Source organism: Phocoena phocoena, chromosome X (genome assembly GCF_963924675.1).
Source record: "Phocoena phocoena chromosome X, mPhoPho1.1, whole genome shotgun sequence".
In the NCBI taxonomy this organism is placed as follows: domain Eukaryota; kingdom Metazoa; phylum Chordata; class Mammalia; order Artiodactyla; family Phocoenidae; genus Phocoena; species Phocoena phocoena.
In genome coordinates this window covers 20,528,655-20,600,743 of record NC_089240.1, presented here as the reverse complement: position 1 = coordinate 20,600,743, position 72,089 = coordinate 20,528,655, and the positions used below count along the sequence as shown (strand labels likewise).

Below are 72,089 nucleotides of genomic sequence, written 5' to 3'. Positions count from 1 at the left end.
GACTTTCTCGGGTGCTACCAGGAAGCATGTTGTACTTGGTGGCAGTTGTGGGAGTCGATGAGCAGGAAGAAGTTGAATATCGATGGAGAGGGGGGTTTTTCCCAACCTAAGCCGCAAATCGCTGCTGATCTTTCTGAGCTTGGAAAGACTTGTTTCACTCCTTCCTTTTTTACTGAACAAAATGCTACTTTAAATCTATGTATTCTGATTTACTGAATTGTCATGTGCCTAGTTTTATTAGTCTTTCTCCAAAAGGTGGCAAAGTCTTAGAAGTTGGGAACAATATGATAGAGCCTGGTATAATAGAAATTGTGCTGGTCCAGGGCTCAAATGACCCAGTCCTAAGCTTGGTTCTTTTATTAACTAGCTGTGTGACCTTAGACAAGTCACTTAGCCTTTCTGTGTCTGTGACTTCTTATGTCAGATGGGGCTACCTGATTTCTCTCCCTGGCATTTGTGACAATCAAATGAAATAAATATTTAATACAAACACAAGATATGGTTGTACCTCTTTTATCCAACTATTTATTTATTTAAGCTAAAAGTTTCATGTTAACTGGCAAAATCCAGAAGCTAAACCAGTGGGTTGATTTCAGTGCTGGTTGTAGTTATAAAAGAAGGATCTTGAGAGAAATAAATAGATCTTGATGAACTTTTTTCAAATATTTGTACACACCAAGGTCTTGCCCAAGCCCTGCTCCCAGTGGCTCTCAAAGTGAGACCCCTGGGTCCAGCAGCAGGAGTGTCACCTGGGAACTTGTTAGAAATGCAAACTCTTGGACCCCACCCCAGACCTACTGAATCAGAAACGCTGGGGGTGGGGCCTGGCACTCTGTTTTAATAAGCTTATGGGGGTTTCAAAGATATGGCCACTAATTCTTTGATATTCCTCCCCTCAAGAGATGGTGCTTAATTATTCTCCCCTTGAGTATGGACTAGAAGTAGTACTCACTTCTACCAAATACAGGATGGCCAAAAGTGATGAGATCTCACTTCGAAGATTAGGTTAGAAAACAACTTCTGTCCTACCTGACCAATACTCCTCAAAACTATCGAGGTCATTTAAAACAAGGAAAATGGGCTTCCCTGGTGGTGCAGTGGTTAAGAATCTGCCTGCCGATGCAGGAGGCACGGGTTGGAGCCCTGGTCCGGGAAGATCCCACATGCCGCAGAGCAACTAAGCCCGTGCGCCACAACTACCGAGCCTGCACTCTAGAGCCCACAAGCCACAACTACTGAGCCCACGCGCCGCATCTACTGAAGCCCATGCGCTCCAGAGCCCGCGCTCCGCGACGAGAGAGGCCACCGCAATGAGAAGCCTGCGCACCACAACGAAGAGTAGCCCCAGCTCGCCTCAACTAGAGAAAGCCTGTGTGCAGCGACGAAGACCCAACACAGCCAAAAATAATAAATAAAAATAAAATAAATTTATAAAGAACAAACAAAAACAACAAGGAAAATAAGAAAAACTGTCGCAGCCAAGAGAAGCCTAAGTAGACATGACAACTAAATATCATGTGCTATCCTGGATGGGATTCTGGAACAGGTAAAAGGACGCTAAGGTAAAAACTAGGGAATTCGGCATAAGGGAAGGACTCTAGGCCAAATTTGTTTAATAATAATGTATTAACATATGCTTATGAATTGTAATAAATGTACCATACTAATGCAAAATGTTACCAGTAGGGGAAACTGGATATGCGACATATGGGAACTTTGTGTGCTGTCCTCGCAATTTTGCTGTAAATCTAAAAGTGTTCTTAAAAGAATCAAGTCAGTTATACAATACACTATTGATGACTATAGTCATCACATTATACGTTACATCAGAACTTATTTATCTTATAACTGGGAGTTTTGAAAGTCGCTAAGAGAGCAGATATTAAAAATTCTCATCACAAGGAAAAAAATTTGTAACTATGTGAGTCTATGGATGTGAACTAAATTTACTGTGGTAATCATTTCACAATATATACATATATCAATCATTTTAGTGTACACCTTAAATTTATACAATGTTATTTATGTCAATTATATCTCAATGAAACTGGAAAAAAAGCAGTACCTTTTGGTTCCAAAATGTAAAATCAAATATATTCAAATAATATAAAGAAAATATTTAAGACAGCAATGAAAATATTTTATAACCATGGAATAACTATTGAACATTTAAAGGACATGAATTACTACTACTACTACCACTACTAATACTAATGTCAACATTTAAAAAAAGACTGTGGCTTCCATGTTAGGGTTTTGTCTCTCCCCCTACCTCTGTCTCTGTGTCTGTGTCTCTCTCTTCCTCTCTCAAAAGCCACCTGCCAGGCTGCAAGGCAGCCCTGTGGAGAAGCTCACAAGAGTGAGCTTGGAAGCAAATCCCTTTGGCAGCAGATCCTTTCCCTGCTCAGCACCTTGACTGTAACCTCGGGAGAGACCCCAAGCCGCAACCACTCAGCTAAGCAGTTCCTGGACGCTTAGCTGAGAAATGCTCACAGTTTGCTGTAATAAATGCTTGTTGTTTCCAGCTGCTAACTTTTTGGATAATTTGTTATGCACTAATAGTTAACTAGTCTACAAGCCCTCCAGGTCATCCTGACGCGTGCTCAAGTGTGAGAACAAATGGATGGACCTAGAGATTATCATACTAAGAGAAAGACAAATATCATATGATATCACTCATATGTGGAATCTAATTTTGTTTTAAAAGATACAAATGAACTTATTTACAAAACAGAAATAGACTTACAGATATCGAAAACAAACTTATGGTTACCAAAGGGAAAACGTGGGGGGGGGGGGAGGGATGAATCAGGAGCTTGGGATGAACATACTAACCTTAACTATATGTAAGATAGATAACCAACAAGAACCGACTGTATAGCACAGGGAACTCTAACTCTACTCAATATTCTGTGATAACCTACATGAGAAAAGAATCTTAAAAAGAATGAATATATGTATAACTGAATCACTTTACTGTACACCTGAAACTAACGCAACATTGTAAATTGACTGTTCTCCAATAAAAAAATTTTTTTAAGTGTGAGAACCAGTCTCCTGTACTATGCACTCTAGAGCAGCACCCTATTCCTTCTTGTTAATGCCTCAGACCTCAGCATGGTCAACACTTAGACATCAAGGGAGGCCTTCCCCCCTCATAAACGCTATTCATTCCCCTTGCTATATGGTCTCCTGACTCTGTTCCTCCCACTGTAACACTCAGAACACTTCGTTATCATTTGATTAATGCCTGTCTTCGGCACTAGACATCAGCCCTGTGACCACTGGGCCCAGGTCTGGCTTATTCACTGCTTCATCCTCAGTGTGCCGCATATGTACCAGTCACTATTTAGGTTCACAACAAATATTTTTTTAAATAAATGAAAACCGACAATAATAACATCAAGACCTACCCCAGGGCTTCCCTGGTGGCGCAGTGGTTGAGAGTCCGCCTGCCGATGCAGGGGACACGGGTTTGTGCCCCGGTCCGGGAGGATCGCACATGCCGCAGAGCGGCTGGGCCCGTGAGCCATGGCCGCTGAGCCTGCGCGTCCGGAGCCTGTGCTCAGCAACGGGAGAGGCCGCAACAGTGAGAGGCCCGCGTACCCGGGGAAAAAAAAAAAAAACCCACCCCAAATCGCATTCCTTCTGAGCAGCTCTCAATGGAGAACAAAGGCAAGGGTAGCGTTCTGAATAATTCAAACGATAATGTACACTTCACTAAATAATATTTTGATAAAGCCAAAATCCAAAGTGGACTGGAACAGATGAGGAAAAAAAATAACCCCTGACTATCTCATCATCAATCACTGCTTGCTGGATCTTGTTATAAAACGCCTCCACCATCACTTGACTTTATGAAATCCTGGTCTCCCTGCCTTTTCCTCCCCTCTCTCTCTTCACTCTCGACTAACATTTTTTGAGCACCTACTGTGTGCTCTGTGAAATTAGCTATGTTGTCTCTTCACAGTAAATCTGATGAATGAATACTATCCTCATTTTATAGGTGAGTGAACTAAGATACAGAAAGCTTAAACTAATTTAAGATTACACAGCTTGTAAATGACAGTCCAGATTTGAATCCAGGTCTCCTGACTCTCAATTCTATGTTCTTTCATAATACCAGCATGAATTGTTTTTAATAGACTTTTTTTTAAAAGCATTTTTAGGTTCATAGCAAAATTGTGCCTCCCCCACCATCAACTCCCACCAGATGGTACCTTTGCTACAATCAGTGAACTTACATTGACACATCATTATCAACCAGAGTCCATAGTTTACATTACTGTTCACTCCTGGTATTGTACATTCTATGGGTTTGGACAAAAGTATTGCCCTAAAAATCCCCTGTTCTCTGCCTACGCATCCCTCCCCATCCCAACCCCTGGCAACCACTGATCTTTTCACTGTCTCCATAGTTTTGCCTTTTCCAGAATGTCATATAATTGGAATCATACAGTATACAGCCTTTCAGATTGGCTTCTTTCACTTGACAATGTGCACTTAAGACTCCTCCATGTCTTTTTGTGGCTTGATAGCGCATTTCTTTTTAGGTCTGAATAATATTCCATTGTCTGGATGTAGCCTAGTTTACTGATCCATTCACCTCTCGAAGGAAATTTCGGTTGCATCCAAGATTCACTAGCCCACCTTTTGATTTTAAAAGTGGAAAGTAAGAATGTGAAGATGAGTGAACTAGAGGAGCGACAACTACTTAACTTTTACTAAATTTATATCTTGAATCAAATATGTGTGTGATTTGAAGCAGTAGTTCTATCCTCTCAAGGGCCAAGATTCTTGATTCTTTCGACAAACTGTTCTGGGTGGCACAAATCCTCTTGATGTCCATTTATCCTGGTCCTTTCATTTCTAACTAAGGAGGGTTTTCAGTCTTGATGGTCTTTCTCTTGCCCCAAAAGAGGTCAGAAAAGATTTTAAGTACAGGGATAGTGTGGCAGGGTAACTTATTGAGAAATTAAATCTGGATTTTGTTTTTGCTGCTCTTGGAGGGACAAAAGAAAGGGGTGGCTGATCAGCCCCAATCTAAAAGACAACGGAGGGCTTCCCTGGTGGCGCAGTGGTTGAGAGTCCGCCTGCTGATGCAGGGGACACGGGTTCGTGCCTCGGTCCAGGAAGATCCCACATGCCGTGGAGCGGCTCAGCCAGTGAGCCATGGCCACGGAGCCTGTGCTCCGCAACGGGAGAGGCCACAACAGTGAGAGGCCCGCGTACCGCAAAAAAATCAAAAATAAAAGACAACGGAGACTTTGGATCTTGGCTTTGGGCTGCTGTGCCTTGGGAAATTCGTTAGCTGTTCTGTATAGCAGAGTGCTTTGGTTTCTAGGGCTGAAAACAGGTTGGAAGACAGAGGAGACATTCTGGTAGTCTCTGTAATTGCGCCTCGGATTAAACCTCATTGGCTACAATACTGCCACTGTGCAAAGCTGGTACAGTAAGTCCCCTACATACGAACCTTCAAGTTGCGAACTTTCAAAGATGTGAAACGTGCGTTCCAACATCAGGTGTGAGTGAAATTGCAGCTTGCCCTTCATCTTCTATTACTGACGATCCTTCAGCTCCACCATCTCCCACCTCCTCTCCCTCCTCCAGTCAGTAACTCTTCTTGCCTGTTAACTTGATGCCAGCTGTTGTACTGCACTACTATACTTTTCAAAGTACTTTACTGTAAGATTAAAAATGTTTTCTTTATTTTTTGTGTTTGTTTCTTGTGTATTATTTGTGTGAAAAGTATTATAAACCTACTACAGCACAGTACTATATAGCTGATTGTGTTAGTTGGGTACCTAGGCTAACTTTGTTGGACTTATGAACAAATTGGACTTACGAATGTGCTCTCGGAACAGAGCCTGTTCATACGTAGGGTACTGTAGTCTCTGTAAATTCATTCCCTCTCCTGTTGGTAACTACCCCCAGCTTTTGTTTAGTTCCCCATGCAGTACAATTGTGTTTTGGCCAGGGGTGGGAGTGGGGTGGGGAACAGCTCACTTTGGTTGTAGTAATGAAATATACAGCTCAATCTAAAAACCAATGAGCTTAGGGACTTTCCTGGCGGTCCAGTGGTAAAGAATCCACCTTCCAACGCAGGGGACTCAGGTTTGATCCCTGGTCAGGGAACTAAGACCCCACATGCCGCGGGGCAACTAAGCCCGTGCGCCACAACTCCTGAGCTCATGCGCCTCAACAAGAGAGCCCGCATGCCGCAGACTACACAGCCCACGCCCTCTGGAGCCCGAGCACCGCAATGAAAAGCCCGCGCAGCAACCAAAGATCCCCGCGTGCCTCAGCGAAGACCCCGTGTGCCGCAACCAAGACCCGCTGCAGCCAGAAACCGAAAATAAATAAAATTTAAAAATTATTTTAAAAAAATAAAAATAAAATAAAAACTAATAAGCTTAATTCTGACCACTGGCCATGGCTCATGGTTATTGGCACATGGCCCAATTTAGGCCAATAAAAAGGAGGAGACATTTCCTGGGAGCTTCTGTAAAAGAAACTTGCTTGCCATTCAGAGGAAGCTTCTGGAAGAATCTCTTTCTCTTCTCTTTCACTCTCTCTACCTCCTCCCCATCTCTAAGCACACCCACGAAAGCATCAATTGACAACCAACTTGTGAGCAGGGTGAAGCTGACTGTGTAGAAAGCAGAGCAGAAGTGGGAAGAGGCTGGGTCCTCGGTGATGTTGTCAGGTAACTAAATCAAACCAATCCTGAAACTTCCAATTTCACAGACTAGTACAGTCTCCTTTATGGTTTAGGCCAGCTTGGGTAGCTTTGTGTTACTCAGAGTCAGAAGGATCCTAACTTTCACGTGAAGCATTTTCCAGATACCCTGCATACACACTTAGGAACAAGCCCCACATTGAGGGCTGCTGGTGGGTGTCTTGCCAGCCCTGCACGTAGGAATTCAAAGCCAGATTTAATTTGATTTTTTAAAAATAAAGAAAGGTAACGTTTCACGTGCCCAAGTGTTATGGAACGAAATCACGTCTTATAATATCCAGAAGAAACGATAATGGTGGATGATTACGTAAATCAGAGCACATGCACCCAGTGGACCATTACACTGTCATCAAAAATTCATTGTATGAAGTTTATATGAGAACATGGAAATGCAAACATCATAAGGAGGTAAAAGCAAGATACAAAACTATTTATTAAAGTTGAGCTCGGCTATAAAGAGATCACAAAAGCTTCATAGAAAAAAAGTCTGGAAGGAAACAGAGCAAAATGCCAACAGCACAAGAACCCTGAAGAGTGTTTTGAGCGACACCATTTAGGAAATTCTTGGAGTCCCTGGGTGGGAAGTGATCCAAAAACATGAACCAAGGATAGGTAACATGAATGGCCTTATTCGGTTCTCCTTCACTCCAATAGATGAAGGTTAATTATACAGAGACTTGTCAGAATCCACTGTTTTGTTTTTATCCAAAGCATGATCTTATTAGTTCTGATTAATACTTACTTAGTACCCATAATTAACTGAGCAGGAATCATTATATGCAGTGGACTCTGACATCTAAGGTGCCACCTCTTATCTGGAAAACTTGGTGTTTCTTACATGAGTAGTCTAGTACAGCCTTCACCCATCCAAGCTGTTTGCCAAGAAGCAGCCGCCACCTCTACCCCTGACCATCACCACCCCCAACGGCGAACTTGACAGCGAACCTGAGTCAGTTCTCAAGTTGCTAAGATTTCCATCAGAGAGGGTTGTTGTGTAGCTACCAGGAGGGCCTCTTCCCCAGGAACTCTGGCGTCTTATTATCAGGCCCAGTTCTTTTCACCTTCCCCCTCCCTCCACATATCCCAGGTTTCTAGAGGTTTGAAGCTTTGAGGACAAGAAAGGACAGCCATTCCTCGCAAGGAGACTGGGGATTCCTGCTCTTGGACAATCTGTCCCGTGTACCATCTGATGCCTCAGATAGGTATAAATCAGTGATATTAAAGGAACAGGACTGAGGCCGATCACCTGCCACAATTTGAAATGCACAACAGAATAGAATCGAAAAGGCCAGATTTCAAAATCTAAAGAGATTCAATCTTATTAGAAGTACTTAAAGCCCACGTGGGGCTATCGAGCACTTGAAATGTGTTGGTCTGAATTCAGACATGTTGTAAGTGTAAAATTCACACCAGATTTTGAAGACTTGGGATGCAAAAAAGAAAAAGTAAAGAAGAGAAAGAAAGAGAGGGAGGAAGAGAGGAAGAGAGGAAGAGAGGAAGAGAGGAAGAGAGGAAAGGAGGAAGGAAGGGAGAAAGAAAGAAAGAAAGAGAAAGAGAGAGGAAGAGAGAAAGGAAGGAAGGGAGGAAGGACGGGAGAAAGAAAGAAAAAGAGAGAGAAAGAAAAGAGAAAGAGAGAGAGAGAGAGGAAGAAAGGAAGGAAGGAAGGGAGGAAGGAAGGGAGAAAGAAAGAAAGAAAGAAAGAAAGAAAGAAAGAAAGAAAGAAAGAAAGAAAGAAAGAAAAGGGAAAGAAAAAGAAAGAGAGAGAAAAAGAAAGAAAGAGAAAGGGAGAGAGAGAAAGAAAGAATGGAGGGAGGGAAGGAGGGAGGGAGGAAGGAAGGAAGGAAGGGAGGGAGGGAGGAAGAAAGAAAAGGAAAGGAAAAAAGAATATACAAAACTATCTCATTACTAATTTTTACATTGATTACATGCTGAGACAAAACATTTTAGATATACTGGTTAAATCATATACATTACTAAAATTAATTTCATTTACCCTTTTAAAAATGTGGCTTCTAGAAAATGTCAAATTACACCTGTGGCTCGCATTTGGGGCTCCCATTAGATTTCCAGTGGACAGTGCTGTGCTCAATATATTGCAGGGTGTCCCTTATACTCCTGTGTATATATGGACAAGGTAACTAACATTTGCTGCTGGGCTTCTTTGTGCCAGAGCTGTGTTAGGCACAGTTAGCTCTTTCAATCCTCCTATCAATCCTGCAAGGCACTCACGAGTATACCCCACTTACAGATGAGAAAACTGAGGCTCAAAGAAGTAACTTGCCCAAGGTCATCCACTGAAGTATGACAGAGCCCCTGAATTCAACACTAGATAATTGTTCAGGGCGTTATCCAGTTGCCAAGGCTTTTCTCTCTGCCATGACTCAATGACCTATACAAGCAGAAGAAGTGATGCCAAAAAAATGGAAGGAGACGCGTTCTCTAAAACTGAAATTGCTTCACACAGACAAGCCTCATTAAAAAAAAAAAAACTACACCTCTCTAGTCCTTGAGGCCAAGTTCCAAACACATGACTGGTGACAAGTGATATAGCACTGCCTTTCTTTTCCTCTGACCCTAACTTGGAAAGAAGTTTTCACTGGGTACTGCTGAAGATCTACACTTGCCCCATTCAAAAAAGAGTCCCATAACTTTTCGTCATTTTATGTTATGTGTGTTACCATAGGGGCATTTAGGTTGTTTCTAGACTTCTTTCTTTCCTTCCTTCCTTCTTTCTATGTATTTATTTATTTACTACAAATAGTAAACAGTGCTGCTGCGAATGTAAGTTTTGGACAGGCATATAGACTCCATGAGAATGTTTAATACTACAAGATAATGCAAATCAATTAAGGCAGTTTATAATTCCTATGGTATGGTATTGTCATTAATACAACATTGTAAATCAACTATACTTCAGTAAAATACATTTTTTTAAAAACTTGGTATTGTCAGACAGCTTCGTCGAATGCTCTGGTTTGGGGTTTGGGTGTTGGGTTCATGGGTGTTCATATTAATTTATGTATTTATTTGAAAAGAGAGGCACACACGGACCTGTGTATGTTGAGCCCAGGATTATTATTAACTCAGTTCTATGCAATTACGGATCCCCCTCAGAAACAGTAGAGTCACAGCACACCTATCAGGCTCTATAAATGCACGCTATCAGCTTTCATAAACACCTCAGCAGAGTTCGGGGCACAAAGATCCAGCCTCAGTGTAGATACTGTTCTGTTATTTCTCCAGAGACCCCTTCTCTTCATGTTGCCTCCACCTGACCAGCACCATCCTACTGGGCCTGAAAAGTTCCCCTTGCTTCCCAGAGTTTCCCTTCCCAACAAAACATAACTTTTCAGGGTCCCATTTCCTCAAGACTCTGCCCTTTCCTAGCAGTGACTCGAAGTGGAAACTTTAGGCACCATAGCCAGGGAGTTGGGTCTATAATTTTGGTTGTGTGGGCCTTTGGGCATTCCTCATGACACCAGGCAGGCCATCATCTGTCCCCAGTGAGGTACAGGATCACCCTTAGATACTAGTAATCCCTACCTGGTCCTCCTGCAAGATGAGGCAGTGTTGCTATTTACTGACAGGGTGGTTTTAGGCAAGTTATTTAACCTCTGTGAGCCTTGGTTTCCTCACCTGGAAAATGGAAGTGATAGAGCCTCCTTTAAAGGTTTGTTGTGAGAACTGGCCTCAGGAAGCTTTCTGTTACGGGGGCTGCTGCTGTTTCTATACATTCAAGCATGACAGCATAGCCTGCTAGCACCTGACCTCAAAGTTCCAGGCCTAGAACTGCCACTAACTAGCTCCGTGGGTTTCGGAAAATTGCTTCATCCTTCCATGCCCAGTTCCTCATATGTAAAGCGAGACAGCTGGACTTCAGCTGATCTCTAAAAAGGAGATCATGAGTCTATGAGAAGAACTCTGACTACAACAGTCAATTATTTATTGATGCCAATGTAGTCACTACGGCTCTCACTCCTCAAGTACTAACTTACTCGAGGGAAGAGTTAGGACAAGAACTTTCCCAGGAGATGAGAGAAAATAATTTTGTTTTACTTGAGGGAATAATTTCCAAATCCGAAGGGCAAAGGAAAGAGTGAAAGGGGAGGGGAGGATAACTGCCCTAAAATTTACACATAAAACATGTTTTTTATGTGTTCAAAACCAAGTTCAGAACTCTGATATTATTCCAATTATTTTTTCACCACTCAAGGTTATTGCATGAGTCAGAGCTGTATTATGCGGGCCTCTCACTGCTGTGGCCTCTCCCGTTTGCAGAGCACAGGCTCCGGACACGCAGGCTCAACGGCCATGGCTCAAGGGCCCAGCCGCTCCGCGGCATGTGGGACCTTCCCGGACCGGGGCGCGAACCCGTGTCCCCTGCATCAGCAGGCGGACTCTCAACCACTGCGCCACCAGGGAAGCCCCAGAGCTGTATTCTGTTTCTCCTTGTATAGCTCCTGGTATAACCCTTTTCTTCTTTTATTCCTTTCCCTCAAAATGGCTTCATTCTTTCACTGCATTTTTTTTTCTTCTCTGCATTCCTGTTGTTGCTTTGGTTTCAGTGAGAAAGTCACTTCGGTCTTGGGTAAGTTTTTTTCGGCAGCAGAACCTGAGGAACACCTGTTCTCATTCTTAAGCTATGTCCCCTCATAGGCATGGTCAAAGAGTTCCATTTGAATTAGATGTAAGCTGAACTTCAGTAGACAGTTTTAAAACATAGAGCAAAGTTTTCTCTTTCCATTATTTAAACCTTCAACCTCAGGCAACTCTCTTGGCTTTTCCAATACCCTTCTTGGCTTCTCACAAGGTAAGAGACTTACCTGTGTCCTCCCCTTATACTACTCTGTGAACTCACCAACCTAACAAATATCCTATTGTCCTTTGCTGGCTATGCTCCTGATGAAGAACCACTGCATACACACTGGATGAGAAGCAGTTGCAATGAAATGTTAATATACTCAGATTCCCTGGAGACACAAAATCTCTATTCAAGTCTCAGAATAACCAACTGGAGAAGGACATGGCAGCCATCGAGGACTAGAGAGCTAAGAGGAAGAGCAAGTGATGGGAGTGCTTCTGGCCAAAGGTGACAGCGAACAAAGAGCTGTGGTTAAGGCCACAGGGGCCTGGAGTCCAGTCCACCACCTCCATTTGTCTTACTGGGAGGGCAAAGTACGTGTGCGCACGCGCTTTGGTGGCGGCGGCGGTGCACGTATTTCAGGCCCTCCTCAACAGCGGTTTCCCACTGGACTTCTCACCACCATTTTGCTTTTCCTGAAGGCTCTGTTCTCACGAACGTCTGCCAGAAACACTCCGAGGAGATGACAATTCCCAGGTTCTGTCCCCATCCCACCCATCACGCCAAATTCATGCTAAGGTCACCATGATCTTCGTGTCCAAGGAACACTTTTTAGTTCTTATTTTTCTTGACTTCATGGTCACTCCCTCCTGTTGAAAAACTGTTTGAATTCAGTGGCTCCCCACCGCCACTGTTTCTCTCCCAGCTTTCTGGTCACTTCTGGGTCTCTTTTTCTGACATCTGCTCCTCGGCTCCACCTTAGGGGTCCTTAGAGCTCTTTCCTCGCTTATCTCTTCCCAGGCAATCTCCACTATCCCCATGGCTTCACTTACCATTAAAACTCGGACTCCCAATAAATCTCCTGCCTTGGTATATGCAAATGCCTACTTGCCATTTCCATTTGACTGTCTCAGTGACCCCCTCAAGCTATCCAAAATAATATTCATGATCTTCTCACCAAAATTCTTCTCTTTCAGCATAGTTCCCTTCCTTCGAAAATGGTAGTTTTGCTGACCAGGCTGCTGAAACGAAGAACCTTACACGTCATCCTTGACACCCCCCTCGGTGTCCCCTCTCACACCCCATCAATCATCGAGTCTTTTTTTAAAAATACATTTATTTATTTATTTATTTATTTATGGCTGCATTGGGTCTTCGTTGCTGCACGCGGGCTTTCTTTAGTTGCGGCGAGCGGGGGCTACTCTTCGTTGCGGTGCGCGAGCTTCTCATTGCGGTGGCTTCTCATGCTGCGGAGCACGGGCTCTAGGCGCGTGGGCTTCAGTAGTTGTGGCTCGTGGGCTCAGTAGTTGTGGCTCGTGGGCTCTACAGCACAGGCTCAGGAGTTGTGGCGCACGGGCTTAGTTGCCCCGTGGCATGTGGGATCCTCCCGGACCAGGGCTCGAACCCGTGTCCCCTGCGTCGGCAGGAGGATTCTTAACCACTGCGCCACCAGAGAAGTCCCGCAAAACTGGATTTATATGAACGCCTTAAAATGCAATGTTTTGCCTGCCTACAGCTTTTGGACATGCTCTTCCTTCTGTCCGAAAAGCTCTTTCCACCCCCACTGACCTGAGGCAGCTAATTCCTGCTCATCCTTAGAGTCTCCCGTCAACATCACATCCTCAGGGGGGAGGGAGGTGGGAGAGGGAAGGACTGGGAGCTTAGGATTGGCAGATGCAAACTAGTATATATAGGATGGATAAACAACAAGGTCCTACTGTATAGCACAGGGGAGTATATTCAATATCGTGTGATAAACCAAAATGCAAAAGAATATGAAAAAGTATATATATGTGTATAACTGACTCACTTAGCTGTACAGCAGAAATAAACACAACACTGTAAATCAACTCTACTCCAATAAAAATTTAAGAATAAAAAAAATTAGATCCTCAGGAAAACCTTCCCCGACCATCCAGATAGACTAGGTCTCCTCTGAATCACTCTCATAGCGCCATGCACACTTGAAGTGAATTAACAGCAGTGTTTGGCGTAATGCCAATCTTCCTCTTGTGGCTGTAAGTTCCATATTGGCAGCGCCCATGTCTGTTTGTCCACCACTGAGGTCTCAGTTCCTAGCTAACAGCAGGCTCTCAGGAAAAAATCTGTATAGGAACCGACTCTCTGAACATTCTCACCAAACCATGCTTGTTGAATTAAAAACACCCTGTTGAGTCCTCCTGACTTAGTTTCCTATTGCTGCTGTAACAAACTGTCACAAACTTAGTGACTTAGAACAACACAAATGTATTTTCTTATAGTTCTGGAGAAATTCCTAAAATCGAAGAGTCAGCAGGGCTGCACTCCTTCTGGAAGCTCTAGAGGAAAACCCATTTTCTTGCCTTTTCTGGCTTCTAGAGGCTGCCTCAATTCCTTGGCTTGTGGCCTTGCATCACTCCGACCTCTACTTCCATCATCACATCTCCTTCTGTCACTCTGCTTCTCTCACTCCAACCCTCCTGCCTCCCTCCTATAAGAACCTTTGTGATTACCTGGGGCCCACCTGGATAATCCAGGATCATCTCGCCATCTGGAGATCCTTAACTTAATTGTATCTGCAAAGTTGCTTTTGCCATGTGAGGTAACACATTCACGGGTTCCGGGGACTAGGAGGCGGACATCTTTGGGGAGAGGCATTATCCAGCCTACCACACCTCCCACGCCCCAGAGGATAAAACTCTTGCCAAGTTTTCTGGAACAAATTCTGAACTCTGCTACAAAATATCACACGCCATACACACTCCATACACATCATGATACTGCCCATGTTATAACTCTTCCTCCTAGATCCCCTTACAAATCGGTTTTGATTAGTCTTTCCTCAAGTGGGCACATATACTCCATAGTGTCCGCATACACACATTCCCCAAGTGTGCTTAGAATATCCCTCCTGATTCCTGTCCCTTTGGTGAGGAAGGGCAGAGGCAGCGGGCTGAAGTCACCTCGTCTTGTTTGATGCCCGAGTCTACCCTCCCAACTCCAAGTCTCCCTTCCCAGCTGTTGCTTTGTGGGGAAACTGGCTGAGGGGATGGATGGTCACAAGGTGTCTTCAGGTGGAAGAGTCTTAGCAAGAAGCTCTGGTTGAACATCTTTAGATACATTTATAATTTGTAAAACAACATTCAGAAGGTGCACAAATATTGGGCACTGAGTGTGGAAGCAAAAGGGTTTCATGGTAAGCAATTTGCATCTTAAACACTTGACTTAAGTGGTATGAATATTCTTAAGACTGAGAAAGCCTGATCTTCAAAGAACTACCTACATACTGTTCACGTCCTAGTCAGGGTGGGTAGAGACACTCAGCCCCAGGCATGGTCTCGTCTGGCACTGCAGCTGCCATTACACGCTTTTTCTGACAGTTATGGAAATCAAACAGAAGACGTTGCTTCTGGCAACACTGAATGTACTAACTGGGAGTGAATCTCTTGTTACCAACAGGCTCGATCTTGACCTGGGAGCGAAGACAGGCAAGATTTTCTCTCACGTTATCTACTCCCCTTGCAGTAACCAACTCTCAGTTCTTTAATCCTGGGTCCCACCTAGAGAGTAATGCTTTGTGGATACTCTGGGGTTTTCCCAAGTCCTGATTATTTTACCCATGAAAGATTTCCAAAGGGACAAGAAGGCATGGAAAACACTTTTTCTACACTCTCCTTACCTTTCTTTATTAAAATAGAAACATCACTACCAAGAAAAGCTCTAGGTAGGTTGTTCTAAGACATCTATTCCTGAGACGCACACACCTTTAGTGTAAACCTACTCATGACATTTTAGAGCTTGCAGAGTACAGACCAGCTGATCCACCCACTCATTTTGCAGATGAGGAAGCTGAGGTGTAAACACCTAAGGAAATTGTCCAAGGACATACAGGTCAGGGCTGTTGACAGTTTCATAAGGCCATAAAAGCTAACAACCAAGATTCTACATATTCAGTTGATAACAGTCATAGATACAGCTTCCATATAGTAGATTCAGTCTCCATTGTTTTAAGGTTTTGTGATACTTCGACCTGAGCTAGGGCAAAGTTTACTTCAAATGCTCTATGAGAGAAAAACTTACTAAGCAATTAATGGTGTAGAAAGATCATAGAACATATTGTTTACCTATTTCTAGGGGCAAACGGTTTAAAGGACATTTGCCTTTAACTGTATGCAACTGTACCTTTGATTTTAAAATAAATTATTAAGATAGGCCATGCAAAACCTCAGTTTAGAGTCATTCTGTTAATTATTTAATCCCCATTATACAGAACTTTCATTGATCCGGCCTGACCATCCCTTCTAGTGACTCCAGATTAAAGGGGTTTAACTGCAGGGCTTCAAAGGGAATCAGAAATTGTGTGACAAGGCCGACTCTTCCAGAGCAACTGTCCTCATTCACCTCGAGTGAAGCCTGGACGCTTTTGCTTTAATGAATAAGGGAGGGTGGAGTGTTTAGGAATTTGGTTTTCCCCACCAGGACTAACAAAGTACTTTGAATGGCAACCCTTATTCTTACACATAAAGGACTTCTTCAGATGAAAACTGACAACACAAGTCACTACCAGGCACGAAGCCTTTCGGAAGAAGTCCTTTGCCCATCCTGCCTGCAGCCCACACACCATTATCCTAGGCCGTTTCTGCCACCCAGCTCTCTGGGAACCAGTGAATGTAACAGGATTTGATTTAAACTCCGGACCCCTATCAAGACATTCAAGAAAAGTCCCCTGCTTTTTTATTAATTGCAAAATCAAACTGACTCCCAGTGGAAAGTTTGTTCCCTCTTTTAGGACAGGGACTGCTAATTAATAATAGGTACTTGCCAGAGAATCTGGTTTGGGGGTGGTTCCCTGTATTGAAAAGACATTTTTCATGTTCCCTATGATTTATCTCCCTCCTGCTTCCCTGGCATCTAGGGTTGCCAGGTAAAATACAGGACATCCAGTGAAAATTGAATTTCAGATAAACAAGAAATAAATTTTTCTGAGTACAAGTATGTCTCATGTACTATTTGGAACATACGTATACTTGAAAAACTTATTTGTTGACTATGTGAAATTCAAATCTCACTGAATGTCCTGTATTGATCGATTTTTTTTTTTGGTAGATCTGGCAACGTTACGTGATTTTTTTCATCCAACTTTGTTATGTTCTCCTAAAATTTTATTTTCATGGGCCTTCTTCCCAATTTCATTGCCCTCTTTAAGAACAGTTATTTCTTCACCTTCTACTCTTTTTTGGGGGATATTAAGTTTAAGTGGCTTTGAATTGTGATGGGAAGCACCAGGCTTCTGTATAAAGGGCCTCAGAGTCACGCACGCATCAGGTGAGATTGGAAGAGGGCCTATCTGAATCCATTTCTTCTGATACTCTACCCTCAACAAGTACTCCTTTGAATTAAGCTTGCCTTCTCCAAGTGGGACTTCTAAACCGTATCTGGGGAACAGTAACACAACTTACTAATACCTTAGGAGAAATGGTAGTAATGATTTTAAAATTTTATCTCCAGCTACCTTTTAAAAATGCCTAAGGTAACAACTCTCCTGATCTCTAAAAGGAATCCATCTGCTTTAAAAAGATTCTAGAGTCAGTAAGAAAAAAAAAAGTTGATCAGAACCCCTTCCTTCTGACAGTGAGATTCCTTCGAATCAAAAAAGGATTTGGGGCTTCCCTGGTGGCACAGTGGTTGAGAGTCCGCCTGACGATGCAGGGGACACGGGTTCGTGCCCCGGTCCGGGAGGATCCCACATGCCGCGGAGCGGCTGGGCCCGTGAGCCATGGCCGCTGAGCCTGCGCGTCCGGAGCCTGTGCTCCGCAACGGGAGAGGCCACAACAGTGAGAGGCCCGAAAAGGGCACTGAGGAAAAAAGATGAAAGTGCTGGAAACAAATGCCAGCCACTTTGCAATCTTGCCAAAGGTGAGCGCTGCATATTCATTACAGGTTTATTCACTGATGATGCATTTTTTCCTCTTTCACTGTGTTGACATGATCTGTAGGCTCATGTTTGAATCCAGCCCAAAGTATATAGTTATTTTTTGTTACTGTGTGCATAGCTCTAACTGCTTATTTTCTTACCAGGGTGTTTATTGCCAATGTGTACTGCATGAGACGAAATAGATGTGCTTGTTAATGCTTACCTCCAAATTCCTCAAGGGAAAATTCTAAACTCTAAGGAAATTTAGGTTTACTTCATTTTACAACCACCTTAAGATTTGATCCACTGGACTTTTTGATTACGTCCTTTTCCAAGAGGGCACCAAATGTTCCAAAGAACAAATGACAGAACTGTAAGCACTGATAAAGAAAATGGATAAAATTGCTATTTTAGACCACAAATGGTAGCGACTGGGGCAGAGGTGAACGATCTTTTACAGTCTTGAAGCCAAGGGAATATGATACACCACTCTTTGATGTCACAAGGTAGGCAGATAGGCTGGAGGCCTGAGAAACAAATGGTATTGTCATATTATGCTAAGGATTAGTTATTTAGATCAGTGGTTTCAGAGCCAATGATCCCTTTTATAACATAAATTCTAGTTAGCAGTCCTCCTATACTGACTTGAAATTCAAAGGTGATACCACATACTTCTACAATCATTGTAAAAAACAATCAACATAATGACCTAGTAGAAAGGAGAAATAAAAGGAAAGTAATTTATAATAAAATGGCATGCACCTCAAAATGTAAACCCTCAGGCATGGCAACACTAGATGACAAAATAAAATAGCCGGACGCTTATACTAATCATAACATCACTGTGAGTGACAGCTCAAGACACAGACTGATCCAGGTGTGCTTTAGTGGCGACTCAAATGGCGACTATGACTTCCCAACATGATGAACAACTCTTGGAAAATTCTAAGCAAAACTAAATGCAAGCATCCTTCAACTCATACTGTGCTCGCATTCTTGGAAAATTAGGTGCTTACTTTCACCTACATGAAGGTTCAGCAGGACATCTGAAGGTCATCTGGAACATGGAACAATTTCTAATTCTAGCATCACTGGGCACCACCCTTTAAATATCAATAGTACCTCCCAATCATTGTGACAACCAAAACACGCCACCATCAATTTCTAAAATCCACCCCCACTGACCCCTGGACAATACCAGCTCCCATTTAGTACCCTTGATTTAGAGTAAAAAATTTTATTTGCAGAAGCATTTTTAAAATCTTAAAATACATCACTGATAAAAAAGGATCCAGATCCTCAGAAATTCCTCCATTTGTGACTCACATTCCTTCACATTTTTTGAAAAATTTGATCTTTGCTTTTATAACCCCACCGAAAAGGAGTTTCCCAACATCTGAGTCCTACAGATCTAGGACAGCAATAACTATTGTAATTATTGTTTTGTTCCATTTTTGCATTTATTCTGTTTAGTTGTGTTTTTTCCAAAATGTTCAGTAACTCTGAAAAGTCTTTATTAGCAACATAAATATAAATCAGATATCTTACAAACACTATCAGTTCCTGTCTATAGAGCACTGCCCTCAGGTGGGGTTTCACGCGTTTGGGGGCCAACTGGTTCTAGCTCGGAAGAGTTCACTGCACTCAGCTCTTCCCAACTCTGCATTTGGTGATGTCATGTTGGTAGCCAGAAATCAGCAGCGATGGAAGTAGTCACACCATGGAAACTGGCAAACGCTACAAATCAGGTCTGCCCTCGCACCCACGTCCTCCCCGCCAGAGAGCCTACTGTGAAACATTCACCAGATACCACTGCATGGGGCTGGCTTGCAGGAAAGAACCTGACACAGAAGTACAAAAGAAGACTTTGGTACAAACTCTTTTCAAAAAGATCAGTCCAAACTGGGCTCTGTAGTGTTCCATCAAATTCTAGCAAGATACAAAATGATGGCCCATAAATAACCGAAGAGCCAAAACGAAACAGAAACATTAATTCACTCGCATCCAAATATCTATTTAGTACCAACTATGTGCAAAAGAGTCTCCTTAAATTGTTCCCGGACCAAGGCAAGGTACAACTTAAATAAGTATACGAGGTGCAGTGGACCAATGGATATGCTGCCAATTTGAAAGAGAATTAAACATCGATGGTAATAGTTTTCACCTTTATCACAGGGGATACTGACATCTAATAAGAATTGTGCCAGGTATTAAGCAAATATTATCTTGTTTGATCCTCACAAGCACCGTGAAAGGTAATCATTAGGGGAACTATATGAAATTGCTGATAGCTGACCAGTTTTGACCTCTACAAGAGGCATTTTCATAAGGTTTCATCTAATATTATTTTCTCTGTTTTACGGACAAGGAGGCCAAGACCCCAGCATACCAATTTGTCAAATGTCAAACAGCTATTAAGTGACTAAGCTGGGATTCCTTGCAGGCCTGACTGGCTCCAGAGCCCCTGTGCTTTCCACCACACACACTTCCCAAATGAAAGAACTGTTAGGCTCATTTGATATGTTGCTAACACTGAAAGAAATCTTAGAATTAAACTGTCTTGAAGTAACTCGCTACAAAAAAAATTAAATTAAGGACGTGTGTTTTACCACATCACTAAACATTGGCTTCCTGGGTTTCTTAATCATATATGATTAGAAAGAATCATCACTGTTCATACATTTTAGAGACTGAATAATAATTTAATATGGATTGCAACCATTGTTTAATTTGTTCTTACGAAATTAAATTAATGATTATTTGTACTTAAGAAATTCCATTAACATTCAATTTATACTTGAGAAGTTAATGTTTAATTTATACTTAACAAATGACTTTTTTTAAATGCTGTGCTATTACTAGTACCAACTATCAAAGGTCTATGGTCACAGTCTATGATTCTCAACCCACTGGAATGATCAATGCTTCAGAAAAGAATTACAGTCACAAATGTTTGAACTAACTGTATAGCACAGAAGTGTCTCTTAAACTTTCAAATTACAACTCGCAGTAATGTCTTGATACAATACACATATGCGTATATGTGGATATAACTGAAACAAAAGTTTCCTGAAAACTTTTACTCTTGGTATGTGAAAAATACTCTGCTATCTTCTCTTCTATTTCATTTTTAGAAATGCAGACCACAACTTAGTATATCATTTTCACAAACTCACTAATGTGTTGTAACCCCCAGTTTGAGAAACATTGTCTTAGAGACCTTTATTTTAGAGACCTCATCTACATCCCCAATTTTATTCCTTTCCCTCTAGATTACTCTGTTCTTTTCATCTAGACCTTTGGCCCCCAACTTACCAACTTCCTTCTTTCAACAGAGATTTACAAATCATCTGCTCTGTGCCAGACACTGTGCTAGGTAGAGGAGATGCAATGGATTTGTATCCACATCCTGTGATCTCAACATCCATCCAATCATCACGCAAATAAATGCAAACTTTCAACTGTGCTTGGTGCTACAAAGGCTCCAAGGGAGGAGGATTTGACCTAATAAGGGAAGACTTTCTGAGGAAATGGTACCTGAGCTGAGATGTAAAGATATATTCTATTCTGTTCTACTTCATTAAGAAAATGCTGGCCACTCCCCATTAACCCCAACCCCTAATCTACTTTCAGCAACCTCAAATCTACTTTCTGTGTCTATAGATTTGCCTATTCCGGACATTTTATGTAAATAGGATCACATATCATATAATATGTGGTCTTTTGTGACTGTGTCCATTCACTTAGTGTAATGTTTGCAAGGGTCATCCATGTTACAGTATTGTATGGATATACAACATTGTGTGTATCCATTTGTCAGCTGATGGACATTTGGGTTGTTTCCACTTCGGGCTATTAAGTGATGCTGCTATGAACATCTGTGTACAAGTTTTTGTATGGACCTATCCTTTTATTTCTCTTGGGTATATACCTAGGAGTGAAATTGCTGGGTCATATGCTAACTCTAATTTTAACATTTTTAGGAACCGCCGAACTATTTTCTGAAGCGGCCACAATTTTACATTCTCACCAGTGTGTGAGGGTTCCAATTTCCCCATATTTTGCCAACACTTGCTCATTATCTGATTATTTGGTTATAAGCATTCCAGTGGGTGTGAAGTAGTATCGCATTGTGGTTTTGGTTTGCATTTCCTTGATGGCTAATGATGTTGAAGATCGTTTCATGTGCTCATTGGCCATTTGTATATTGTCTTTGGGGAAATATCTATTCAAATTCCTTGCCTATTTTTTAATTGGGTTAGTTATCTTTTTATTATTGAATTGTAAGAGCTCTTCATATTTTTTAGATACAAGTCCCTTATCACATCATTTGCAAAAACTCCCTCCCATTCTGAGTTGTCTTTTCACCTTCTTGATGATGACCTTTGAGGCACAAAAGTGTTTAATTTGATGACGTCCCAACACCCTATCTTACACCACACTTCACACTTCCCTGATTACTTCTTCAACCATTAACTCCATTTTACCTCAACAGTGGACCTTGAAAGCACCCAAAGCTGTTTGAACTCTTCTCTCTTAAACTCCACTATTCTATCCTCAGGGTAAAACTCTTTGTCTTTCTAGCTCTATCTCTACCTTGTTTCTATCACATATGCTCTGTAAACCCTCGAAGACCTCCAATTGCCAGGCTTCTGCTTTTCTCCGTTTGTCACGCTTGCCTCTTGCCAACCTTCTCATCTTCCACTCTCATCCAGCCTAGCCCTTAGATCACAACACTGTAAACCCTCCACTCCCAATAGATTTCACTCCTTTGCCCCACTACCTTTTTTGTTACACTTGTCCTGCAACCTCCAACCATATATCAATCCGACCATCTGCCCTCTCTACTTCTACTGCTACTGTTACCTTATGCACTGGTAACACTCCTGATTTGTGTTCTCCAGTACCAGCTGAGCTCTCACACCGGCCCTACAAGCTTTTTCTTTAACCCATTTTAGTTTCCTCTCCCGTTGCCTGATGTCAACTACTCTCCCTTTCACTCATGTCATTCCCATCATGCTCTTCCTTGAACAAGCCAAGATAACTTAAGTCTCTTTGGTGCTTCTTCCTTTGCCGTAAGCACTCTTCCACCAGGTCCTTGAATGGCTGGGAAGTCCTTGTCGTTCAGGTCTCAGTTCAAATGTTACCTCTTCAGAGAGGTCTCCCCTATCCACCCGGTCAAAAATTGCTGCCCTCCTCCCGTTGCTATCACTCTGCCCTGATTTATTTCCTTATTTTCTTTATCTGCGCTGCCTGGAAAAGTCTTACTCATGCTTCCAAAACCCTTCACTAGCTAAAGTTACAGACTTGCTCCTGTGGGCTCTCACTATACCCTGGGAGAGCTCTCAAACCCTGTGTAGAACTCTTACTAGCCTGCTGTTATTTACGGATTACAGGTCTGTGTTCCTCTTCTACGTGCCAAGCTCCCTGCAGACAGATGCTGTAATCATCTGTGGCTCCCTGGACATGCCCAGCACAGACCAGGCACTCAGTATGTGTGGAAGAGACGTAGAGAAGCCCGTTATTTTTGTAGCATGGGATCCACCCAACCCATCATGCATGAGGATTAACAATCGCCGGGGGAAAACTGGGGAAACATACTGTAATACAAATTAAATCCTGCTGGGCAAAAATAGGGGAAAAGTGTCTGAACATAGGGAACTAGGGGAGTAACCTATGGATTATCTACTCACTGGAATTTCATGTTGCTGTTAAGATGGTGTCTGATTCCAATGAAAGATAATGACATGGAATGTGCTTATGCTACGATGATAATGTTTTTATGAAAACAAAACCTGTACATAGAAAGATTGAAAGAAACTAAACCAATGTAATGCTGTTTTCTTTATGCGTGAGAAATAGAGATGCTTTTCTTCTTTTCTGAATTCTTCTAGTTTTCTCTATATATACATTGCTTTTACACTGAAATAAGCTCTAATATTTCATTTCTAAAAAAGAGATATAGTCATATTCTTTCTTTAGTTCATGTAACTTCAAATATTAATATTTAATTCAGTTTTAAAAACTGAAGAATGCAGAGTCAGAGAGATTTATCCAGCATCCCTCAGCAAATTAACGACAGAAAAAGAAACATTATGGTAATCCTAAAGTGATATTGGGGAACACGACTAATTTCCCATAGGCTCTGTACTTATACTCTGGTATAGTATAAGTATAGTATATATGGTATAAGTATAGTATATAAGAACTATACTTCTTATAGTTCTGTGTTCGTTGCTTGCTAAGAGGCTAAATAGCACTAGTATAAATAGCATAAAAAGAGTGGGGAGACTATAGATGAACCCCATTTAAATCAAAGTGGGTATAGTTCACTTTAAGGAAACAAACTACATGAAAATTCAATAGAATTTGGGCTTTTTAAATGAAAGGATTCACAAAAGAATTAGCTTGAGCTCTATATTATCAGAGAAGACATTTACCAAATGAAAGCCCATCTGTGATTCAGATACCAGAACAAATATCTAATACAACAAATTCCAATCTACCAAAGAAAGTGCCTTAGAGTCACAAAAGGATTTTTTTAAACTTGATGTATCAAACACATCATTTGGAGGGAGGGGCCACTCCAGCTTGGTACGGAGTTTGAGAATGAACAGCTTAGAGGAAAGCGAAACCTGTTAAACAAGGGAAGAGAGCAAATTTCAATAAAACAGATCAAGGTAGGAGGATGTGGGTTCCCCTAGAACTAGGCACTGATATATATACCAGGATTCCAGTGCAAGTGGTTGATTTGGGAGGAGATTTCTGGGCACTTCGGTAGGGCACCGGGGAAGCTAGAACAGGCAGGGGAGGGAAGGAAGCCACTTAAAAGGATGTTATCAAGCTAGCTGCCACTGTGGGCCGCTGGAACCTCATCCTGCTGAGGGACACGGGGTGACCAGTGAGAACACACGCACCTGAGTCACCCTGCCTGAGAAGCGAGGGCACTTTGGGGGCCGCTGTGGCATCCAGATTACGTCTCAGGGCAGAGCAGCCGTTGCTGCCTATTGGAAGTCGGGCCGGTGTGTGTGAAAATGCAGAGGGCTGGCAGCGCAGAAGCACAGCATCTGCTACAGATGGAGTAAACCAGCTCCTCACGGCGTGTTTGTTCCCTTTAGTGCTTTTTAAAAAGTGGTTTGAATGGCTTACATTTACGGTTGAAACTCCTTAAAGCTGACTTTCTGATATTCTCTCGTGTGCACTTTCGTTTTCCTGCCCCAGGGCTGCTACCGACACGTCCTGCTCTGCCTGCTCCGCCGCCCTCCCGGAGCTGCCTCCCGGAGCTGCCGCCCACTTAACAGCAGGCTGAGGGCCTCCGTGCCCAAGCGGCTCACTCTGGTCAGACCTGTTGTCTGTTTTTGGGTGGACGTGGCTCCGCGCAGTAGAAAGCACGGTCTGCAGTGCTATTACAGCAGAAGGCCTGGCACCTTCAAAGCATGTCTGCAAACACCCTGCTCCAGTTTTATACTTGTCGAACATGTTCCCCAGGTGAGGAAGGAAAGGCCAAACGCGGTTAGTCACACTAGAAAGGACAGTGGCAGTTTGCGTTCCAAGAGGACTACGTCTCCTCCTCTTTTTCTCCTCTGCACCCTCTCACCACAGGAAACACTCTAAGCAGTTTTCCAAGTCCCAAGAAAGATCGCAGAGTTCCCAACGCGCAGTTTATGGCTTGAAAACACTTGGCAGACGAAACAATAACAAAGTCAATGCCACCTCACCCTTTCCGTGTGGTTATGTAATCAAAGGGCAAACTGCTGTCTCAGGCAGAGCTGGCAGAGGGCTGGGCACACAGCTCTGCACATCCAGCCGCCCTCCATGCTTTGGAGGCTGGGGGAGGGAGTACCCTTCCAGCTGTCAGGAGGCTTTGACACGGGCATGTCTGGGCCTCTCTCTCTATCCCATCACCGGGAACTAGGACGGCCCCTATGACCCATTAATGTGGATTTTCTTTTTTTTTTTTTAATATCTTTATTGTAGTATAAATGCTTTACAATGGTGTGTTCGTTTCTGCTTTATAACAAAGTGAATCAGTTATACATATACATATGTTCCCATATCTCTTCCCTCTTGCATCTCCCTCCCTCCCACCCTCCCTATCCCACCCCTCTAGGTGATCACAAAGTACCAAGCTGATCTCCCTGTGCTATGCAGCTGCTTCCCACTAGCTATCTAGTTTGGTAGTGTATATATGTCCATGCCACTCTCTCACTTCGTCCCAGCTTACCCCTCCCCTCCCCACATCCTCAAGTCCATTCTCTAGTAGGTCTGTGTCTTTATTCCCGTCTTACCCCTAGGTTCTTCATGACATATTTTTTCTTAGATTCCATATATAGTGTGTTAGCATACGGTATTTGTTTTTCTCTTTCTGACTTACTTCACAATGTATGACAGACTCTAGGTCCATCCACCTCACTACAAATAACTCAGTTTCATTTCCTTCTATGACTGAGTAATATTCCATTGTATATATGCGCCACATCTTATTTATCCATTCATCTGTTGATGGACACTTAGGCTGCTTCCATGTCCTGGCTATTGTAAACAGAGCTGCAATGAACATTTTGGTACATGACTCTTTTTGAATTATGGTTTTCTCAGGGTATATGCCCAGTAGTGGGATTGCTGGGTTGTACGGTAGTTCTACTTGTAGTTTTTTAAGCAACTGACAAAGGATTAATCTCCAAAATTTACAAGCAGCTCAGGCAGCTCATTAACAAAAAAACAAACAACCCAATCCAAAAATGGGCAGAAGACCTAAATAGACATTTCTCCAAAGAAGATATACAGATTGCCAACAAACACATGAAAGGATGCTCAACATCATTAATCATTAGAGAAATGCAAATCAAAACTAAAACCAGGTATCATCTGACACCGGTCAGAATGGCCATCATCAAAAAATCTAGAAACAATAAATGCTGGAGAGGGTGTGGAGAAAAGGGAACACTCTTGCACTGTTGGTGGGAATGTAAATTGATACAGCCACTATGGAGAACAGTATGGAGGTTCCTTAAAAAACTACAAATAGAACTACCATAACGTGGATTTTAAAAGGGGCCCATTCCTTCCTCTGGGAGCACACAGCCCCATGCTGGGGACCGCAGTTTGGCGAGGGGGGCTTGGCCTGGATTTCAGCCCCCTCTTGGGGCCCTCGGCCAGGCCTCTGAGGGCAGAGCAGACCCCTACAGTTCACTTGGGGACACTGTGGAGACTGGAAACTCTCCCACCCCACCCCAGGTCAGAGCTATCGTTTACTCTATCTCACTTCTCTTTAAGTTCCAGATCCTGAAAGATTATTCCTTCTGCTTCAGAGGACAGCTCCTTACTCTGGCCACAACTTGCTTTCTTTATAAATTACCTGGAAGTTCCTGCCTGTCCATTTCAGTCAGTTTATTTACCTGATCATTTGGCCTGCTGTATCAGCATCTCCCCACAAGACTATATCACTCTTTCCGCCCCAAGTGGCATCACTTTGTGGCAAGGTATTTGGGGAGGCAATTGTCCTTTTTTATTTTCTTTTTAAGGTTAAACAAACAACTAGCTTAAAGGCAGGGGAATGGTCAAATCTGCATAAGTGGGAGGAGATAAATTTGCATAAGAAGCCCAGGTGCCTCCTGGGAGGAAAGTAACCGAGATGCCAGTGCAGATTCCCTTCCCAAAGCTGTGGTAGAGACCAGGGGACTCTAAGGAAGGGCCATGGGCAGGGGAAAGGAGACAGGGGAAGTGGGGTCGACCCTGCACGGGAGAGAGGTGGAAAGCAAGCATGGCCTGGGTCCAGGATACAGCAGAACCCAGACGTGTGCTAACTTGGTTCTCCTGACAGCAAACCACCACCTTCAGGAAAGTGTTGTGTAAGCAAACTGGCAAGCTGCCCTCGCAGCAGCTGGCCCCAGGGTCCCGACCTCAGATGTGATGTGGGGATTCAGGAAGCCACTGCTGGAACCCCTGGCTTCAGAGGCACACCAGACCTGTTGGAAGATGCGCCCGCAAAACATAAGCTTCCCACCATGCGTCTTTCCCCACTTGGAAGAGGTCTGAATTTGTCTCATGTGACCGCATCTGGCTGGTGGAACTGAAATTACTCAGCTGCCAGGGAGTCTGGGAAATGTAGTTTTAGATTTGTAGACTCTGCTACATGTAAAGGCACATTGAAAGGACGTTGAAATGGATGATGAGTAATCATTTTCCCCACGGTTCCTCCATTTGAAAACCTTCAGTGGCTCTCCATGTGGATAGCACTGTCGAAGGAAAGCAGGACCTGAGTCCAGGATACAGCAGACTCCAGCAATGATTTCCAAACTGTAGACTACAGACCCTGGGGAGGAGACTAGGAGACATTACAAGATGTTTCTGAACCTCCTTACGCTGCAGTGATCCTGTGGACGGGAAGGGAAAGAAAAAAAAAAACCCAAAAACCACATTGTGACTTCCACATATGTGTTCACCTATTTTTCAAACATGGAGGGAATTATGATTCAAAAAATACAAATCACTTAACAACCTTCCTTACAAACATGTTTCTCACCCGCAGACCCCACTCCTCTGCCTAGAATGAGAATTCTGTCTCCGTCCTGTCTTGCCAATTCATATTCACCATCTGAGACTCAGCCCAGGCTACCACCTCCCCTAATCGGGGAGGTGATTCTCTCTGACTTCCTCAGGCTGGGGTAGATAGTCCTCATCAGTTCTCTCGTAATATCCTGATAATAATAAAATTAAAGTGAAATTTGATTGGCTTACTTTGTGCCAGGCTCCATGAGGTATGTACTCTTACTATCTCATTTTACAGATGAGGACGCTGGGGCACAGAGAGGTTGTATAACCTGCCCAAGGTCACTTATTAGTGACAGCTGTGACTGTCACAGGCAGCAGTCTGTCTTCAGAATCTATGCTCTTGGCCAATGCCCTCACTTCCTCTCATCTATCGGTTGTTACACTGCCCACCCTGCTATATTTATCTATCTATCCATCCATCTATAGCTGAATCTGTACATCTATCTCCTCCACAAATAAGCAATGTCTTTCTATGATGTTTAAAATGGGAAAAAAAAGTTAAAAGTATTTCCTCTCTTCCTAACACATTGAAAATTCCACGACCAGGGTCCAAATTCCTTGATCCATCTTTCCCTCATCCTCTGCTGTCTGTTAACACAGGGACTATTTTCTCCTTCAGCAGAGAATACCAGACTAAATTACAGAGCAGGATACAAAATTACTATCCTCAGCTCCCCCCTTTGCCTGTTTTCTCCAAAATAGATTCTTTCCGTTGGTTGTATAAATACAAGACAGAACCCACCACTGCTTCGAAATCATGCGGGAAAGTGTATCATCAACTCTGAGCTCTGCTGGAGCTGACCTTCTGGCCAGGGTCCACCAGGCACTCCTTGAGAAAGGATGGGGCTCCTAGGCGCTCCAGCCCATGCATCAGCATTCTCGTGCAAACATTTAGGAGGGTGAAATTGAGGAGAGCGTGACATTTCCCTGGGAATCAGGAGGCGTTTCCATATCTGCACTCTTGCCTTCACTGTTTATTACCCTTTCTGTCTAACACGGATGACACTTGCTCGGATTCCCTGTGCCTCAGTACCTGGGTAGCTCTGCTTACATCTGCCAACAACCCCACCAGGTAAGCTAGCTGATTGTTCCCTCTACTGGGGACACCCTGGAAGCATCAACTTCCTCCAGACTCATCTCCCTTCTCGCTTTGCTCAAACTCCTTTCTCTTCCCTTTGTCCGATATTTGCTCAGCCCATTGGTTTTGGCTCATAAACCAGGTATTTCCTTTTCCCTCTTGAAGGTAACTTATAAAAGTAACTTTCTTTAATCATCTTTCAGGTATGCTCTCTGGGCCTCTGTTTGGGAAAGTCCCCCCTGCCTGCAGAGTGCCCTTCTAAAGGCTCCTATCCTCTGCAGGAAACAGGGAACAATTTAGACGGATCAGGCATGATGGCTTTGCAAATCTCCCTTGTGTAATTTACACATCTGGTAACTCATTATTGTTTTAAGACATCTTAATTCCCATTCAGGCTAAATGACCTGGTACACCCACAGCCATCTCAGAGAATGTCAGTTCAATCTAAGAGAGTGCGATGTTTGTCAAAATAGCATTGCACAAACCCTCTGAAGAAAGCCAAAAACAGTTGCAGTGAATTACAAACATATTATGGAGTCAATGAGATCTAGCATTTAACCTTCAGCTAATGTTGACACCAAGCAGTACACCCACAAAAGCCAAAGAGAATCCGAGTGGAGAGCATGGGTTCCCAGCCTTGGCTGCGTTTTGGAATCATCTGGGTATTAAAAAAAAATCTCCATGTCCAGGCCATACTCCAAGCCAATTAAATCAGAATCTCTGGGGGTGGGTCCCAGGCATCATTATATTTTAAAGCCCTCCAGGGATTCCAATACGCAGCCAAGGTCGAGATCCACTAGTATAGAACGTCTGGCCCTCGCTCACAACCAGGGCTTAGGTCCTCTTTATACACACTGTCAGGCGTGTAGGGCGGGGAAGATGACACCACATGCCTGGTCATGCCACTCACCCATGCCAGCTTAACTCGCCAGCTGCCCACTCAGCTCCTAAAGCTACCCAAAACGTGGAAACTCAAGGTCGAGGTGATGCTCAGGTGACGATTAAGGTTACCAGACATCAGAGCATTGAAAGCGGGACAGCCAAGGCACAAACAGAATAGAGAGACACAAGTGCTCCAAGGGGGGGCGTTGGATTTGCCAATTTGAGGTACTGCCACCTGATAGTCAACTGAAGAAGGAAAAAAGATATGGAGGGTAGGAGGGGGCTTCTGGAGTGCTGGTCATGTTCTGTTTCTTCAACTGGATGCTGGTTACACAGGGCTGCTGTTTCTGAAACATGGCCACTTCTACACTTACGATATGGACACTTATATATGTACATCATGCTTTAGTAAAAAGTTTTGTAAGGAGAGAAACATTACACTGGTCAGTGAAAAAAGGTCATAGACGCTATCAAAAATAGAAAGCCCACCAGCCTGTTTATAGCACTGAGTTTGATAATAGCCCCATATTAGAAACCATTCAAATCATAGGGACCTGGTTGGACAAGTTAAGGTTCAGCCATACAACGGGATACTACGTAGCTATTAAATTTTATGTGGTAGAAGACTACGTCATGACATGGAAAAGTGCTCGCAGTCTATTTTAAAGTTAAAAAAAGAAGATGGATTATAAAACATTGTTATACATGTGTTAGATATGATTATGCATTTTTCTTTGCACACTGGTCTTGAGATAAATAAATATGTTAGGCATTACTGAGATACAAACAGAAAGAAAGACAGTGTGCAGACAGGACCTGGACTCAAGTCCCAACCTAGCTTATCTACTAATAATTGTTCACCTTTGGCCAACTTGCTCAACTTTGTGAAAAGAGCTTTATTGAGATATAATTCACACACCATACAGTTCACCCATCTAAAGTGTACAAGTTAATGTCTTTTAGTATATTCAAAGAGTTGTACAACTACTACCACAAACTGATTTTAGAACATTTTTATCGCCCTGTAGCCATTTGCAGTCAGTCTCCACTCCTGCCAACCCCCGCAGCCCTTGGCAACCAGTCATCTACCTTCTGTCTCCATACAGTTGCCTATTCTGGACATTTCATCGAAATACAATCATACGATGTATGTTTTCCGTGCGTCTGGCGTCTTTCCATTAGCATAGTGTTTTCAAGGGTCATCCATGTTTTTGCATGGAAGGAACTTCATTCCTTTTACTGCTAAATAATATCCCCCTTTATGAATATATCATATTTTGCTTATCCATTCTTCAAATGGTGGACATTTGGGTTGTTTCTACTTTGGGGCTATTATGAATAACGCTGCTGTAAACATTCCCATAGAAGTTTATGTGTGGATGCATGTTTTAGTTTCTCTTGGGTATATATCTAGGAGTGGAATTTCTGGGTGTGATATAATACAAAAATATATTTAGTCTTTGCCCACAGCTCCTGGCAGAGCTCCTAAAACCCTTGCAATTTCCTGAGTGATAGGATTTGTGGGAGTTTTTGCTATACACAACCAGCCCCTTTCAATCACACCTGAGTGTATGCTAATGAGGTGACTTAGGGTGGGACCCGCCCCCCGCCCCCCGCCCCCGCCCCCCCCCCCCCATAGCTATAGGATACGGCCAATCACCAGAAAGACCAAGTGATCAGAGGGTTAGAACTCTCAGCCCCACCCACCAACCCCTCTGGGAAAGGGAGGTGGTGCTGGACATGGAACTCTATAAAAAACTCTTGAACAAGATTCGGAGATTCGGAGAGTTCCCAGGCTGGTGAACACATGGACTTGCTGGGACGGTGGTGTGCCTGGAGAAGGCATAGAAGCTCTATGCTCCCTCCCTTCTCCATACCTTGCCTTGTGTATCTCTTCCATCTGGCTATTCCTGAGTTGCATCCTTTATAATAAAACCATAAATGTAAGTAAAGTATTTCCCTGAGGTCTGTGAGCCATTCTAGCAAACTATTGAACTTAAGGAGGGGGTCGTGGGAACCTACAATTTATAGCCAGAAGTACGGGTGGCCCAGGACATTACACTGGCATCAGGGGCAGTCTGGTGGGACTGAACCCTTAAATCTGTGGAATCTGTCACTAACTCCAGGTAGTTAGTGTCAGAATTAAATTGAACCGTTGGACAACCAATTGGTGTCCGGAGAATTGGAGAATTGGTTGACTGGTGTCAGAGTACGATCCAGACTAGGTCATATGGTAACTCTGTGTTTAACATTTACATTTCCTCCAGCAATTTCTCCATATCCTCACCAACACTTGCTATTGTGTGTCTTTTTTACTATAGCCATCCTAGCAGATGTAAGGTGATATCTCATTGTGGTTTTGATTTGCTTTTCTCTAATAACTAATGATGTTGAGCATCTTTTCATATGCTTATTACCATTTGTATATATTCTATGGAGAAATGTCTAATCAGATCCCTTGCCCGTTTTGAAATTGGGTTAACTTTTTATTATTGAATGGTAGTTTTTTATATATTCTGGAATCAAGTCCCTTAACAGACACATAATTTGTAAATATTTTCACCCATTCTGTGGGTTGTCTTTTCACTTTCTTGATGGTGCCCTTTAAAGCCCCAAAGTTTTAAATTTTTATGAAATCCAATTTATCAATTTTTTTCTTTAGTCACTTGTCTTTTGGTGTCATGTTTAAGGAGGCTTTCAGGATCCACATCTTTTAATCTTCTTATTCTTGGTGCCAAGCACAGAGCCTGGCATACAGCAGGCACACAATATTTGCGAACTCGTTTATCTATTACTGTGTAAAAAATGACCTGAATTTAGCAGTTTAAAATCACAAACATTTTATTTGGCTCACTAGCCAATGGGTCAGTTGGGCAGTCCTTCTGATCTGGACTGGCTCACGTGTCTGTGTTCAGCTTATAGTTTGGCAGCTGGTTGAATGATCTAGAATGGCCTCACTCTCGTGTCTGGTGGTTGGTACACTGTCAGATGCGATGCCTTGGTTCTCTTTGTAGCCTGTCACCCACTAGCAGGCTAGCTCATGGTCGTGTTAGAGTTCCAATTCCAAGCCCTAATACCTAGGCGCTTTTCAAGTCTCTGCTTATATCACATTTGTTCATGTCCTATTGACCAAAGCAATTCACATAGCCAAGCCTAGATTTGAGAGATGGAGAAATAGACTCCAGCTTTTAGGAGAAGGGAAGGATTTGTGGCCATTTTTGTAATTTACCACAAGTACCTCGATGCTTCTACACTGTTAGGCTTTTATGGAGGATGTAAAAGAAAACCCTCTCCTTCTTTCACGCTTACACGCCATTGTGGGCATTCATTCATTCAACAAATGTTTACTGAGCATCTACTATGTGTCAGGCACAGTTCTGGGCTCTTGAGGTATCTTAATAAGCAGAGCAGACTAAGATCCTTCCCCCTTCCCCATGAAATTTACCTTCTAGTGGAAATCGCAACAGGAAAGATTTCAAATAGAGTCCAAACGAACTGTTGTGGTGGTGAAAATTTCTTTGACCGTACCTATATACAATGAAAATTAAATCCAGAACTTAGCCCCTGCAGGCAGGAGGGAAGATAGAAACACCCTTAAGAACACAGAGCAAAAGGGTAGAAGATTGCAAGAGATCCCAGAGAAAAGCAGGCTCCTACGGAAAATGGAAATTTGTTCTTGTATTTTCAAAGTGAGTTTGTATCAATCAGGGTTCAACCAGAAACATATAAATGATAGGAGACATATATTAAGAGATTTAGGGAATTCCCTAGCAGTCCAGTGTTTAGGACTCTAATTGCATGGAGAGTTACTTTATGCGATTGTGGGGCTGGCTAGGCAAGTCTGAAATCCATAGGGCCTGCCACCAGGAGGAGCAGGCTGGAATTCCCAGGCACGAGCTACAGCTGCAGTCTGTAGGCAGGATTCCTTCTTCTCCTGGGAAACCCCAGGTCTGCTCTTACGGCCTTTCACCTGACTGAATCAGGGTTACCCAGACTATCTAAAATAATCTCCCTTACTTAAAGTTCACTGATTGTGGACTTTAATCACATCTACAAAACACCTTCACACAGCACCTAGATTAGCGTTTAATTGAATAACTGGAGACTGTAGCCTAGCCCAGCTGACACGTAAAACTGAACATCCCATGAACTGACCGCACAATTCTGTCAATTAACTAAAGCCCACTGTACACGTTAAGTGGGTGAATTATATAGTGTGTGAAATATATCTTAATAAAGCTGTAAAAAAAATAAGTAGGTTAGTTCTATGCTTTGGGAGATCTAGTTTCAAAAAATAAATGTGGGCTTAAAACAAAAAGTCTTATAATGAATGTGTTTGACTCAGTCTGGAAGGCAGAACAGAAGCTGTAATCCACGAAGAATGTAGCCTAATTCACCCTGAGCCGGCACTGTTCTATCCTCTCAGCTAGGAGTTGGAGTAATTTCTCTATGGCTTCCTTACTACCTGCGTGCCATAGACCAATTAATATTTACACTCCCCAGTCAGTTACCAGAGGAGACAGACGCTGGGAGAGCCGGAAGAGCAGAGCCCAGAGGATCCTCGGGCCCCTGGGCTGGTTACGGGATGTAGGATCCCGGCGCCACTTAATAAGATTAAGCGTCACCTCCAATTAGCTCTCTGTCCTCTCTGCACTCAGGTGGCTCTAGCCTGTGGGCAGCTGTTAGAGCCCAGCTACAGACAAATAAGGAGGTGGTGCATTAAAAAAAAAAAAGTGTGGTGAGGGCTAGACATGTTCCAGGGGTCTGGAGCAGAGTGAGGAAGGAAGCCCGTGGGAAAGGAAAGATGAAAACACCATGGATGGAACTGGGGCGGGAGGGAGGGCCCACGTCACAACTGGGAACAAACAAAGGGCTAGAGGAGGGAAGAGGCTGGACTGACTGGAACAGGGTGTCCTGGAGAGGTGGATGCAGGGCAGGGAGGCTCTTGAAGAACAGGCGGAGGAATGCGGAACAGATGCAAGCAAACCAGTGGCGCCCAAAGTAGGGGTGCACATCTCAAGGGGTGGTCAAGATGATCCACTGCAGCAGGGGAGGGAAAGACGCTAACTTCGACTAGATTGATTTTTGATCCAAAGAATAAGAAAATAAACTCAACTAGTAGGTAATATATGGATTCATGCCACCACCCTCCCCCTGTCTGGAAGTCAGACAGTCACAAGACAAGAATTCTCAAATGATTTTGAAGACAGTGGGAATTCCTGAATTGAAGGGATGATAAGCCTCGTCATTTACTTTCAGCATTTTGCAACATTTATAAGGTAAAGTGTGTTTACAGATTCTAGCCTCCAGTTATAATGAAACCAGCCCTCATAAAATAAACAGGTGACTTTGAAGAATCCCACAAAGGAAACCCTGCTTGGAAGTAATATTAATAAGGCAAGAAGAATCAAACAACCTGAAAATGAGTTCTCCTTCTCACAATGCAACAAATGATGCGTTTCTCCACTTTCTAGAACCTTCTTTGTCCACCACGGTTGAAGTCAAAACAATGACCATCTAGTCAGAGCTGAAAAGAGGTTGTTCAGAGAACTCAAAATTATCCAGGTACCTATTAAAAATATGGATATAAAGCTGGCCCAAGGTACAGCCCATGACTTAATATACTGGTTAATGAAAGGATATCATTTATAAATAAACAAGTATGAATATAATGGGGGTGCATACTAAGGAAGGTATACGGGCCAAAAAAAAGGGAGTTCATTGCTGCAAGCAATGTGAAGGGCTATTTTCAGACAATATTGTAGAGTATATGGGCTGTTCTAGGTTGGGTTCCTCTAGAAGCAGACCTGGAGATGAGGATTTGATGTGAGTAGTTGGAATGAGAGAGAGACTCAAGAAACACTAGGAGGGAAATGGGGGTGTGTTAGCAAGCATGTCATCACTGTGGGCAACTAAGGCAACTGGAAATTGGTGTAGAACCTGCGTTAGACGCGTCCCACCCTAGGGGGAAGGAAGACGGAGTAGTTATATACCAGCTTCTGCCATCAATGGTTGAGAGCCGCTCGTGGGGCATTTACTCCCCATTCTGCCTGTGCTTGGGCAAGCCCAAGGAAGCCCTCAGAATGACAGTCACGGGGGCTTGGAGGAGGAAGCCACAAGCATGCATGGGAATGGTGAAGGCCAAGAGATACGGGCGGGCGGAACACCCACAGTGTCTGCTCCCTAGGCTTGTTTACGGTTTGACTTTTTACAATAAGCAGCGTTTACTCTCTCTGTCTCATCATTCTTTGTTTTTCAACTTTTCACTTGTCGGAACTCTGGGTGGGGCAACGAGCCCAGGCGTGGGAGTCCTGAAGGTCTTGGAAATAGCAGCTTACCAAAGGCCAAGAGGCAGCTCACGGTCCGCCCAGCCCATTTTAAAGGAGCTCCTGGGCTGTTGGATTCTACAGAGGAAGGCGGTTTTTGGTAAAACATTGCCGAGAACTCTAATATGTACCGCTGCAACAGAAAATACTGAAAGGAAGGGTTAAGGCTGGGTGTTTTCGGGGAGATTCCAGAAGGTTCAGAAAGTTCAATTCAGCTAAGAACTAAGCGAAGACACTCAGTGTAGCCCTAGTTCAGAAGTCCAGCTGAATGAATGCAGGTCTGCCCTAGAGGATCAGGCCATTTATGAGTTGCCATGGGCCAGCCCAGAGAGGTCTAGATGGCAAAGGAGACATTCTGAGGGGCTCCAGCAGCAGAGGAGAGGGTGGACTTTGCCCATCAGCTGCCTACACTAAGGCCATCCTGTCTACCAAGCAGAGCCTTCTACATGCTGTGCCTGAAGCAGAGATAAGCAAGATCGACTCTATTTGGCCACCACTTTGGTGCAAGTAGAACTTCAGGCCCCATCTAGAAAGGAGGGGCTGCCATTTGGGAATGAAGTGCTTAAAGGAAGATCCAGAGCAGTGTGGAGAGGCAGCCAGAGCCATCGCTCCTACCCTCAGCTGCCCAGGGGGGCCCATCCTATGGGCAGGAGGAATAGGCAGCTAAATACAGAAGAGACACGAGGCACCCTCACTGGTTCGTCCTCCAGGACAACAGGTTTTACTGGGAGCAGAGAAGAGACAGCTAAAGTCTATTCCTCCCAGCACTGAAGGAGTCAGAACAGAAAGAGAGGCAGAAAGGGGACTTAGGAGGGAGCCAAAGATACATCGTCATTTCATGATTTGTTTAAGCTGTTCTATCATTACAATGACTACAGGTTATGCCACAGAGAACTCACGTTAAAACACTGCTATTGTTAGTATATTAACACAGGGGAATTGTGGGGGGCGGGAGGGGTGCATCGAGCTCGTTGATACCTTGGGAACCGAAGGGAAGAGCTACAAGATACCGCAATAGAGACAGTCAATGGGAAGGAGCAGGAGTGGGCAACATGAAGGCGAAAAGCTGGGAATGCATGATAGCTCTTGTGTGCAGGATGCCAGCCACGTTTCCGAGGTTATTCACATTGATCCTCACTGCAACCCTAAAGGGAATTAACGGATGAGGAAACGGAGCCAGAGAGAGGTTAGGTGACTAGCTGTGTTAATTCACTGGGTCCTCCAAGAAGCAGACGCCAAGATGGGATTAGAAGTGCAAGAACCATATGGGGCTATATGTATTATGTATAGCTGATTCACTTTGTTATAAAGCAGAAACTAACACACAATTGTAGAGCAATTATACTCCAATAAAGATGTTAAAAATAAAAGTGCAAGAACCGTATGGGGGGAAGTGCCAGGGAAAGGCTCAGAGGAGGGGGCAGGAGAAGGCAGAGCGTGCCTTCAGGTGGCGATGCCAGTCTGGACCCTGTGGAGGAGACATATAAGGACCTCTAGGAAAGTCTCAGTCAGGCCAACGAGGAGTCCTGCAGCCAAGGTGGCCCGTTGGAGGAGTCCCACATGTCCCTGGGATGGCCTGCACTAGTACTCTGACTGTGCTTACTCACTGGCTGGGAGCAGCCCATGGGAAACACAGCCTAGGTGCAAATGCAGCAGTGAATCCAGAGGGGCAGGAGCTGGGCCCTCAGTTATGCTCCTGAAGCTAAAATCACACGACCAGCAAATAGTGGGAGGATTTGAGCTGAGATCTTTCTGACTGTAAATCCCCCTTTCTTGGTCACTGCATTGCATACATATGCATATATCTTGGGCATGAACTAAATGGCATCAGAGGACTGAATGTAACCAAACAGGATCCTATGGGGCCTTCCCAGAACAGAACTCCCCCCACGTTCTCCTCCTACCTTTTGCCTGTAGAAAAACTTTTGTCAAAGTATAAATTTAATCAGAGAAGTGAGAAAATGCAGAAAGAAAGGAAAAAAGACAAGCAAGACAAAATAATAACAGTTTAGCCATTAAAAAGAGTCAAGGACCTTTAATTCCTCCTCAAGGGCTATAGATAATATTCTGAGTCACGTCCTTTGAGCTGTTTTGCAGATACTGAAACTCACACCGGGTGGAAGAAGTTAACTGTCTGCTGCCCACAAGCACAGACCGGTTGGAACCAGAAGGTTGATGATGTTGACTCCCGATTACCTCACCACCAACCAATCAGAGGAGTGTCCACAAGCTGATCACATACCTGACAACCCCCCTCCCTCACCCTGCCTTTATAAACATTTCCCTGAAAGCCTTCAGGGAGTTTGGGTCTTTTAAGCACTTGCTACCTGGACTCCTTGTTTGGCACCCTGCAATAAACACCGCACTGTATTCACCACGACCCAGTATCAGTAGATCGGCTTTACTGCGCATGGGCAAGTGGACCCACTCTGGTTCAGTCACAGGAAGACAAACTTGAGACATCCCTCACCGACTCCTGCAGCACAAATTTCTAAAATCACAATCTAGCTGGGCAACATACGTTTTTATGAAGAGATCAGAAAGATGAAAGATTTTCAATCCTATTAAAATTGCTTTTTAGATTCTCACCCATTCCCCCCCATTCTCCACAGGAACACACAGATCCACAAATATTTATTAAGCACTCACCAAGTATCAGAGTCTGCATTTGGTACTGGGTACACATACATGGAATTTCTGGTATGCTGGGAGAGGCACGCATTAACAAGTAATGAAGAAAAATTATGGATAAGTTTATAAGGGGAAGTTCAAGGTGCCTTGAGAGAAAAAGCAGGGGAGATCTAATGGAAATTGGGGCCTGAGGGGTGGACAAAATGTCTGAAGCAATGAATGCCCCAGGGAGGAATGGCATTGGTGTTAGTAGACGTAGGGTCTAGCCCAAAGCATGCGTTGTTGGCTCCTCTGAGCATGAGAAGAGCTGAAAGCCAGGTCCCCATACTTAAATTCCCTTCAATAAGCCCTGTTTGTATCTTCCAAGGAGCTTACATATCGTTTTTAAGAGAGGGTGTTATTTAGGATTGGCTCAAGATGGCAGAGTAGAAGGACGTGTGCTCACTCCCTTTTGCGAGAGCACTAGAACAACAACTAACTGCTGAACAATCATCCAGAGGAAGACACTGGAACTCACCAAAAAAGATACCCCACATCCAAAGACAAAGGAGAAGCCACAAAGAGATGGTAGGAGGGGCGCAATTACAGTAAAATCAAATCCCATAACTGGTGGGTGGGAGACTCACAGACTGGTGAACACTTATACCACAGAAGTCCACCCACTGGAGTGAAGGTTCTGAGCCCCACATCAGGCTTCCCAACCTGGGGGTCCGGCAACGGGGGGAGGAATTCCTAGAGAATCAGACTTTGAAGGCTAGTGGGATTTGATTGCAGGACTTCGACAGGACTGGGGGAAACAGAGACTCCACTCTTGGAGGGCACACACAAAGTAGTGTGCACACTGGGACCCAGGGGAAGGAGCAGTGACCCCGTAGGAGACTGAACCAGACCTACCTGCTAGTGTTGGAGGGTCTCCTGCAGAGGCAGGGGGTGGCTGTGGCTCACCGTGGGGACAAGGACACTGGCAGCAGAAGTTCTGGGAAGTACTTCTTGGCGAGAGCTCTCCGAGAGGCTGCCATTAGCCCCACCAAAGAGCCAGGCAGGCTCCAGTGCTGGGTCGCCTCCGGCCAAACAACCAACAGGGAGGGAACCCAGCCCCACCCATCAGCAGACAAGAGGATTAAAGTTTTACTGAGCTCTACCCACCAGAGCAACACCCAGCTCTGCCCACCACCAGTCCCTCCCATCAGGAAGCTGGCACAAGCCTCTTAGACAGCCTCATCCACCAGAGGGCAGACAGCAGAAGCAAGAAGAACTACAATCCTGCAGCCTGTGGAAGGAAAACCACATTCACAGAAAGACAGACAAAATGAAAAGGCAGAGGACTTTGTACCAGATGAAGGAACAAGATAAAACCCCAGAAAAACAACTAAATGAAGTGGAGATAGGCAACCTTCCAGAAAAAGAGTTCAGAATAATGATAGTAAAGATGATCCAGGACCTCAGAAAAACAATGGAGGCAAAGATCAAGAAGATGCAAGAACTGTTTAACAAAGACCTGGAAGAATGAAAGAACAAACACCTGGAAGAATTAAAGAACAAACAAACAGATGGACAATACAATAACTGAAATGAAAAATACACAAGAAGGAATCAACAGCAGAATAACTGAGGCAGAAGAACAGATAAATGACCTGGAAGACAGAATGGTGGAATTCACTGCCACAGAACAGAATAAAGAAAGAAGAATGAAAAGAAATGAAGACCGCCTAAGAGACCTCTGGGACAACACTAAATTCAACAATATTTGCATTATAGGGGTCCCAGAAGGAGAAGAGAGAGAGAAAGGACCTGAGACAATATTTGAAGAGATTATAGTCGAAAACTTCCCTAACATGGGAAAGGAAATAACCACCCAAGTCCAGGAAGCACAGAGAGTCAGTCCCAGGCAGGATAACCCAAGGAGAAACACACCGAGACACATGGTAATCAAAGTGACAAATATTAAAGGCAAAGAAAAATTACTGAAAGCAACAAGGGAAAGAAGGCAAATAACATAAAAGGGAACTCCGATAAGGTAAACAGCTGATTTCTCAGGAGAAACTCTACAAGCCAGAAGGGAGTGGCACCATGTGACAAAGTGAGAGAGTGGCATGGACATATATACACTACCAAACGTAAAACAGACAGCTAGTGAGAAGCAGCCGCATAGCACAGGGAGATCAGCTCGGTGCTTTGTGACCACCTAGAGGGGTGGGATAGGGAGGGTGGGAGGGAGGGAGATGCAAGAGGGAAGAGATATGGGAACATATGTATATGTATAACTGATTCACTTTGTTATAAAGCAGAAACGAACACACCATTGTAAAGCAATTATACCCCAATAAAGATGTTAAAAAAAATAAAGCAGTTACTTTTCAGACCAAAAAAAAAAAAATCAAACATGGTTAATCTTTTGGTAAGTAAATAAATAAAATAAAGTGATGAAAGGGAAGAACCTACAAGCAAGACCACTCTACCCAGCAAGGATCTCATTCAGATTCAACCGAGAAATCAAAAGCTTTACAGACAAGCAAAAGCTAAGAAAATTCAGCACCACGAAACCAGCTCTACAACAAATGCTAAAGGAACTTCTCTAAATGAGAAACACAAGAGAAGGAAAGGACCTACAAAAACAAACCCATAACAATTAAGAAAATGTTAATAGGAACATACATATTGATAATTACCTTAAACACGAATGGATTAAATGCTCCAACAAAAAGACACAGCCTCGCTGAATGGATACAAAAACAAGACCCGTACATATGCTGTCTACAAGAGATCCACTTCAGACCTAGGGACACATACAGACTGAAAGTGAGAGGATGGAAAAAGATATTCCATGCAAATGGAAATCAAAGGAAAGCTGGAGTAGCAATACTCATATCAGATAAAATAAACTTTAAAATAAAGAATGTTACAAGAGACAATAAAGGACACTACATAATGATCGAGGGATCAATCCAAGAAGATATAACAATTATATATACACCCAACATAGGAGGACCTCAATACATAAGGCAACTGCTAACAGCTATAAAAGAGGAAATCGACAGTAACACAATAATAGTGGGGGACTTTAACACCTCACTTACACCAATGGACAGATCATCCAAAATGAAAATAAATAAGGAAACAGAAGCTTTAAATGACACAACAGACCAGATAGATTTAATTGATATTTATAGGCTATTCCATCCAAAAACAGAAGATTACACTTTCTTCTCAAGTGCACACAGAACATTCCCCAGGATAGATCACATTTTGGGTCACAAATCAAGTCTCGGTAAATTTAAGAAAATTGAAATTATGTCAAGCATCTCTTCCGACCACAACGCTATGAGATTGGAAATCAATTATAGGGAAAATAATATAAAAAACACGAACACATGGAGGCTAAACAATACGTTACTAAAGAACCAAGAGATCACTGAAGAAATCAAAGAGGAAATCAAAAAATACCTAGAGACAAATGACAACGAAAACACGATAATCCAAAACCTATCAGATGCAGCAAAAGCAGTTCTAAGAGGGAAGTTTATAGCTATACAAGCCTACCTCAAGAAACAAGAAAAATCTCAAATAAACAATCTAACCTTACACCTAAAGGAACTAGAGAAAGAAGAACAAACAAAACCCAAAGTTAGCAGAAGGAAAGAAATCATAAAGATCACAGAAGTAAATGCAACAGAAACAAAGAAAACAATAGCAAAGAACAATAAAACTAAAAGCTGGTTCTTTGAGAAGATGAACAACATTGATAAACCTTTAGCCAGACTCATCAAGAAAAAGAGGGAGAGGACTCAAATCAATAAAATTAGAAATGAAAAAGGAGAAGTTACCACAGACACGGCAGAAATACAAAGCATCCTAAGAGACTACTACAAGCAACTCTATGCCAATAAAATGGACAACCTGGAGGAAATGGACAAATTCTTAGAAAGGTATAACCTTCTAAGACTGAACCAGGAAGAAATAGAAAATACGAACAGACCAATCACAAGTAATGAAATTGAAACTGTGATTAAAAATCTGCCAACAAACAAAAAGTCCAGGACCAGATGGCCTCACAGGTGAATTCTATCAAACATTTAGAGAAGTGCTAACACCCATCCTTCTCAAACTCTTCCAAAAAACTGCAGAGGAAGGAACACTGCCAAACTCATTCTATGAGGCCACCATCAGCCTGATACCAAAACCTAACAAAGATACCACACAAAAAAGAAAATTACAGACCAGTATCACTCATGAATATAGACGCAAAAATCCTCAACGAAATACTAGCAAACAGAATCCAACAACACATTAAAAGGATCATACACCATGATCAAGTGGGAGTTATCCCAGGGATTCAAGGATTCTTCAATATACGCAAATCAATCAATGTGATACACCATATTAACAAACTGAAAGATAAAAACCATATGATCATGTCAATAGATGCAGAAAAAGCTTTTGACAAAATTCAGCACCCATTTGTGATAAAAAAACTCTCCAGAAAGTGGGCATAAGGGAAACTACCTCAACATAATAAAGGCCATATACGACAAACCCACAGCAAACATCATTCTCAATGGTGAAAAACTGAGAGCACTTCCTCTAAGATCAGGAACTAGACAAGGATGTCCACTCTCGCCACTATTATTCAACATAGTTTTGGTAGTCCTACCCACAACAATCAGAGAAGAAAAAGAAATAAAAGGAAGACAAATTGGAAAAGAAAAAGTGAAACTGTCACTGTTTGCAGATGACATGATACTATACATAGAGAATCCTAAAGATGCTACCAGAAAACTACTAGAGCTAATCAATGAATCTGGTAAAGTAGCAGGATACAAAATTAATGCACAGAAATCCCTTGCATTCCTATACACTAACGACGAAAGATCAGAAAGAGCAATTAAGGAAACACTCCCATTCACCATTGCAACAAAAAGAATAAAATACCTAGGAATAAACCTACCTAGGGGGACAAAAGACCTGTAAGCAGAAAGTATAAGACACTGATGAAAGAAATCAAAAATGACACAGATGGAGAGATATACCATGTTCTTGGATTGGAAGAATCAATCTTGTGAAAATGACTATACTACCCAAATCAATCCACAGATTCAAGGCAATCCCTAACAAATTACCAGTGGCATTTTTTACAGAACTAGAACAAAAAATCTTAAAATTTGCATGGAGACACAAAAGACCCCGAATAGCCAGAGCAGTCTTCAGGGAAAAAAAACGGAGCTGGAGGAATCAGACTCCCTGACTTCAGACTATAATACAAAGCTACAGTAATCAAGACAATATGGTACTGGCACAAAAACAGAAATATAGGTCAATGGAACAGGATAGAAAGCCCAGGGATAAACCCACGCACATATGGTCACCTTATCTTTGATAAAGGAGACAAGAGTATACAATGGAGAAAAGGCAGCCTCTTCAAAAAGTGGTGCTGGGAAAACTGGACAGGTACATGTAAAAGTATGAGATTAGAACACTCCCTAACACCATACACAAAAATAAGCTAAAAATGGATTAAAGACCTAAATGTAAGGCCAGAAACTATCAAACTCTTAGAGGAAAACATAGGCAGGACACTCTATGACATAAATCACAGCAAGATCCTTTTTGACCCACTTCCTAGAGAGATGGAAATAAAAGCAAAACCAAACAAATGGGACCTAATGAAACTTAAGAGCTTTTGCACAGCAAAGGAAACCATAAACAAGACCAAAAGACAACCCTCAGAATGGGAGAAAATATTTGCAAATGAAGCAACTGACAAAGGATTAATCTCCAAAATTTACAAGCAGCTCATGCAGCTCAATAACAAAAAAACAAACACCCAATCCAAAAATGGGCAGAAGACCTAAGTAGACATTTCTCCAAAGAAGATATACAGACGGCCAAGAAACACATGAAAGAATGCTCAACATCATTAATCATTAGAGAAACGCAAATCAAAACTACAACGAGGTATCATCTCACACCGGTCAGAGTGGCCATCATCAAAACATCTAGAAACAATAAATGCTGGAGAGAGTGTGGAGAAAAGGGAACACTCTTGCACTGCTGGTGGGAATGTAAATTGATACACCACTATGGAGAACAGTATGGAGGTTCCTTAAAAAACTACAAATAGAAGTACCATATGACCCAGCAATCCCACTACTGGGCATATACCCTGAGAAAACCATAATTCAAAAAGAGTCATGTACCACAATGTTCACTGCAGCTCTATTTACAATAGCCAGGACATAGAAGCAACCTAAATGCCCATCGACAGACGAATGGATAAAGAAGATGTGGCACATATATACAATGGAATATTACTCAGCCATAAAAAGAAACGAAATTGAGCTATTTGTAATGAGGTGGATGGACCTAGAGCCTGTCATACAGAGTGAAGTAAGTCAGAAAGAAAAAGACAAATACCGTATGCTAACACATATATATGGAATTTAAGGGAAAAAAATGTCATGAAGAACCTAGGGGTAAGACAGGAATAAAGACACAGACCTACTAGAGAATGGACTTGAGGAAATGGGGAGGGGGAAGGGTAAGCTGGGAGGAAGTGAGAGAGTGGTATGGACATGTATACACTACCAAACATAAAACAGATAGCTAGTGGGAAGCAGCCGCATAGCACAGGGAGATCAGCTCGGTGCTTTGTGACCACCTGGAGGGGTGGGATAGGGAGGGTGGGAGGGAGGGAGACGCAAGAGGGAAGGGATATGGGAGCATATGTATATGTATAACTGATTCACTTTGTTATAAAGCAGAAACGAACACACCACTGTAAAGCAATTATACTCCAACAAAGATGTAAAAAATCCCAAAAAACAAAAATAAACAAATGGGACCTAATGAAACTTAAAAGCTTTTGCAAAGGAAAGGAAACTACAAACAAGACAAAAAGACAACCCTCAGAATGGGAGAAAGTATTCGCAAATGAACCAACGGACAAGGATTAATCTCCAAAATATATAAACAGCTCATGCAGCTCAATATCAAAAAAAACAAACAACCCAATCCAAAAATGGGCAGAAGACCTAAACCGACATTTCTCCAAAGAAGATATACAGATTGCCAACAAACACATGAAAAGATGCTCAACATCACTAATTATTAGAGAAATGCAAATCAAAACTATAATGAGGTATCACCTCACACCAGTTAGAACGGGCATCATCAGAAAATCTACAAACAACAAATGCTGGAGAGGGTGTGGAGAACAGGGAACCCTCTTGCACTGTTGGTGGGAATGTAAATTGATACAGCCACTATGGAGAACAGTATGGACGTTCCTTAAAAAACTGAAAATAGAATTACCGTATGACCCAGCAATCCCACTACTGGGCATATACCCAGAGAAAACCATAATTCAAAAAGACACAAGCATCCCAATGTTCATTGCAGCACTATTTACAATAGCCAGGAATAGCTAGGTTCTATGTGGAACCTAGAAAAATGGTACAGATGAACCGGTTTGCAGGGCAGAAATAGAGACACAGATGGAGAGAACAAACGTATGGCCTCCAACGGGGGAAAGTGGCGGGGGCGGGGGTGGGGGTGGGGGTGGGGGATGAATTGGGAGATTGGGATTGACATGTATACACTAATTGTATAAAATAGATAACTAATAAGAACCTGCTGTATACAAATAAAATAAAATTCAAAAACATAAAATAAAAATTTTAAAACGAGGGTGTTAATTGACGGCTATGCTTATAGCATTTGAAAAATACTTTGCAGTCGATTTGAAAACATAAATAAAATAAACACACCACATGATTCTAAACTTATTTTTTCCCATGGGAATAAAGCAGAGTTAAGCTTCCTACCAGCTGGCTGTTCAGCTATCACAGTGTAATGATTAAAACCCACGTATTTTGTGCTGCCAGTTGGTAAGATGGCGGGGGTGCTCTCAAGATTATATTGTCTAAAGGCTGTAAAGCTCCTCTATCTCCTGGTTACAAACATGTTTGCCTTTTGGGTGAATGACTGAGTTTGAGGCTCACTTGTTATACTGCTTATTCAGGTTGGAAATCATTAAGCAAAATGACAGCTCTTGGTTTAGGAGACCATCACCTAAAAGCAACATGGCTCTCGCTGCTGAATTCTCATCAGTTTCTCACTCCTATTAAAAATAATTCTTTTCCCATGTGGAAGCCTACGACACCAAGCTTTTCTTCAACAGGCTCAAAACACTTACCAATCATCACCTCGTTCATCCTCACCTCTTCCCTATTAAAGAGGCAAGTGTCATTACATCACGCTAGGCCAAAACCAGAAAGAGTGTGGTTCAGTGGGCGATTATAGGGCTTACAGGAGCCAACAGGGCACTCGTTTCCCACTGAGGTATCAAGGTTGAATCAGAGGACAGTAGAGTATGAAAGCTAGAATTTCCCATAAAGATGGAGAGGCAGAGTTTAAGGGCCAGTGCTCTGGTGTTAGCCAGTGCTCTACTTGAATGGCAGCTCAAATTTTTCACTCCCTTGGGCAAGGCTCTGAACCCCTTTAGGCCCGGTGTCCCCATCCATAAAATGAAACTAATGAAAGTATCTGCTTCCTTGTGTGGATGTAAGGACTAAATGAGACGGCGCACACGCAGCACTCAGCACAGCGCTCAATAAATGGGGGCTTGTTATTAGGCTCAAGATCAATTCTCCAGGGATTTTAGAGATGACACTGAAGGCAGGGGGGTGGCCCAAGGTGCCAGAGTCAAGTAGAAGTAGGAGAGAGATCGAAACCTTATTGTCTTCGTGACAAATTAGTGAAAGGAGCTTAGCGATGATATCCATGACGTCCAAAAATGTCTTTTTTTTTTTTTTTTTTTAATTTTTGGCCACACTGTGCAGCATGTGGGATCTTAGTTCCCCGACCAGGGATCGAACCCGTGTCCCCTGCAGTGGAAGCTCAGAGTCTTAACCACCGGACCCTGCCGGCTGCTCGCACCGGTGGATTCCGTGCCCTGGAGGGGGCGGGAGGCGGCGCAGCCCGAGGCTGCTGAGCCTCGGGTGCGTCCCTTCCAGGCTGGTGGCCAAGCTGCATGACGCCCTGGACTCCTGCACCGAGTGACAGCGGCAGCTGGAGCGGAGCCTGGGAGGCTCCCGGCGGCTGCTGAGTGCCTGGGAACCAGCCGAGACCCCGGCTCCGGAGCCCAGCCCAGGGCCAGAAACTAACGAAGAGGCCCCACCCGCAGCATGCACACCCAGCCCGCAGGACCTCAAGGAGCCAGAGCTTCTGACCCAGGCACTGGAGAAGGCTGTACGGGTGCGAAAAGGCATCTCAAAGGCTGGAGAAGGCGACAAGGGCAAGGCCCCCAGCCTGAAGTCTGCGTCCATGGCCGCTTCCCCTGCCACCAGAGCCTCTGCCCCCTCAGCGCCTCAGGCAGGGCTGACAGCCGTGCACCAGAGACAAAAGCCCCCAGGGGCATCCACCAAACCAGGGTGCCTGCCAAGGACCTCCCTGAGCGCAGGCTTCTGTCAGTGGGGGATCAGGCCTGTATGGGGAAGGGGCCGGGGCCACCAAACCTGAACCAGGCCGCAGGGACCAACAAATAGCCCCGTTGGCTGTGCCTCAGGCCCCAGAAGCTTTTACACTCAAGGATATGGGGTGCGTTTCCCAGACCCTCACTGGAGGAACTACTGTCTCTACCTGATCAGATCCCGGCAGCAGCAGGAGTCTGGGTTTGGCGTGACAGGGAGGGCAGGGCACTGAGCTGGATGTGGGCCAGGGCAGCCCCAGGATGCCACCCCATGAGGCCCAAGCCCGGAAGCTGGCAGAGTGGTACAGCTGGCTGTGAAGGTGCCACGTTTGATGCACTGGGGCCTGTCCTGTGCCCTATCCACTTATCCACCCAGCCCCAGGGCTCCACATGACCTCTCGAAGGCCTGGGCTCTGCTTTCCCTCCTCCCTGCCAGGTAGGACCTGAACTGGGCTGGCTCCTGGGGTCACCCTGGAAGCCCTGCCTGAGGGGTGGGTGAGCCTCATCCCTCACTGGGCTCTGAGTAGGGAGTGGGGCCTGGAGCCCCCAGAGTGACACAGAGCTGTCCTGGGCACCGGCTTCTCCGACAGGATGCAGCTGCCCGAGGCCTTCAGGAAAGCGGCTTCCCAGAATTCCTGGTGAGGCTGAGCCTCGAGGCTGGGGGAGGGGGAAGAGGAGGGGGAGGTGAGACCAGGGGAGTGTGCAGAGCGGGGAGGCCGAGGCTTCCCGCTGGCAAGACTTCTCCCACGGGCCCCTCGGCTTTCTCTGCCCGGTGGCGACACTCTACGCGTTAGGAGAGTCAGCCTCCCTAGGACGGCTGTGGTCACCTTAGACTCAGCCAGCGGCCTCGGAGGCCCCCAGCTCAGCCTCTCTCAAGCTGTGAGACCTTGATCAGGGCACTCGGTGTCTCCAAGTCCCCATCTGTCTTCCTTGTGGAGATGACAATAATAGTAGCCGCTTCTAGAGGTGCTGTAGGGGTTACACGAGGTGGTGCCTTTCGGGTGCTTGTGCTGTGCCTGGTACAGAGCCAGCACCCAGAGCTCTCACCAGACATCTTGGCTACCAGTCACTGCTGGCTCCTCTCCCCTTTTTTCCTTGAATTCTCTCCTAGCATTTCCCAGAGTGGGTCAGCTCTGTCACCCTTTTCACGGACAGTGTCCCCTCAGTTCCCCAGGACCCCCAAAGGCCCCTCCTGACATTCAGCAGAGCCGGACAGCGCAGGCTGGGGCCGCTACCCTAGCCTTTGCCTACTTCTCGTGGCCCAGCCCAGCTGGCTGGAGTCACCACGTTGCTCTCTGGTTTGCGGGCTGCGCACGTGTGCATCCCAGCCTGTGGGCCCAGCTCAGCTCTGCACAGACCAGTGATTCTGTGGATGCTGCTACCACCGCCAAAACCCAGTTCCTGCAGAAAATGCAGACAACTTCAAGTTGGCCCGGCTCTAGGCTCAGCGCCGCGGAGGTGGAGGCAGAGTTGCGGCACCTGCAGGAGGCCTGCTTGCTGCTAAGACTTCGAGTGGGGAAGAGCTCACGGCAGAGCCCAAGGACTGGATACAGGAGTAGCGCTGCCTGCTCACCCCGGAGGGGCTGCGGGCCATCGCGGGGCAGCGTCTCCGCAGGCTGAGGGAGCGGTGCACAGTACCCAGGAGCTGCAGACCCCGGCGGCCCTCGGGCTGCGGGGAGGCCATGCTGCACCAGCAGATCCACCTGGAAAAGGTCCTGATGGCCGAACTCCTCCCCACTGGTGAGCAAGCAGGAGCCGCTGGGGCCACCCTGGCTCGTGCTGTGCCGGGCTGAACACAGCCTGCTCTGTGAGGGAGGCCAGCACTTCCTCACCCTCCTACGAGAAGATAAGCCTGCTGACTGAGCCCTTCCCGTGGCCAGGCCCACCCCCAGTCCCCCAGGACCATGCAGCAAAGGCAGGCTGCCTCAGCCCCCTAGCCTGACTGTTAGGGAGAGCCGCGCTTCCCTAGGAGGCATTAAATGAAGGGGCATTGAGGGGATTTTCACTCAGAGATGCCTGTACCCCCGTAGGAAACCGGGTTTCCAAGGGGCGGGGACTGCCTCCTGGCTCTTCCTGAGGAACTCAGGGCCTTTCTCATGGCTGCTAAACCGGCTGCTCAGGGCTCAGCTTGCCTTGGCCTTCCACAGGCTCAGGAGACCTGAGGCTGGTGCGGCCTTTTCTTAGCTACCTCTGATTTCTCTTGCTGCACACTGAAAAGCCACTTCTGTGACATTAAAACTACTTTAGAAAGTATATATATTTAAATCATTTTTTAAAAAACCATTGGACCACCAGGGGAGTCCAAAAATTTTTTTTTTAATTTTTTAACAATGTCTTTTTTAAAATAAATTTTACCATTTCTTTTTAAAAAATTTTTTTAAATACTTATTTATTTATTTTTGGCTGCATTGGGTCTTTGTTGCTGCGTGCAGGCTTTCTCTAGTTGCGGCGTGCGGGGGCTACTCTACGTTGCAGTGCACAGGCTTCTCATCGCGGTGGCTTCTCTTGTGGAGCACGGGCTCTAGGCACGCGGGCTTCAGTAACTGTAGCGTGTGGGCTCAGTAGTTGTGGTGCACGGGCTTAGTTGCTCCGTGGCATGTGGGATCTTCCCGGACCAGGGCTCGAACCTGTGTGCCCTGCCCTGGCAGGCGGATTCTTAACCCTCGTGCCACCAGGGAAGCCCAACAATATCTTTTTAATTCAACACTCTTGACAGACTGGAGCAGACCCATCCCCTCCCCCTCCTCACCCTCTATAATGGCCTGAGACTCAGAAGACCTCGCACAAGTCATATCATCTTGTTAGGCCTCCATTCCTCCTTTTGAAAATGAGGGGTTGGCCTGACTCAAACTGACTCAATCAGTAAGTGAATATCATCGTCCATTACATATTAAAGACTGTTATAAGTTGTTCAAATCCAAATGTGTTGACTTTTAAAAATAATGATAAAGTGAGCTGGTTGCACGGACTCAGAGCTGAATGGTGCCTCCAGGATCATAAGTACCAAGGCAGGGAGCTTTCTCTGGAACAGTCCTATGGGACATTTGAGCGCTCTGCCTGCTTCTCCAGCTGTGTAGCCTCCAAGCCTGGCTCTCTGGCCCTCTCCAAGACTCCAAAAGCTATTTAAAATTTTGAATAAACTCCTTAAACTAACTAGAGTAGATTCTGATGTTGGCAACTAAGAACTCTGATGGATTCAGAATAGGATACGTTTAAAATTAACCCAATAATGTTGCCACAAGTCCCAAAATGTTCAGAATCAATGTCTCAGAATATTTTTTTCAAAGTAAAAGTAACTCTTTCAAATCGTAGCAAAATAAGAATGCTTTTCATTCTACCACATGTGCATTTACCTCCAAGAACGCCGACAATCTCCAAACTGAAGGACAGCCATAGGCGAACAATCTGTTGAAAGAGTCCTACTTTGCAGTGAGATTTTGCAAATACATTTCTTCTACAGTATGTGTAGGAGCCTCATTAGAAGACGCTAGCACTGACCTATAAGATGAACCTGAAAGTCAGACCTTTTCCTTTACTAGCACCACCGTCTCTTACTGTGAACTTCATAATCGTGAAGCTGAAACACCATGGACTGTATACTCACTATAATCAGAAATCTCCAGAAGCCCTAATGCAGTGTTTTATGCTCTGCACTGGCATTATGAAACTATTCATGGTTATCAGAAATCTCCTTAGAAGGATAAGGGAATAGAAACGTCATTGAAAACAAAAACGTCACAGGCATGGGCTTCCCTGGTGGCGCAGTGGTTGAGAGTCCGCCTGCCGATGCAGGGGACGCGGGTTCGTGCCCAGTCTGGGAAGATCCCACATGCCGCGGAGCGGCTGGGCCCGTGAGCCATGGCCGCTGAGCCTGCGCGCACGGAGGCTGTGCTCCGCAATGGGAGAGGCCACAGCAGTGAGAGGCCCGCGTACAGAAAAAAAAAAAAAAGTCACAGGCATGAATATTATAACAGATTAACTGACAAGGCTGCCCACTTCCCTCCATTATGTAATGGACAAAGGGAACTATTATACAATTACTCTACTCTTTTTTTATGTCAAGGGGGAAAACTGATGGTGCCATGAATTTCAGATTTACTGGAATTTGGATACATTTTATCTCTGGTGAAGTTTCAACTTACTTTCTCAAGAACTATTTAGGCACTCATGGTTTCAGCCATACATTAATATTTTGTTCTTACACTGAGGCTGCTTTTTAAAAAATCCGTACTTCAAAACCCCAAAGAGTCTACAAAAAAACACCTGTTAGACCTAATAAATTCAGCAAAGTTGCAGGATACAAAATGAACACACAAAAATCAGCTGTGCTACTCACACAAGAGCCATGAGGTGGAAGCAACCCAAATATCCACTGACAAATGAAAGGATACACAAAATAAAGTATACACATACAATGGAATATTATTCAACCTTAAAAAGGAAGGAAGGGCTTCCCTGGTGGCACAGTGGTTAAGAATCCGCCTGCCGATGCAGGGGACACAGGTTCGAGCCCTGGTCTGGGAAGATCCCACATGCCACGGAGCAACTAACCCGTGCGCCACAACTACTGAGCCTGCGCTCTAGGGCCCACGAGCCACAACTACTGAGCGTGCGTGCTGCAACTACTGACCCCGCGTGCCTAGAGCCCATGCTCCACAACAAGAGAGGTCACCGCAATGAGAAGTCCGTGTACCGCAACGAAGAGTAGCCCCAGCTCACCGCAACTAGAGAAAGCCTGCGTGCAGCACCGAAGACCCAATGCAGCCAAAAATAGATAAATAAAATAAATTAATTTTTTTAAAAAGGGAAGGAGATCTTGTCACATGTTATAACATGGATGAACCTTGTGATCATTATGAGGTTATTATGGTAAGTGAGATAAGCTAGTCACAAAAAGACTGAATGATTCCATTTACATAAGTACCTAGAGTAGTCAGACTCAGAAACAGGAAGTAGAATGGTGGTTACCGGAAGCTGGAGGGAAGGAGAGTTGTTTTTTGACGGGTATAGTGTTTCAGTTTGTGTCCATCAACAGATGAATGGATACAGAAAATGTGGCACATATATACAATGGAATATTACTCAGCCATAAAAAGAAAGGAAATTGAGTTATTTGTAGTGAGGTGGATGGACCTAGAGTCTGTCATACAGAGTGAAGTAAGTCAGAAAGAGAAAAACAAATACCGTATGCTAACACATATATATGGAATCTAAGGGAAAAAAAGGTCATGAAGAACCTAGGGGCAAGATGGGAATAAAGACACAGACCTACTAGAGAATGGACTTGAGGATACGGGGAGGGGGAAGGGTAAGCTGGGACAAAGCGAGAGAGTGGCACGGACATATATACACTACCAAACGTAAAACAGATAGCTAGTGGGAAGCAGCCGCAAAGCACAGGGAGATCAGCTCGGTGCTTTGTGACCGCCTGGAGGGCTGGGATAGGGAGGGTGGGAGGGAGGGAGACGCAAGAGGGAAGAGATATGGGAACATACGTGTATGTATAACTGATTCACTTTGTTATAAAGCAGAAACTAACACACCATTGTAAAGCAATTATACTCCAATAAAGATGTTAAAAACAAGTTCTAGAGAACTTGACTCATAACAGTGTGAATACATTTAAAAGTATTGAACTGCACACTTAAAAATGGTTAAGATGGGGCTTCCCTGGTGGCGCGGTGGTTGAGAGTCCGCCTGCCGATGCAGGGGACGCGGGTTCGTGCCCCGGTCTGGGAGGATCCCACATGCCGCGGAGCGGCTGGGCCCGTGAGCCATGGCCGCTGAGCCTGCGCGTCCGGAGCCTGTCCTCCGCAACGGGAGAGGCCACAGCAGCGAGAGGCCCGCGTAACGCATAAAAAAAAAAAAAAAAAAAAAAAAAAAAATGGTTAAGACGGTAAATTTTATGTTACCAGACCATATGTCTTACCATAATAAAGAAGACCAAAAAAACCTGTGCTTCAAAAAAACATAAAGGTGTGTTTCAAATCCAGAGACTTCTACCATAAGAATGTATCCCATTAGCATTTGAGAATGCAAAGATATTTCCGTATTGTATTTTCTTGCCCTAAACTCCGATGGTTACCCAAATCCTTATCCCTAAGCCAAGTACCAGACTCTACCCACAATCCTCTCACCCCAAACCCTATCACATGACTCTAATCCCTAACCCTAACCCCAATATGTAACGCTAACCCCTGACCCAAACCCCAATCCCTTTCTCCATGACACTCTGCTTACCTGCCACAACTCCATCCCTCCCCACCCACCCACCCCCCACCCCCGCCACACTCCCTCCCAGGGGGAGCAGCTTTTCTAGAGAAGGACTTGCTATTTCCCACAACCCTTTAGGCCAGGCTAGGCCAACCAGCTGGAAACTCTTTGGTCTATACTTGCAGGTTCCCCCAAGTAACCGAGCCTCTTAGGCCTGACCCTCCAATCCCAGCATCACCCTTACTGACCCATCCTGCTCCAGGAACATGTCATTCCCCAGCCCAATCCTGAGACAGGATGACCAGCTTCAGTTCTCCGGGAAATTAATTCAGGAGGAAAAACTCTTCCTTCATAATGTTCACTAAACTTATTTAGTTTAACTCCAACTTTGGAGCCAGCCTGCCCCGCCACTTAAATCCTAGGGCAACCCAGGCAAGCTACTTAACTTCTCTGTGCCTCAACTGCTTGCTCTATAAAATGGGTTTAATAACAGCACGTCTTTCATAAGGTGACTAGAAAGATTAAATGAGTTAATATATAAAAGCACCTAGAATGGTACCTGGCACCATAGTAACCACCAAATAAGTGTTCACTTTTGTTAACATTAGTATGACTGTTACCAAAAAAAAAAAAGTATACGTTTTCCTCTTCAGGCTCCCACTTACTTTTCTAATGAGGGCAAAAAACCTAAACGTGCTTATTTTAGAAATTTTACAAAGAACAGAAAAGTATAAAGAAGAAGAAAAATAGCCCACATCCATCCACTTACTTACATTTTGTGGACAAAGGATAATTTGACTTTGCTAACAGTCTGCATTTTAGTAGATTTTCACTTGCTGCAGCCCCGCCCAGCCAAGCAGGGTCTCTGTATGTTTGTCTTTCCCACTAGGTTGGAAGCTCCTGGAGGAGAGGAACAGTATCTCTTTACTCTCTGCATGCCCTGGAACGCCCAGCACAGAGCCAGACCAGGAAGATGCCTCCTCAATGCCAATACGCCTGGCTTCTCCCAGCTGTACCACTCCAGAATTCTGTTTCACAACTCTTTGCTCAGAAATGCAGGATTCTAGCAGAACTATCTCTGAAATAGAATGTAAGGCGAGAAGAATTCCCCCATTGTGAATTTGGTCGGGGGGGCGGGGGCGGTGGTGGTGGTGGAGGGAGGTCTGCAGTACCTCTTCTCAAAGATCTTAGAAAGGGCGCTTTCGTCTGTTGGGTAATTGCAAACACTTTTTTCCACAGAATATGTGGCTCATTAAAGTGGTGATTTTCCACTTGCAGGTATAAAAATGAAGAGAAGGCTGGCCAAAGCTGTGCCCCAAAGAGACATGGCATCTGCTAGCTGCCTGCCAAAGACCACAAAACAATGGAGGGTCCTTCTCAACACAGGTAACTGTAGTCTAATCGACATCACTCCTCCCTCTCTTAAGGAAGCTTACCAAGTGGCAGCAAATGCTATCCCAAGCAGTAAAATGAGAAACAGAAACATGAGGCTTAATGTAGCATGAACATGGGTTTTGAGAAAACTTATTTTTTAAGAAAAAGCTGGAAGGAGCAACAGACGATCGAACAGACATGTCAATTTCAGGGATAGTCCTGCTTTCCATCCATGCTCACTTCTGCCCTCTCCTTTCCCTTTCATCTTTCCAACTGGCCTGATGTTCACAGCAGAGAGAGCTGATGTAACCGAGATTTTCCTTTCCCAGAAAGGCCTTTTTGTGATGTTTCCATGCAAACCGAATAAACTTACTGGAAGCGAAGTAGGAGACAGACGCAATAAAAGAATGAACGTGCAAGTTTACAATCCAAAAGAGGAAGAGGCTCTTCCCCCAACTTATGAGCAGCTTCTAAATCACACAGAGCATCAGCAGAGGCAGAATATGTATGTATGTGGATGTAAGAAATGCTTACGTTTTACATAAATCTATGCATCTGCCTCCCAAAGTGGACAATTAAGAAGTAGAAGTAATCAAAGCTTGACTCTGTATACCCAAATCCAAGAAAGTGGCAGGGCTGTCTTGTCATTGGTGTTTTTCCTCCCCCGTAATAGATTCTCTTCCCTCTTCCATAAGCATTTTACCAGGCTATGTTTAGAATAGACGTCAGAGCTGGGAAACCAACAAGCAAAGCAAGACTTTCCCAATGGTGCCATCTGGTGGTGCTTCTGTGTATTACAACATGGCTTTGACCTGAAGCCGACACAGGGAAAGCCAAGGGCAAACAACTTGGAATTAGTCCTTTCATGATTTTTTTTAAAAAGTCGAACCTTTGAGATTTGGCATTGGATCGCGTGTGGCAAGTGTCAAACACACAGGTGTTGAGAGAAAGTTCTGCCACATGACAGAAATCATACATTAAGGAACAAAGTTTTGGGTCGCCCTGAACACTCAGCTGGTCTCGTGAATTAGGTGAACGCCCTGTCCATTTTTTTTTTAATCGAGCGATGAAAATGTTTACAAAAGACCTCTGGGGAGAGATTCGTGAAAGGGCAACTTCTAGGGAAAGGGTTTAGAATCGCTGCATTTTAGAGAGAGAAGAATCCCTTTAGCTGTGGGCTTCTGAACCTGGGGACCACAATGCTATTTTAGGGAAAGTGGACTCCTTGATTTTGAACATAAAAAGTGGTGTGTTGGCACAGATGGGCATTTTAACATAAAGGGCATTTTATCAGATTCTCAAAGGAGTCCATGGCCTAGAAAAAGCTAAGAACAAATGCCTGGGATCCTAACCTAACCTCATACCCTGTTAGAAAATTCTGTCCACAACAGTCTCGACAAATTCAGTTACTCTCGGTTTGAACTTTACTGTTATGAAGACATCATTGCTTTGAGGCAGTTAGTCAATGGTAATTACTTCGGAACTTTTAATACTGAATTGGACTTCCCCAGAATGTCAACCCACTGGGCTCAGCTACACTCTCCACCCTACTACAGCGCGCTCTAGTCCTTCTCCAAGCTTGGATGGCCTTCCTGCAAGTCTCCCCCTTTCCAGGCTAAACCCACCCAGAACCTTTCATTTGCCATGGTTTTCAGATCCTTCATTTCCCCCTCTCTTTTTGTGAGACAACACTTCTTTGACATTGACAACTTGACGTACAAAACAGAATACCCTACCCCCCATGACAACCCCTTCCACCTACAGAGTGCCTGACTTGAACTTGTTCCAAACACCCAAGGCCTCTTTTTAATTTCTTCACCGACCCCTAGTTTAACCAAGAGTCTTTCACCCCTTCCAGGTTAAAGAGCACTGGCCTTAATAAACAGTAAGAAAAAGGACAAACCAGAAGCTGTGTGCTTCTTCTCTCTGCCATTTTTTGTATCACTTCACTCTCCCCAAGCAGACCCATCCTTTCCTTCTTCCTGTTTCAAATAGAACATAAAAGCTTTTTTGTTGCTATCATTACTATTGTTCTCAAATCTGAGCTTATTCTGGTCTTTTGATTTCCATCCTGAGAAATTCATGACATGCTTTGTGTTTCTCCTTTAATGATGCCAGATTTCTGGTTTTGTACATATCCCTTTAAAATCAAAGCTATCTAGAGCCCTCTGTGCAGCCTTGATGGTTTCCTTAGATCTGCCCCATTTTCTCTCTTCTCCAGCCTCCTTTGTGGTGATGTATCACAAACAGTTTTTTTTAGCAACCATTTTTCTCTTGCTCATCTCTATCTTTTGGATTCTCTGACCATGAGCTCATGCCCATATTTTTGGTAGATTTTTAAAAATCTTTTTTCCTAAACTCTGGACACATGCCTGGGGATCCCTTTCTTGGCTAGGTCAAATTGTCCTTGTCATTCTCTCCTATTTCCCATCACTCCCACTGTCACCTCATGGGTGATGATTAGGATGGGTGTAGCATTCTGCTCACGCTCTCATCAGCACCGTAAGGCAAGAAAGGTAAACAAAAGAGACAGCGGGGGACTTCCCTAGTGGCGCATCGGTTAGGAATCCGCCTGCCGATGCAGGGACACGGGTTCGAGCCCTGGTCCGGGAAGATCCCATGTGCCACGGAGCCACTAAGCCCGTGCACCACACTACTGAGCCCGCGCTCTAGAACCCGCGAGCCACAACTACTGAGCCCGCGTGCTACAACTACTGAAGCTCACGCACCTAGAGCCCGTGCTCCGCAACAAGAGAAGCCACTGCAATGAGAAGCCCGCGCACCGCAACGAAGAGCAGCCCCCACTCACCGCAACTAGAGAAAGCCCGCACACAGCAACAAAGACCCAACGCAGCCATAAATAAATAAATTTAATAATAAAAAAAATAACATTTACTGCTCAGTTACCTTGTACCGGGCACTATACTAATCTATTGTATTAAAAAAAAAAAAAAAAAGACAGTGGCACATGATCAAGACCAGAGATTAAACCAGGAAGAAACAGACAAGGCAGTTCAAGAAGGAACTCCACGAACGCTGGCTGCCTCTCACAGCTTTGCTCTTAGGCTCAGCCTGGTGCAATGGGGGAAGGGGTGGATTTTCAGAGAACCCAGCGCGGCTCCAAGATCCAGCAACGGAGTAAACAGAAAATATACTAGGCAAGGGTGGGTGGTCGCTGTTGCCTCCTCCTTACCTTGCGGATGCTAATTCCAGAGCAGAAGCAGCGTAAGTCTTCTGGAACCTCATGATCTGCAGAACGTGGACCCCTTACCATCCTTAGGCCGAGGCGGTCCTGGAAATCCAGCCAGGCTGCACAGACCGACTGAAGGCCTCGAAGCCCGCGGCTGAGGGATGAGGGCCCGCGGGCGAAGCTTGCCCTCTGGCCGCAGACCAGCAGGCCCGCCTAACACCAACCCCGCGGGCGGCAGGCGATTTCATAAGAGGCTGTCCTTGTTGCGAGGTGACAATTCCCAGCCGCCCTGGCAGCACCGTAGGTGTCCTGCCCGTGGGGGCTCAGCGCTCAGTCCCACACAGGCTGACAGCCTTTCACCACCAGCTTCTGCAGAGTGCGCACCACACACCCAGGGCAGCCAGGAGTTCCAGGGAGCGGTCCTCAGTCACTCATGAAAGGGACCCGACCGCACAACATCCCAGTTTCTCACCGCCAAGTGGGGCCACTTGGAGATGCGTGCTCCCCAGGCTGCCTGCTGTCCCCAGTCGTCACCTGCTCACTGACAGCAATAACTTGTCCTGACTGCCTTCCCTGCTCCTCTTTTCCCCACTTTCCTGCTGGTGCTTCCGGGTTTCACCTCCCAAGTAAACTGCTTGTGCTCGAATCCCAGTCTCCTCGTGCGTGCTAAGACACCACGTGATTGTAGTTCCGTAAATCACATCCCCCGCTGCCCTCAGGGCTCACATAATGAGCGCTCCCGCGCCCGGGGCGGTTGTGCTTCGGCAGCCTCTCCCTGACTATCCACCCCTGGAAGGCATCTCACTAGGCTGTTTCCGCGCTTTTCCACGTGGGTTCACAAGTGAGCGCCCGACAACACTGACTCAGCGCTCCTGGGAACCCGGCCCCAGCAAGCCGCCCCCCACTCGCCCTCCCTGCCCCCTCGCCAGCCTCCAATAGTCAGTCCCCTAAGCAGTGGTGCTCAGGGCGTGGCCCGAGGATCCCCGCCCCCACATCCGTGTTATCTGGGGAGCATGTTGAAAATGAGCTTTCCTGGACACTACCAACTGAATCAGAATTTCTGCCGGCGGGGCCCGGCAGTCTGCATTCTAAGCGATTCCTCCAGGCATCTTATACAGCCTGAACTTTGAAATCAGCTGCTCGGAAGCGTGAGCCTTCAGCAATCAGCGTCATCAATTTACCGTAATCAGTTCCCAGCCCAGCCTCCTTCAGCAAAACCCACAGCGCTCAGCAACCGAGCTCGGGTGCTTCATCCCCTTTACCGTTTCTGTGCGACCCTCCCGGCAGTTTTGTGTGTTTTTTCTGCCCTCTAGGCTTCTGACACTGCTTTGCCCGTAGTGCAGAGGGTAGACACGTGCCTGGGGTTGTAGGCTTCCTGGGGGAGAACTCAGCCAATGACTGCCAGGTGTGGGCATATTAAAGCCCAGCTGCCTGGCTTGGATCTGGGACAAACTCTTGGGGTGAGTTTACCCTCAAGAGCCCCCCTGGGGCTCTGGCCTCGACTGGGACTTCGCTCAAGATCATCCTCTGCTTGCCTTCCTCCCCTTCCCTGTCCTGCTCCCACCCTGCCCTTCCTCCTGAAGAAACCTGAATCCCCATCTCAGGCTCTGCTCCTGGGGACATTTACCTACAAACCTGTTTTACTTATTTTCCCCTGACTTTTGCTATGTGAGTGCATTTGAAAATAGCTCGTTACACCATAAATAACAACTCTGCTCAGTATCAAATTGTTCACGAGCAGTTTCAGTTACAATGAAAGGAGGTGCCTTTGTGGATGGAGGTCACGAAAGCCAGTGCCCCTTTCCCTACTCCACCATTTCCTCTGCCCTTCGGTCATTGCTGAGACTTCATGAGCACTTACTGCGTTCCAGGCATTGTTCCAAGCACTTCATGTCTAGTATGTCTTTTAATCCCCACAGCAACCCTTTGATAGTGGCACTTTTATCATTTCCACTTTCTGAGGAGGAATCAGAGCACAAAGATGGTAAAGGACTTGCCCAAGGTCGGACCCACACTGTATTTATATATTTACATATTTATGTGTGTGTTTGCATATTTACATATGTATTTATTTGTTTGGCATAACTCTGGCACTATGGCCTGTATTGCTCACTGTGCATTTTATGCAGACAGATCTTGTCTCAACTCCAAAGATGGTAAGCCCCTTGAGGGTGGGACCAACTGGCCATACACCTGCAGCTTCTCCCTTGGCAAGGCCAGGCCCCCCTATGCACTTGTATATTGATTCCTCATGTTCTTCACCAATTTCCTCCCACCCAGGCCTTGGTGCTTTTTCTTCAACCACCTCCTCTGGCTACAGACCCAGGCTTTCTTCTCTTCCTCCTGTTCCATCACCATCACATGGCATGACCAGTAGGTTGTCTAAATCTTTATTATACAATATATAATATTGTGTGTATACAGGCCTAACTTTGTGACTATTAGTCAAACCTAAGCCTATATAAATCTCCTAGTCTTCTGCCCCAAATCAAGATGTATTTTGCAGGGCTTCCCTGGTGGCACAGTGCTTGAGAGTCCGCCTGCCGATGCAGGGGACAGGGGTTCGTGCCCCGGTCCGGGAGGATCCCACGTGCCGCGGAGTGGCTGGGCCCGTGAGCCATGGCCACTGGGCCTGCGCGTCCGGAGCCTGTGCTCCGCAACGGGAGAGGCCACAGCAGTGAGAGGCCCGCCTACCGCAAAAAAAAAAAAAAAAAGATGTATTTTGCATACTTTGCTATGATGTCTAAGTTGGTAGACGCTAGCCACATGTGGCTATTTAAATTTAAATTAAAAATTCAGTTCCTCAGTTCCACTAGCCACATTTCAAGTGCCCGATAGCCACATGTGGCTAGTGGCTACCAGAATGGAACAGCACAGACACTGAACATTTCCACTGCCAACTAAAAACTGTTGCTCTCCACCTGGTTTTACAAGAACGAAGTCTCTAGCCACTGCAGTGGCTGACCTTCAACACCCCCCTGAAAAGAGTTCAGGGTGGAGACCAGGAACGAGGCACTCTGTGCTCTGGGAAGAACTGGCAGAACAGGGCTTCAGATAGATATTTTCAGGAGAAGATTTTATGAGCCCAATTTCTTGCATCTTCTCATATCTAGAAAAGCACTAAAATCACGAACAGAGACATCTGCTCCTCGTAACTGGCAGCAACCTTCTGCCAAAATGTGTGCTTCATTGCATGTACCCCCCTCACTAAAATCATATATAATACTGACCTCTCCCCCTACCTCTTTGCAGCAGTTCCTCAGAGCTAGCTGAGAGGCTGTCTCCCAGGCTAGAGTCTTCATTTTGCCCCAAATAAAACTTAAGTCACAACTCTCACATCGTGCATTTTTTTTTCCAGCCGACACCACAGGAAGTCCTATTGGATAGTGAGTGCTACTTCAGAGGCTAGCATAGCTGATTTTTCTCTTGAAGACTAAATAAAATTATTTCTCTTTTGCCAGATTCTATAGACTCCCGCACATCGCTACTAAAATCCCATTCACGTCCGCCCTAATTTACAGGGTTACTCATATGCTGCCTGAGACGCAGGCTGGAGGATGGGGGTGAAGGTAACCTCTTCCCTGATCCCCCGGGTCCCAGAGAATGTCAGCGGCACCTGGAGCTTTGCAGGTTGCAGCCTTGCTTCTTCACTTAGGGGACATTCAAGTACATCCCCTCTCGTTTGCCAGCCCCACCTCCCCTGAGTCTCCAGTCCTCAAAAGACTTGGGAATGTAAAGCTTTTTAACACAAAACTGCAACAGGGAAGAGCAAAATCTGACTCCATGTTGCATCTGTTTCTTTTACTTTAACCTTTGCTTTTCATTGCTTTTGTTACTGTAATCACTAAAAGGACGCTGTCTATAGCCTTAGGCATACATAATGGCCTCCCTCAGGGAACCCTGCCCCTCTGCCTGAATGTTAAACTAAAGTGCCTTTGTTCAGCTCACAGGGAAACACCCTGACCCTGCCCACCTGTGAATGGCTGCAGAAGAGAAGAAATTAACACAGCCCCTCCCTGAGGCTGGCCAAACCAGGAGATGTTTTGCAAGACTTATGGCCTTTTTGCTTTACTTCCTCACCTTCTCCCCATCTCTGTTCTATGAAAGAAACTAGTATCCAGACCCCATAAGATGGTATTCTGGGACGCTAGCCCGCCATCTTCTCAGACACCCAGCTTTCTGAATAAAGTCGCTATTCCTTGCCTCGACACCTCATCTCCCTATTACTATCCTGCTGTGCAGTGAGCAGACCGAGGTTGGATCCGGTAACAAAACTACACGACACACTTTTCTCCTCTCGTTGTTGAAATCTCTGGTTAAAAACCAAACGGGGGCCATGAGCCTTGTCTGCATCCATCTCCAGGGCTACAGAGGGAGCCAGAAATTTTTCACACGTTAAATGCATTGTCTTATAATTAACACAGCTGACATTCTTTAACTGTTTGGATTCTTTCTGCCTTCAGGCAGCAAACGACAGCAGCGGTTTTGTCAGCCCCTCTCTTAAAATCAATTAAAGTCCTGAACACTTGAGTAGTCAGTTCCTGCCAATACACCAGCTCCATCTGCACCTCAAAGAACTTGGTTATGCTGATCAGGCCTACTGAGGTGACCTTTTGCACATTCCCAGGGAATCAGTACAAAGTCTCTTGCCAGGTGCAAACTGGCCTATTAAAAGGGATTTGTTCAGGGCCCCAGGAACTAGAGAGCGGTTCCCAAGGGCACACGCAGCTCTGTAAAGAGACTCGAGACCCCGGAGCTTTCCGACTCAGTTTTGCTTTCCTTTTCTACCTTGTTATTTCTCTATTTTCCCTACACCTTCAGTAAATGTTTGTCAAATATTGTGAGTCTGTCTTTGGAAAATTAAAGGAAGGTATTGCATCCATTGCTGGGAGCAAAGTTCTAGAGAGCAAAAATCCCCTGACCCCAAACCTCTGCAGACACAGGCTGGCTGAGGTGACAGCCCTGACCAGGATGATCTGTGAGAGTTATAGGAGCCTAAAGCAAAGCTCTCGCAGAACTATTTAGAAGAGGGAATCTGGGAGGACTGGAACTGTGGTGGTGTGGAAGGTGGGCAGAGTACCAAGCAGGTCCGTGCAGGAAAGAGATGGCATGCTCAAAAAGGTGGAGTCGGGGAGAGTTTAATAAAGAGAGGAAGTACAAAGTGAGCGCAGGGTTAGAGGAAATCAACAAGGGATGGGGAAACACACCAGGGCAAGAGGAGGAAGCAGCCTCACACCTAGGCCTGAAGGGGCAAGAGGAGGGAGTAGTCACCCACCGAAAGTGGTGGCAGTTGTAGCTCAGGGAGAGGGCTGCCTGCTAGGAGGTGTGGCCTTCGCTAAAGGGAAACAGCTGCTGTCCAGCCCAGCCACGCAAGCAGGAGCTGGGGGAGTAAATACCCCCACCTCTCTTCCTGCCTCCAATTTCCTGCCCGTGTCCCCATTGACTGGACCCAACCAGAAGGAGCCACCCTTCAGATGGGATCTGGAGAGACAAATGGAGGATATCCAGCTCAGGAGCTCAAACTGTTTTCCAAGCTATTATTTGGAGATCCTGAAGACCTCTAGCTTACACACACACACACACACACACACACACACACACACACCAGAGCCACTGTCTGTAGCTGGTCTTTTTTTTTTTTTTGCCTTGCCTTGAGGCATGCAGGATCTTAGTTCCCCGACCAGGGATCAAACCCGCGCCCCCTGCAGTGGAAGCTCGGAGTCTTAACCACTGGGCCGCCAGGGAAGTCCCTGTACCTTGTCTTTGTCCAGCACCTCAGCCCTCTTTCTTCTGGTAACAGAAGCCCCTTTGTTATGTGGAACTGCCTTCCTCCTACTTGTGTGGTTCTCTCTCCCCATCCCATGACAAGGGTGGCATGTCCTCAAGGCCTGGCCAATCATGACACTCCATCTCCCCAGTCACTGGAGGTGGGAGCATGAACCAAGTCGAGCCCAATGGGATTTTTCCCTGGAGTTTTATCTCCTTCTTCTGTCCTTTCTTGCTTCCTATCATCTGGTTGTCCATCCACCTATGGATTGTAGAAGAGAGAAGCTCTCATCTCTGGGGTCAACTAAGCTGGGATAACAGGAGTTTGCCTTCTTCCCCCACTACATGGAAGAATATTTAGGCAATAAAGAGACCAATATAAAGAGAAACGCAGAGTTAAGGGGAGAGAAGGGGTGACAGATAGCCCTTAGGATGTCATTTGACACCTTAGAGTCCCTGAGACAAGCTCTATCTCTGGATATGCCACGTTCCTGAGCCAATAAATCCCTCTGTTCTTAAACTGGCTTGAATTGGATTTCTATTACTTGCACTAGAAATGGTGTCGCACACAAGCCCTGACGGAAAACGCACACTCGGACACACACCAACCTATCCTACCCTCTCCACGGTATTCACCCCACACACTTCCTTCCACTCTCCACCCTTATAAACTGCATTCACAGAAATCTATAATCTCAGCAACCCCCCACGGAAATGCTAAATCACTGTGTTATTTTAGTGTGGAGTATAAGAGGAGGCAACTTTAAATTTAAAAAACTGAATTTAGATCAGTATACTATTAAAGATTGCATTATAATTTCCATTTTAATGTATTGTTTAGTAATATTCATAACATATAAGGACAAAGTTCTATTTGTTCCCATTTAACAAGTGATACCTGCTGCTTAAATTAAGCAGGCAAGGAAAAAAAGTATGCAAGAAAGAGCATGGTTTATCTACAATTTCAAAATGTCGTAATAATATTGTGTTTGGGGACCGAATGTGTATTAACATGTAGATTGAAATTTATCTATGTGTTACAACCCTCCAAACTGCTTCTATGACCTGATATTTGGAATTCTTGAATTTTGCACTATAAAAAAATCAATTACCTTATTATTATAATTTTCATGTTTTGTTTCTAAAAGAGGAGACGTGAGCACTTTCTGGCTGCTATTTGCAAGTACTTCTCCAGAAATAACACTCTGTGGGTTTGGATAATTTTATTACCCATAAAGAAAAAGCCAAACTGGATACAGATTTCTCCTTTTAACTTCTGTTCTGAAGAACTAGAGATATCCTGATGTACTAAGCAATGATATGAATATACCTTACAGGTCTGAGGTCAAAATCCAGAATGACTGTGCTTACGTCCCTCATTAGCTCCTTCATTTTATTTTTTTTAAACCATTTTAACCATTTTTAAGTGCACAGTTCAGTAGCACATTCTGTTCACTAAATCAGCATTCTTTTTTTTTTTTTTTAAATTTGTTCTCTTTCGTTCCCCATATCTATTTATTTGATACATCTGAGAAAGTTACATAATCTTTTTTCCATTGCGGGGCACAGGCTCCGGACACGTAGGCTCAGCGGCCATGGCTCACGGGCCCAGCCTCTCCACGGCATGTGGGATCTTCTTGGACCGGGACACGAACCCATGTCCCCTGTATCGGCAGGCGGACCCTCAACCACTGCATCACCAGGGAAGCCCCTAAATCAGCATTCTTGATCCTCTCTTTAACCAATAAGCCCTTGAGTTATAGAATGGAATAAAAATCATTGAAAGCTGGGTTTTCCTTCATGGCGCAGTGGTTAAGAATCCTCCTGCCAACTCAGGAGACACGGGTTTGAGCCCTGGTCCGGGAAGATGCCACATGCTGCAGAGCAACTAAGCCCGTGCGCCACAACTACTGAGCCTGTGCTCTAGAGCCCGCGAGCCACAACTACTGAAGCCCGTGTGCCCTAGAGCCCGTGCTCTGCAACAAGAGAAGCCACCGCAATGAGAAGCCTGGGCACTGCCGGGAAGAGTAGCCCCCGCTCGCCGCAACTAGAGAAAGCCCGCGCACAGCAAAGAAGACCCAATGCAGCCAAAAATAAATAAATAAAAAAATTTTTTTAAATGGATAGCTATAAAATGATGAAAACCACCATTGTAGCAGGTGAAATAGTCAGCTGAGTGATAAAACAACAAAATAGCTGATGTTGAAACAGGCCCAGCTGATCTCCACTCACTGCCCCAGACACCTAGTCCATATTTGGAGGCCTTTACAACTGAAATTAGAACAGACTTCACTATCACTTTTAAATATCATGAAGCTCAGAACACTTCACAAATCCCTTGGCGTTCTTTTTTTTTAATTAATTAATTTATTTGGTTGCACTGGGTCTTAGTTGTGGCAGGCAGGCTCCTTAGTTGCGACTCGAGGGCTCCTTAGTTGTGGCATGCAAACTCTTAGTTGAAGCATGCACGTGGGATCTAGTTCCCTGACCAGGGATTGAACCCAGGGCCCTTGCATTGGGAGCACAGCGTCTTAACCACTGTGCCACTAGGGAAGTCCCCCTGGGCATTCTTAATACCAAAATAGAAATTGGAAATCTTGGATTTATATCCTGGTTCCACTTCTCACTAGCTCTGTGACCCTGAGTGAATGATTTCCTTTTTCTTTTTCTAAAGCTCAGTTTGTATATATATAAATGAGGATTTAAAACATCTACCCAGTGAACTTGGCCAGACCACGATGTGGGCACACCACAGTCAGATGCAAAGACATTGCTTTCACTTCAATTTACTATCAAAGCAGCTGATGGATAAAAGCTGCACAAAGGATAATAAATGTGATAATGATCCCAATGAGTGAACAGATGTAGTTTGTCAAAGCAGCCCTAGTAGAGTAAGCTGTCCACAGGGTCAGAGGAACAAAAAGCCCAACTCCTTGCATCATTAGGCTGGGGTAGGGCCATGACACAAGAGCAGTGGTTTTCAAAGTGTGGTCCCCGGACCGGCATTTTTGACCTGGGTATTTGTGAGAAATACAAATCTTTGGGCCCCAGCCCAGACCTGCTGAGCCAGGAGCTCTGGGGCTGGGGAGCCAGCAATCTGTGTTTTCACAAGCCCTCCAGGAGATTCTGATGCATGCTCAAGTGTGAGGACCCCACTGTAGCATGAGACAATTGCTTCTGGTACCGGTTTTCCTTGCATGTTCTCATTTCTCTCATGGGCCCACTTACCACCCACCGCTACTGCAGGAAAAAAAATCCTGTGTGGACTTGGAAATTCTCCGTTTTCTGCAAAGCCCTATACAAACATAAAGGATTTATATCTCTCAGGAGCAGCTAGGCAGAGAATTTAACAACTGGTTCTGCTGAGATCCTGAGTTATCAGCCCTGCTCATAGGCAGAGGGTTGGGCTATCCCTTTCCCTATGGTCTTTGGGGATCCCCTGCATTTGTATATGTGAAGAAGGAAGAGGTGGCATGTCAAGAGCTTGCGAGCCTAGCCTATCTACCTGCGGACCTGGCTCCATCTTCCTGGTTTGCTCTAAGCAGCACTGTCCAACGGAACTTTCTCTGATGATGGAAATTTTCTCGAATCCACGCTGATCTGCACTGTCCAGTACATACAGTAGCCACTAGCCACATGTAGCATTTGACAATATGGCTAGTGCAAGTGGGGAATTGCATTTTACATTTTATTTAATTTTAATTAATTTAAATTTGAATAGCCACATGTGGTACATAGCTATACTAAAAATTTTTTCGTTGTTTACCTGAAATTCAAATTTAATTGGGTGTCCTGTGTTTTTATTTGCTAAATCTGGCAACCCTAGTTACAGATTCCCAGTAACATTGACCTTGCCTCCTCCAATAGAGAGTTTGATTCAAAGTTTCTCTACCCATGACCAGAGGAAGCAGATTTGACCTTACCTTGGCCAGAAAGGGCGCCTGGCTGTTGTTTTTTGTTTTTTTAATATAACCTTTCTATTTTAAAATTTATTTATTTATTTATTTTTGGCTGTGTTGGGTCTTCGTTTCTGTGCGAGGGCTTTCTCTAGTTGTGGCAAGCGGGGGCCACTCTTCATCGCGGTGCGCAGGCCTCTCACTGTCGCGGCCTCTCTTGTTGCGGAGCACAGGCTCCAGACGCGCAGGCTCAGTAGTTGTGGCGCACGGGCTTAGTTGCTCCGCGGCATGTGGGATCTTCCCAGACCAGGGCTCGAACCCGTGTCCCCTGCATTGGCATGCAGATTCTCAACCACTGAGCCACCAGGGAAGCCCCTGTTGTTCTTTTTTGAAGACAATTTTCAGAGGAATAATGTCTGGGAAAATCAATATAAATGATGACTAAAAAGTGAAAATTGTACTATCATTCATAGAGTCATACTAATTTCTCTGCAACTGAATCCATCCTCCATAGACAGGCTGTGATGGTCCTAAGTACTAGGACTGTAGCAGGGAGAAACGGTATTTGTGGGTCATGTCACTGATTATAAAGCAAACCTTCCTTCCTTAATTGTCTAATCCCTTTCTTACATCAATGAGTGACTACCACATTAAAGTCATCATAGGAAGTGGAAAAATCAAGACCCAGATTCTTTTCTTATGACTGTACTTATGCTTTGCTTCAAAAACAAAACAAAATGTATAGCAACTTAGAACATTGCCAGTTTTCAGGGAGACTTAATAATATTTTCCCAACAACCCTATAATTTCAAGATGTGATCAAATAGAGGTGCCCTTCTACCTCCATTCACTGTAGGCCTCACTCTGCCAATAACTGTCTCCTCTTTGGCATTGATAAGAAACCAGTTCTTGAGGCCTCCAAGCTCACCCTTGATATAATAAAGTATTATTTTACAGTAACTTATTAAGTGGATATTGGATAACATTCCTAACTAGAGGAAAGGATTTTAAAATTGGAATAGCAAAGAAAGCAAACATGGTACCAAGTAAATGGCATTCCAGAAGACGGGTTGATTCTTATAAAACCAAGGCCCGGGTTTCCCTGGTGGCGCAGTGGTTGAGAGTCTGCCTGCCGATGCAGGGGACACGGGCTCGAGCACTGGTCTGGGAAGATCCCACATGCCGCGGAGCAACTAGGCCCGTGAGCCACAACTACTGAGCCTGCGTGTCTGGAGCCTGTGCTCCGCAACAAGAGAGGCCGCAATAGTGAGAGGCCCGCGCATCGCGATGAAGAGCGGCCCCCGCTTGCCGCAACTAGAGAAAGCCCTCGCACAGAAACGAAGACCCAACACAGCCAAAAATAAATAATAAACAAATTTAAAAAAAAACAACCAAGGCCCTCCTGTTTCCAAGAATGTCCAGGTCAAAGAGTAATGATTGTAGTTTTTCTCTTTCAATAGGTTTTAATGTAACAAACATAGCCAGCAGGCTTAAAAATGAATTTAATAACACTGTGTCTAGACCACCACCTTTGGTATTTTCCTATTTTCTCCCTTGCTTACAATACTCACATGGATCTATATTTAGCTTTGGAGGTCTGGCAGCTTGGGAACCAATGGGTCTCTAGCAAGAGATTATTAGGTGATGCAATAGTTCTCCGCTCCCCTCTCCCCCTCCCACAGGTTCCTTCTCTGTCTTTTCTACCCATTTCCCTAAGAAAAGGTATTGGGTCTGGAACACAATGGCGTTCGGCCCAGAGAACCTGCATTTCTGAAGGGGCTCCCCTAAGTATAGCTCAGGTTTACATTTGGAAATAGGGGCACTCGCCCTGGAGAGTGCCGTGTGATTGGCACACAGACTGTAGTCCTCAAAGTGTGGGTGGTCCCTGGCCCAGCAGTAGCAGCATCTGAGAATTTTAGAAATGCTAATTCTCAGGGCTCACTCTGTAGACCTAGCTGGATGACTTCAGTTACCTAAGTATTCTAGCCTTTTTTTTTTTTAACCTTTTATGTTTCTCTTTCTTTCTTCAGAAGCAGAGAACCCTTCTCACTGGCATATTCAGACCTTTCCCCATAGAAGAGAGCAGTGGTTCTCAAAGTGTGGTCCCAGTGAGGCAGGAGCTAGATGGGCCCCAGGATGAGCAGCTGGAGTTTGTCCCCTGTGGACAGATACTCCAAGATACTGATAGCAGGAGTGAGAGAGGAGCTGAGCCCTGCCCAGAGAAGAGACCACGTATTTCTCATTCTCGAGGTCAAGGGGGCCTTCCTGACTACACAGGCGCAGAAAGGCTCCTTGAGATCAAAAAGGGTGTGATGTCAACCTACCCACAGGCGTCTTCGCTAGAGTCCATCTTGGCTAAGAGATGCGTGTGCACACATGGGAGGACCCTCAGATAAACCAAACGGACTCAGAACCAGGCAAAGCAAGACGACTGGCCAAAGGAAACCCGGAAGAAATGTCCCATATAAATGATTCAAACTACCACGAGGGGGCGGCTCTCTCTCTAAGTCCGCCCTTGTGTCTACCCACACATACCCTTTACTTCCAAATAAACACTTTGTTTCACTACTTTCTGTCTCTCTGTGGAAATTCACTTCTACACAGCTGACAGTCCAGGGCCTTGTCACTGGCCACTGGTCTAGTGGCTAGGATTCAGAGCTTTCACTGCCGCGGCCTGATTTCAATCTCTGGCCGGGAACCGAAATCTTGCTTCAAGCTGCTGCAGGCCGAGGCCACCCGCGATCAGCAGGACCAGAAGCATCAGTACCACCTGGTAACTTGTTACAGGTGCGCATTCTCAGGCCCCCACCCCCATCCCCCGGTGATTCTGGTGTACACTAAATTTTGAGAAACAATAAGGGTATTACCTGCTAGCGAGCCTATTCTGTGACTTGGCTTTGTTCTGAGATGCCACACAGCTACCACAGGCCTGCCCCAAAGCCCTGCGAGTAGTTTACAAGCCCATGGACCTTAATCCTTTATCAGTCTGCCTTATTCTCAAAAAAGTATTTAAAATGATAAATGCCACTTACAGTATTACTGTGTAGATATAAATCTTTGTTTCTCAAGAGGATTCGTTTGAGGGAAAGGTCACAACAGGGTGTGTGGGATCTGTGGTTGTGTGAAAGCAAGTGGGGAGAAGCATGGAATATTCCAAACGCCTCCTTTCCCTCTTGATGGAGGTAGATGAGTGAGTGGGTTTTTTCTTTAATTTATAATATATGTATTTCTTTCGGCTGCGCCGGGTCTTCGTTGCAGCGCATGGGCTTCTCTAGTTGCG

The 72,089-nt window shown here is 44.8% G+C and overlaps 1 pseudogene; it reads left to right on the top strand.

The window, feature by feature from the left end:
• Positions 1-24,910: 24,910 nt before the first annotated feature.
• LOC136142011 (tubulin epsilon and delta complex protein 2-like) lies at positions 24,911-50,233 on the top strand (annotated as a pseudogene).
• Positions 50,234-72,089: the final 21,856 nt, after the last annotated feature.